The sequence below is a fragment of the Glycine soja genome, chromosome 12 (genome assembly GCF_004193775.1).
Source record: "Glycine soja cultivar W05 chromosome 12, ASM419377v2, whole genome shotgun sequence".
Lineage (NCBI taxonomy): Eukaryota > Viridiplantae > Streptophyta > Magnoliopsida > Fabales > Fabaceae > Glycine > Glycine soja.
In genome coordinates, this window is record NC_041013.1 from 36571643 (window position 1) to 36622878 (window position 51236).

The 51236-nt window shown below is 32.5% G+C and overlaps 4 protein-coding genes and 2 long non-coding RNA genes across 18 annotated transcripts; 5 read left to right on the plus strand and 1 right to left on the minus strand.

Moving 5' to 3' along the window:
* The first annotated feature begins 1570 nt into the window (after window positions 1–1570).
* Window positions 1571–2418, plus strand: LOC114379252 (WEB family protein At3g51220). Its single transcript, XM_028337880.1, has one exon. The coding sequence runs from the start codon at window positions 1634–1636 to the stop codon at window positions 2267–2269; it is 636 nt and encodes a 211-aa protein (XP_028193681.1). The 5' UTR covers window positions 1571–1633; the 3' UTR covers window positions 2270–2418.
* Window positions 2419–3886: 1468 nt separating this feature from the next.
* On the plus strand, window positions 3887–5508 carry LOC114378044 (nifU-like protein 2, chloroplastic). Its single transcript, XM_028336553.1, has 4 exons — window positions 3887–4071; window positions 4148–4220; window positions 4330–4640; window positions 5119–5508. Exons 1-4 carry the CDS (start codon window positions 3985–3987, stop codon window positions 5305–5307), a joined length of 660 nt encoding a protein of 219 aa, XP_028192354.1. The 5' UTR covers window positions 3887–3984; the 3' UTR covers window positions 5308–5508.
* A 1257-nt stretch (window positions 5509–6765) lies between these two features.
* Window positions 6766–14376, minus strand: LOC114380136 (ribosome biogenesis protein BOP1 homolog). The gene is made up of 18 exons (XM_028339075.1): window positions 14149–14376; window positions 13954–14076; window positions 13765–13848; window positions 13523–13677; window positions 12311–12428; window positions 12085–12186; window positions 11829–11985; window positions 11607–11715; window positions 11428–11530; window positions 11134–11284; window positions 10920–11052; window positions 10710–10816; window positions 10389–10459; window positions 10241–10301; window positions 9503–9730; window positions 9311–9395; window positions 7946–8124; window positions 6766–7259 (listed from the first exon to the last, which is right to left on the minus strand). Exons 1-18 carry the CDS (start codon window positions 14245–14247, stop codon window positions 7174–7176), a joined length of 2151 nt encoding a protein of 716 aa, XP_028194876.1. The 5' UTR covers window positions 14248–14376; the 3' UTR covers window positions 6766–7173.
* An 899-nt stretch (window positions 14377–15275) lies between these two features.
* On the plus strand, window positions 15276–22559 carry LOC114379362. Of its 10 annotated transcripts, XR_003659466.1 has the most exons (14): window positions 15276–15826; window positions 16032–16106; window positions 16186–16401; window positions 16784–16927; window positions 17707–17789; window positions 17877–18339; window positions 18487–18549; window positions 18755–18823; window positions 19189–19327; window positions 19407–19475; window positions 19553–19630; window positions 20045–20147; window positions 21171–21270; window positions 22160–22559. It is a non-coding gene; the product is annotated as an uncharacterized LOC114379362 (long non-coding RNA). The 10 variants fall into 10 exon arrangements; XR_003659464.1 differs by having other exon boundaries at window positions 16784–17789; XR_003659463.1 differs by having other exon boundaries at window positions 17707–18339.
* Window positions 22560–36481: 13922 nt separating this feature from the next.
* Window positions 36482–42411, plus strand: LOC114379921 (probable magnesium transporter NIPA4). Of its 2 annotated transcripts, none has more exons than XR_003659625.1 (9): window positions 36482–36998; window positions 37836–37892; window positions 38403–38493; window positions 38566–38726; window positions 38817–38944; window positions 39045–39182; window positions 40623–40707; window positions 40964–41056; window positions 41656–41677. XR_003659625.1 is itself a non-coding variant. In XM_028338744.1 (9 exons), the coding sequence occupies exons 1-9, from the start codon at window positions 36830–36832 to the stop codon at window positions 41980–41982; spliced, it is 1053 nt and encodes a 350-aa protein (XP_028194545.1). In that variant the 5' UTR covers window positions 36485–36829; the 3' UTR covers window positions 41983–42411. The 2 variants fall into 2 exon arrangements, 1 of the variants encoding a protein (XP_028194545.1); XM_028338744.1 differs by lacking the exon at window positions 40623–40707 and adding an exon at window positions 41873–42411 and having other exon boundaries at window positions 36485–36998; window positions 41656–41761.
* A 1367-nt stretch (window positions 42412–43778) lies between these two features.
* On the plus strand, window positions 43779–48225 carry LOC114378067. Of its 3 annotated transcripts, none has more exons than XR_003659248.1 (8): window positions 43779–44078; window positions 44355–45893; window positions 46001–46215; window positions 46455–46966; window positions 47042–47110; window positions 47181–47521; window positions 47610–47702; window positions 47782–48225. It is a non-coding gene; the product is annotated as an uncharacterized LOC114378067 (long non-coding RNA). The 3 variants fall into 3 exon arrangements; XR_003659249.1 differs by having other exon boundaries at window positions 43782–44078; window positions 46001–46182; window positions 46468–46966; XR_003659247.1 differs by having other exon boundaries at window positions 43785–44078; window positions 46468–46966.
* The last annotated feature ends 3011 nt before the right edge of the window (window positions 48226–51236 follow it).

Here is a 51236-nt window from a genome sequence, read left to right on the forward strand (position 1 = left end):
GGAAGAATGTTAGAATTTTTCCATATATTCTTATGGGTCACAATTAATTATAATATTTTATTTTATAAAAAAAGGACTAATATTATGATCCATTTAATGATACTTAAGTCTACTAATAATATGATTAATTATTTACAGGTTTTGGACACCTAATTTTGATCAGTGTGGAAAAATAATGTGAGCTTAACCATTGAGCCCATAATAGGAGGTACTTAAGGTTAATAAAAACAAGGTTAGGACTCTTTGTCATCGTGTTATTAATTGTTTTTTAGAGTTTATCGCATTGAAAACTCTAGAATTAAAAATTGTGATCAAGCAAAGAAAAACTTAACTTTTGGACTTTTACCGGTTGCATTACTTATAAGTCGTTCTCATTTTCTTGACCATATTTTCATCAAAAAGTGTTATGTTAATGTTCTAAACTTATAAATTTGTTCTTGGTAAATTTATTTGTCTTCGGTAACAACTCACGAGTCAGTCATGAAAAGAAATTATGAAATAAATGTGCACCAAAGCGGCAGGTACCATGGCATCTATCCCATTACCCTGTAGACAAGGCTATTCATGCCTTTTTAAACGAGCAAACCCTTGATGACAAGGCTACCCCACTACTCTGTAAATAAACACATCTAAATTTTCGCTCTTTTGATCATTCCTTCCTAAACTTTTTCTGCTATTAAAAACTTGATTCAACTCTGTTTATTTTTTCAAGTCGGCAAAACTAAAGTTCTCACAAAACTGGATTTCAACTTTTGTCAACACCAAAAAAGGACAAAATCATAAACGACAGAAGTATCACCTTTCCCATTTTGAATTCATATTTTCAAAGGACTGAAAGGAGCACTAAGAGGAGTAAATGAACAATTCCAGGAAAAACACATGCAGTGCAACAATCTAACATGAAGCAAACAACGGAAATTAACGATGAAAGATCACATGGTTAATATCTCTTGGGTGACCCCTAGAATATAATCAATTTATTAAAAATAAGTGTCATGACATTAAAATGCAGAAAGTGAGGTTTCTTATCCCAAATGTTGCTAAAATCTACACACAAAAAAAGGTCCTTTTTTTGTTCTTTAGCTACTCCCTGTTAATTTGGTTTTTTTAAAGAATATTAAGTTTTGCCCTTTGGGTCTTGCTAACTCTAGGTGCCTAGTTAGGTTGTAATAAATTCAAAGTTCAATCAGAAATAGATTTTGTTAACGGATAAAATTTTGATGTATTTGGTGTTTTTTATTTTCGAAATATAAGTTAGTGACGATTATTAAGGTCAAACTGTAATTTTAATCTAAGAACAATAAAAAAAAAAAACCTAATATTTTTAAGTTAATTTGTTATGACTAACAAACTCATCCGTAAATGAATAAAATTAATAAATAAGTATGTTATGGGTAGTTCGGCAGTCATGTTCAAGCACAGCAACACAGTATTATGTATTTTTTGTTTGTGTTTGTCTTAGGCTTGAAAAAACAACATGACCCCATGATGTCTTTCTTTCACTACTCTATGCCTAACTCTGAAGTAGAAGCAAAGAAAACAGAATATAAATGGACCTAACCAACCAAACCAATGATCCTCAAATATTACTTACACCCTCCATCTCCAAAATTCTTTCTCATCCATTCCAACAATGGATTTCAGCTCCACCGTCGACACTTCTCGTCCTTTCACCTCCGTCAAAGAAGCCGTCGCCATATTTGGCGAACGCCTTCTCCTCGGAGAAATCTACTCTCCAATAAAGAGAGAATCATCATGGAGGCTGTCATCACCATCACCATCACCTTCATCAAGACCAATGAAAACTGATGAAGAGAATAACAACAATAACAATGGCCAGCTTGCTGATATAATAAAGAAGCTGGAGGCGGAGCTTGAGCAAACAAAGGTGGAGCTGAAGCTGTTGAAGGAAAGAGGGAGCGAAACGGAGGTGGCATTGGCAACGCTCAACGCAGAGCTTCACAAGAACATGTCCAAGTTGGCTCAGGCCGAGGCCACGGCGGCGGGGAAGGCGGCGACAACAAAGACGGTGAGGTTTGAGATCAGCGAAGATAGAAAGGATGGAACAGTAGAGAAGAAAAAAGAGTCACAAAGTTTGTCTCACATGCTGAGTCTTGGAGAAAAAGATCATCTTTTCGGAGGGAAAAAGGGTAAAAAACAGAAACAGAAACAGAAACCTATCATCCCTCTCGTGGGGGATTTGTTTTTCAAGAGAAAATCATCTTCTACAACTAGTCACCATAATCCTCTTTACGCTTCTCCTTTTTAATCTATGTATGTGTTGTTTCTGCTATGTGTGTCTTTCTTTTTTTCGTGGCCTTGGGTTCGGATTATGTCTTCTATTGTTTGTAAAAAATTTAAGTTGGTATGTATCTAGTATCCACGTAAAATCCATGGTTTATATTTTTTCTGGCTTTATATACTGCACTTACTATAAAGAATTTAGTTAATTTAAGTAATAATATTAAACTTAACAACATTAACTTTATTTTCTCAAGTAACTAGCCCATCCTACCACCACAGTTGTATAAAAATAAATACTAAAAATTTAAAATGGTAACTGAGAGATAATTTATGTATTGAAAGGTGATAATCCTTTCTTTTGTTTTTGGTTTTGTTTCGTCATGTGATAATCAATTTAAAATGAAAATAAAATAAAGTCCAAGGTATTTTTAAGTTGCCCCATAGAAAATTTCTATTTTCACTACCATTTTTTAAAAAATAGTAGGTATACAAAAGTTTCCCACATTTTTTTCACTCCTTTTCTCTTCCCCCATTCTTCTCACCACTCTTTCCCCTTCCCCTTGCATTTTTTTTTTGGTTTTTTTTTATATACAATAGAAGTACAATTCCATTGTATTTTGGGTTGAGAATTACTACCGAATCATACTTCCTTGTGATTTTTGTTTTGTTTTAAAAAACACCACAGTAGAAATATGATTTTGTTGTGATTTTCAACTCAAAATACAATGAAAGTATAATTTTATTGTGTTATTGAGTGAATAACACAATTGAATAATACTTTCATTATGTTGATTAACAAAACAAAATCATTATTCCATTATACAGTGAAGGAAACAATAAAATTACAAAATAAAATCATAATTTTATTGTGTTATATGTGTGGGTGATAAAAATGCACGACAAAATCGTATTTACATTGTATAATTGGAGGTTGAAAAAAAAATACACAACAAAAACATAATTTCGTTGTGATGAAAACATACTTCCATTATATATATTTTTCATCCTCAATTGCACAATGCATCCACCTAGGTAATGTTATAAGCAATAGTGACTTTCAGGTTATTAGCACGACGCTCTAACTAACTGAGCTAATAGGTCAATTATATTATAAAATAAATAATGTTCTTATATATAACACTAAAACTTCTAATGTATATTTCATGTGCATGTAAATTGAAATAATAAATTTTGTAACAATTAATTTTGATATAACTCATACGAATTATTTAATCCGTATATTTTTTATAAATAAAAAAATATTTACTATTAAAAAATAATGTATTAATAAATTAAAATATATATATTTTAAAAAAATTAAAAAAAATACTTACGGATCACGTAATTCGTATGAGTTAACTTATATAAATTATGTGATCCGTATGACTTTTACGGATCACGTAATCCATATAAGTTATACAGATTATGTAATCTGTAAAAACAAAAAACACTTAAGGAAATTTTGAAATTTTGATTTAATGTTGGGTGCAGAAGCAATTTTTCTGGTGCATCTAACAAAGCCCCCCAATGAGGCAGCGAAAAGTTTGGGCTTAGATAAAAGGCCCAGTATGAAGAGACGTGATGTATTTTAAGAATCATAAAAAAAATCATTTTTATGTGTTGTTTATTTTTGGATTTATTATACACAACACGAGCATTTGTTTCAATTCCAAATCAAAGAGGTCGAAGAAAAACAAGAGCAAATTGGGATCGAAGAATTTGAAGAACACCACAAGCAAGATGCATGTTGTTGTGGTGCTCAACACGCAATCCTACTGCAGAGGCCTAGAACCTCCTTCATCTTCTCCTTCCGTCGTTTCCAACAAGGTAGGTTTCTTTTCTTTTATTCTCTTTTGGGAAAATAATAATAATCGATTATAATTTCCTTTGCTTCGAATCGCAGGGAACAAGGACTTTGAGTTTCAGGAGGCTGCTGCTGCGTCCTTCTCTTGGGATTCATTTATCGCGTAGCTTTGGTTAGTAGTTACCCTCAAACTTGTTTCAATACATAACACGCAAATGCTTCCCCTATGACATGCTTGCTCCTTTAATTCCAATTGGGAAACTGAATCTCATCTTCTACAGCTTTAAAGTGTGTTGTTACTCCGAACCCAGCTGTGGAATTGCCATTAACTGCTGAAAATGTAGAAAGTGTATTGGATGAAATTCGACCCTATCTCATTGCAGACGGTGGGAATGTGGCTTTACATCAAATTGATGGCAATGTTGTGCGCTTGAAGCTACAGGGCGCATGTGGTTCCTGTCCAAGTTCTGTTACCACCATGAAAATGGGCATTGAGCGTCGGTTAATGGAGAAGATCCCTGAAATTGTGGCAGTTGAACCAATTGCTGATGAAGAAACTGGTCTTGAGCTCAATGAAGATAATATAGAGAAGGTTACTTTTGTCTTTCATTATTAATATGCAAGCATATAGTATAGTGATTGAGTGGACTTAATTGAACAAATAGGATGAAAAAGATATAATTTTTAATTATATACACTGTTTATTTGATGGAAAGGGATTTCTGATTAACTACTAGCTGTTAATATGAGGTTTAGACCTCAATATCAAGTAGAAGAAAGATGCTTTATCCCATTAGGTTGTTAAACTGTAAATGTTGTTCTTCATTTGTTATATGCATAGGATTGTTGTGGTTTTATCTGCCCATAAATGGGACAAAAATGGACTTTATTTTGTCCTTTTAAGTCATTATATCAAGAATAACATCATTCTCAGCTAGCTTAATTACTATTGTCATTGCTGATTGCAGGACTTGTTCAGTTCTTGTCTGAATGAATCACGTTTGTCTAAAATTTCTGTAACATTAGTATGACTATAAAATGTTGAGTTTAATATTCATGAACTGTTTCAGGTTCTTGAGGAAATGAGACCCTACTTGGTTGGGGCTGCTGATGGAACTCTTGAATTGGTGGCCATTGATGAGCCAATTGTGAAGGTCCGAATCACAGGTCCTGCTGCTAGTGTCCTGACTGTGCGTGTAGCTGTTACACAAAAGTTGCGAGAAAAAATACCTGCCATAGCAGCAGTTCAGCTTTTATGATAGTTTAGTTCAAAACAAGAATAGAACTATCATGGCATTCTTGTCATTTTTCATGTACAACAACACTAATGGAAATAATGTGTTGCATGTGATGTATAGTATATGTGGCCGCATGATTTTTTTTTTAATTCTTAAATGCTCTTACAGGGGAAGAAGATGTTATGTTTCTCGGTAATTTTAAAAGAACGTATTATTTTTGTATTTGCACCATGTTTTTCATTGACCCGATTTAAGGAAACTAGTACATATGCATATAATCCTGAATATAGTGTCGCAGGTACCGCATTATGAACACCTTGATAAAGGTCCTGTCGCAATTCACACATGATTTCCTTGATAAAGGACCTGTAGATTGTCGACCTCATAGTTTGCTACAAATAAAAGAATTTTAACCGAGCTCGGCAACATTTTGGTCCTTTTTAAAAATCTATATTTTCTGTTTAACAATCAAGTGGCTAAATATCTATTATTTAGGTTTAAGTGAGATTTTTCTTTTCTTTTTATAGTATCGTTAGTTTTGTTTTTCCCCTTATGAGTATATCCTTGATTCAAAATGGAGTGTGCTGACTGCTGAGTCAGTTACACAGTTCGTTAGTTCCACCCTATTCCCGGTTCCCGGCTTATTACACTAAAACAGAATAATTGGTTCAAATACAGAAGTGCAAGGAGAAAATAAACTCAAAAATTGGGAAGGATATTCGTTGATCAAGCTATCACTGAGAAATTAAGAATGGTATGAATTTATGAAAAGAAAAAAGTAATATTGCCCACGGACCGTAATTAAGTTGCACTGCATTTTTCGCGATTACTTGATACCAAACTTAATTCCCTGTTCTTCAGTCTACTACTATCTCCATCTACCTAAACTAAGTCATTGACCTCTTTCATAAGCACAATTCAACTGGATCTCGAGAATCAATTTTATTTATTCAGAACAATCATTTTGTAATGCCGTCATGATATGTTTTGCTAATTTTCTGCACAGCTGAGTAAGAAGCATCATTTGGCAATGTGTGTATTAAGTACAAAAACACTAGCATAATTACTTGACAATGCTTAATTAATATTTTTTTATCAATAAATATTAATTGTTAATTTATCAATTTTTGTTAATAGAAGGATTTGAACCAACAATCTTCTCTCCCATCTCTTTACCACAAAATCAACCTCATAACCCCTTGACCACTAACTATTGTATCAGTTTTAAAAGACAATTGTGCAAAGTTTACGCAATAATGAGATTTTCCGGTTCAATGAGAATTGATTAGGGGCCTTTGTAAGATAAATCTTAAGTTTCATTGCAGCACGAATCGATATAGAAAAGGACAGAAAGAAATGAAATTGCAGCACGAATTGTTGTACATAACTGACCACCCATATTTTCCGCTAATTAACAATTTTATTTTCTTTTTTAATTAATAATTGAACCAATTAGATTAAAGCATGTGTTTCAACAAATTTTTCAAACGACCATATTTCGTACCATTTAGCATTTACTCAAAGAAACTGTGAAGTGCGTTACTTGATGTTATCTATAATACAACCAAACAGAATGCCGCATTCAATGTCCCAAAAAGATGCATCTGCTGGATGCCTTAAAATAATGGGCTTCTCATAGCTAAACATATTACATCAAAATTGCAGTTATATTTCAGCTAAAGATTTTGGAAAGACAAATGTGAGGTGTGGAAAACAAAACAAGCAATCCATAAAACCAGAGAAAGAAACTCACTCCTCCGTTGCCCTTCCTTTCGGTTTACAGAGCTATCTATTTAAGAATTGAGGAACAAAATTGGTGATGAAGTTGCAAGCTACCTTCCTAGACGTTTTGTCCGCCTATCACATGCACGTATGTCCATGTTTATATTAATGACAATAAAGTTTAATCAGTTTATCAGCACCAGCCGTAAATAACCATGGCTGTCTCGGGTGAAATTTACAGTCCAGTATCCCTGCAACGCAGACAAATTCCAAGTATTTAATAATTATTTTCAAATGCATTGTCAAATAAGAATAATATGTATAATGGAAAAGTAAAATGACAAGGGCAAATACATCAAAGACATTCTCAAGGTTGGTTGATCAAATAACGGTAATCATGTTAACAAATTACATCTACAAAGACCACATGGTGTAAAGGTGAACTCTAACTTATCCATGACGGCAGATTCATTTAATAGGAAGGTTGGTCTAATCATTAACATGTTATGTATATTTTTCCTTTCATTGGCTATGCTAATGAATCAATCATCTAAACACCAACCTTTAAGGACAGAGATAAATGAGCACCAAAGCAGCAAGTAGCATCACGTCTATCCCATTCCTCTGTAGACAAGACTATGTCCGTATAAACAAATCCTACATTTTGGATCTTTTGATCCTACTAACTACCATCGTAAACTGATTTTATAGTTAAACTTCAAATGCTTGACTGGTTTTTTTCCTTTGTAGACAAGGCTATGTCAATATAAACAAATCCAACATCTTGACCATTTGATCCTACTATCCTTAAGGGATTTGATAGGTAAAACGCTTGACTCATTCATTTTTTAAGTTGAGCTGAACTAAAATTTGCACAAAATTAGATCTCAACATTTATCAACACCAATATATGACATCATAACAGCTGAAGTCTCACCTCTCCCATTTGAATTGGTATGACCTCGTAGAATTTCTAAAGGAACAATAAGAGGATTTTGATTGAGATCAGAATAAACCATTCCATGAAAAACATATGCAGTGCAGTCATCTGAACATGAAGCAAATAGGGGATACGAGCGATGAAAGATGACATTGTTGATATCTTTTGGGTGACACCTGCAATGTAATCAAATTATTAAAATATTCAAGGTCATGACATTAAAATACAGAAAATGAGGTTTCTTACCAAATTGTTGTCAAATAACTAATAGCTCATTAACCAATAATATACAAACAGACCATAGTTATTTTTTATGTTCTCTATTCCCTGTTTGTTTAGTCTTTTAAAAGAATGAAGTTTAGTCCCTATATATTATGTAAATAAATTCAAAAGTTCAATCAATAACATGCTGTAGAACTTAACAGGAACCGCAATTTTCAACTTAACTACCGATATAAGGGACAAAAACGAAATCAAACTAAGATTTTTAATACAATAAAAAACTTTCTATTTTTTTTTTTTTCAGCAAAAATAGTAATTATATTAATTGAGTACCAGGGGTACTAAAAGATACAATATAATAATCAGTGTTAGGCTCGAGATTAAAATAGATCTCTGAACCAGCAACTGATAAAGAGTTACAAGCTACATAAACTATTTCTATAATATAATATCAACACAAGTTAACGCATTCAACTGCATAGCTAATTTTCTAACGAGCAGATGCATGTGTTAAGAAGAAGGGATCTATTACTAAAGTGTATTCCAGAGGGAATAAGAAGATAGCCAACCCAACTGACCCATATATAAATTAGTTTACATGGGTCAGTTAGGTAGTTAGGAATTAATTGCTATAAACAGAAATGTCGATACTGCAGCGGTATAGTTTTTGGGAAACCTCAATGTGTAAGAGAGGACTGAGACTGGAATTCTCAGTAGTCATTACAAAATAACAGTTTTTTTCCCTCTCTAACCTTCTCTCTGCCTGTCTGATTTTTTTTAATTCTGGTACAAGTTGTATCAACTGGTATCAAAGCAAGGTCGTCGGTGTCTCAAAAAGGACTACATATGTAAGGTTCTGACCACTGGAGTGTTCTGACCATACAAAATATTGGTAAATGACAAAAATAACAAGGAATAGTTTAACAAAACATATAGAACCTCCCACAGGTCTCTCTTTTCATCAATCAACTTCTTATTGTTTATGCCCTAAGGAAAATAATTTCCTCTTCCATTCAGAGAGGTCTATAGCTCATACTGTATAGTATAATCTGCATTAGTGAGCAGAGAACCCACTCTGACACAAAAGAATGTAACGAGTTTGACATTGCTTTCAATTAGCAGATAAATACTAAGACTTACTTAAGAATTTTATACGGTTTAGATGAAAGGTCCATGTCAAACCAACACATCTTCCCCTCTTTGCTACCGACAATTAAATTATCACCTGCATGCAATGTGTACCGAAACAATTATGATGAATAATGTTCTGTATTAATGAGTAGAAGAGAAACAGATTACAATATAATTTTCATAATAACAATAACCATATACCTCCAGGATGAACTGCAATGGATGAAGCTTCACGAAGCCCAGTATCAAGCTTTTTTATGATCTTGGTCTTCAATAAATCATACACACGAACACTCTTTTTGGTACATACAAAGAAGATGGAACGGGATGGATGGAAGGTTGACCTAACAGCAAGTCCATGTAATTTGAATGGAAGTTTTTGCGTAAGCTTTTTGGATAACTGGTGTATCAGAACTGCTCTTGATTCACGTAAAGATATTGTCAAGGAAAAACGCACAGCCCAACCCCCAGTTTAACATCTTATACCTTTAAGTTTCATTTCATCCACTTAAGATAACAAATCAGCTAAAAAGTTGGCATTCAAGAACTAGTTTAGTACAGTTTGTTTTCAGTAAGTTCCACGGGTAAAGTACCCACAAACATGACATGGAACGGATTGAATGACATGACAAATAACATCTAAAGCCTAAATGGTTATATTTATGAACATGTCAAAAGCCAGCCATGCCTTGTGCTGTGTTGAACAAAATAAGACAAACGTCAAGGTTTATTGCAGTAATATGGATGCAATGAAAGCATGTGCACATTTATGGGCATACACCCAAAAAGAAGCAAATAAATTTCAAAAGTATACCAAAAAAATCTTTAAAAGATTCATAAACAATCATCACTGAGACAATGTAATCATTGTTGTCAAGAAATAAACAAATGAATAATGAGGTATGCATCAATTGCCCAGAGGAAACACTCAAAGGATATCTGCCGGCATCACTGTCGAAAAGTAGTCACCTTTCCGGTGCCATTCTACAGCAGTAACAGTCTGCATAAACACACCCACTAACGTTTAATAAGAAAACTTCAATCAACAAGCAAACCAAAAAGGAAATGGAAACAAATATGGAAATACCTTAAAGTGCCTTAACCTTAAACCCATATGTTTATCATCTTTAAGCCAGCTTACACTAGGTGCTTGGTTGCCTGCAAACACAAGCATAGTTAGAAAATAACAGAACCACCAGCATGGGACAGAAAAAATCATCAGCATTGATGCAAATAGCAAGTCAATATCCACCCATAGTGACCAGTTAGGTCTACATTTTGAACTGAATTTTTCCCCTTCAATTAAAAGTTTAGTTAGGAATTCAAAGGACAAATTGAGAGCTGGGATATCTCGGAGCCTTCTTTTGAATGTTTAGATTAGAACCAAAGAAGTGACAAGAACACTAACCAGAGTCATCCAATGCTGTAGATGAGTCAACCCAGAGAAGCTCCTTAATCTGTTTCTGCTCTTCGTCATCCCCCAAACAAGTGTTAAGTAGAAGTACATCTTGGCCCCTAAATCAAAGATTTACCATGGATTTATTTTCACAATCCAGCCATATATATTTTATAGAACAAAAAATATATGGACCTTTATAGAAAATAAAATTAGACTTACACAGAAACCGCCAGAAGATGAATATTGGGCAGAGGATTCCAAGCAACACAGCTAACAGATTCACCAACCTCCCACCGCCTAAGACATCTGCCAGTTTCAACCTCCCAGATACGGACAGTTCCATCACTTGAACCTTTGCAGATAACAGAAAATAAGGGACCCATCTCCATCCCACCTTAATTGAGACCGAAAGATATGCTATCAACATTCATACCTGAAGCCATCCATTGTCCTGAAGCTTCGAGTGAAATTGATGTAACAGCATCTTCATGGCCTTTATACTCGATATAGCATGTTGTGGGATAAGGCTTAAGCTCCTTTCGACTTGGAAGCTTTGGCTTTAAAGATTCAGGATCGATATTGAGCTAGAACACAGAAAGAAAAGTAAATGAATTATACCATTATATTGCTGACTTATATATATATATTTCACTCTGCAAGGAATTAAAAATTTTGCAACAAAAATAAAATCAGAAAATTAGTTCTTCAATACAGATATTTCACTCACACGTTTTTTCCGAACTCGAGGACATAAATACAAATCCAAACAACGTTCAAAGCAGTCTTTCATAGCATTCTCATATGCAGGAATGCTCCTCATAGATGCAAACCTGATCAAAAGCCATATTTATTAGTTCAACTGTATAAAATGGGGGCAGCAAAAATGTTTTCCCTGAAACACAGTACCTTTTAGGAATAAACTTAGGGCGGTCTTCCTCAAACATCAATTGATAAGAATTGACCTCTTCTTGGGTTGGAATGTACTCTAGAGGAGGATTATATGACTCATCATGGCCTAAGAAGCAAAGTTAAATTATTAACAATGAAGATACATCAAAGTCAAAGGAAAAACAAATATCATCTATTGGTAGATTTTGGAACTCCATAATTTTAAGTCACATTTAATACCAGGTAACTTCTGCTTTGGGGCAGGAATGTAAGCCAAATGATTTGCTCTTTCTGTTGAACCAGAATCATCTCCCCACAAGAGATATGGACCATCTTCCTCTTTTGGCTTGTCAAAAGTGATTAATCCCTGGCGGATTGCTCTAACATACTGTACAACCTGTAGAATCATGGAAGTGTATGAGTGATAAGAAAAACCAATTTGCTTTCATCATCTAGCCTGAATCATCTCCACACTAGTAAATGAAGGACTGGTTACCTTTTTAGCTTCCCACTTTGATGGAATAAACCTTCTTTTTGGTTCAGGTGCATTAGACAATGGATGTTTGGCGTCTTCCCATTTAAACCAGTCAACACCATCCTGGATATAAGAAAGGAGAGATGAAATTAAAAGGAACAAAACTATGCATACTAATTGTATTTAATATCATAGTCAAGATCAGTGGCCAAAGGGACCAAAAAAGGAATGGAAAGCAAATACTTACTGGATATGGATCAAAGTCAGAATGGGGTGCCCGATTCTTTAGCAGTCTACGGACAAGTTTGATTTCATCTTTTGTCAACTCAACTACCTCATCATTGTACTCATCATAGATCTTCCGCCTTAAATGTTTAATAATAATGCAGACAAATCAAAGATGTTTTCTAGAAGGAAGGTAACATTAATAAAACTAGCAAGAATATACCCCCCACAGAAGTATGTGTAAAAAAAATTGGTTCTTATTAAACTTTATGCCCTGATATTTCAATGAGAATTATTATTAGACTGAACTCTTTACAACAATAATAACTACAAAAACCAAATGTCACCTTTATGTTCTGTCCAAAATCAATTATTCAGTGAGTACATTTAATTATAAATTCTTTTTAATAGTTTTACCTGGAGTTGCTATCAATCTGCCTCTACCTCTCAAGTTATTGAACTATCCTACATGTGATCAACTCTTCTAACTGGTCAGCTAATTTTTAGAAATTTGATTTTGTATTTAGGAATTTTATCCTAATTAGGGATTTGGCTTTATCTTTCACATTTTTTTACATTTTTAGATTAGTGGTACCTTCTATTAGATTTAGTTAGTTTGGGTTTTTATCTTTTCAGATTTATTAGATTTTGTTGGTCTCTATATAAAATGTCAATGTAAACCTTGATCAAAGTTTTGGCATTTGAACAATAATGATTTCTATTCAAAAAGTATCTAAGATTTGAGTCAGAGGAACACTCCATCCTAGAGAAGCACTCTATGTTATTATTCAGGAGCACTTCCTCTAACATGTTTAAACAATCTTATGCATGATTCTACCTACGTTTCCACTATTGGTCTTTGGTAGACATATTTAGTGCGCATTTGGTGGAACTTGTTCAGAAGAAATAATGTGTATTTTTCCCAGCTTCTTCGTTGCTGTATTGAAAATTGTCCAGTTTACCTTATCTTATCTATTGTAAGTCTGTTTTTGCTTTGGAGATTAAAAAAAAACAGCATGTTAATTCAAATTTTAGGCTTCAACATTGTAGAAAACATGCCAAATGTAAGCATTCAAAGAAAACACTACGTACATACAGTAACATACTCTCTGTGTGCACTAAGTAGATGGATGGAAAGTTGTGCGTCAGCGTTTACAAGCATTATGAGAAGAAAAGAATGCAATAATGGAAATTGAAATGAAGAAAATAAGTAATGCAGGCAAATGAAACTAACCAATTCTTAGAATCATCAACGCTTGCAAGAAATGAATCCAACTTGTCTTGCTTTTCCTTTTTCTTAATCTTTTTTGCCTTGATGTCGTATCCAATATGAGGCTCATCCTCATACCACTTCAATGGCACATCTCCAATGGTGTTTCGAGGAGCCACCTATGAAACGGACAAACAAAGTAAGCAAAACAAAACTCAGCTTCATAGAATGATGAGGAATCGTGTATACTAGAAGACGATGACCACCTCATCCTCGGAGGAATCACTCTCAGCTCCTTCCTGATGGAGATCAGAGCTCTCACTTCCACCGTCTTCATCATTGACAGTGTCCTGCAATGGTTGCTTCTAAGCATATTAGTTATGGCTACAACAACATAGTCCTTCTAGCTAAGCATGCTAGGTTATTTTATTAAGAACAAAAGTGAAGTGATGCACCTCATCTTCTGCAGATTCTACATCGCCGGAGCCACCATTCTCAGGTGAAGCATCTTCTAATTCCGATTCAGATTGAGAATCCAGCGAGTCAGAAGATTTGTCGTCGTCATCTGCTGAAGAGTCCTACAAACAGAATGTACGAGTTAGTATAGTTACAAAGTTGGGTGAATTCACAATCCCTTGAGGATAGAGTACCTCATAATCAGAGTCGGAATCGGATACTGTTGGTGAAGGAACCGGAGCTCCGTCGTCTTCAACGTCGTTTTTGGTCATGGTGTTCTTCTTCCCTTTCATCTTCAAAATCAAAGGTAGGGAGAGTTAGGGTTTTGTTTGGAGGAGGGAAAGGGTTTTACTTGCCCACCCAGCCGCAATTTGATTTCTTATACTTTCGGCTTGTTTGCTAGGCCCAACAATCATCAACATACTGTTCCCTTACTCATTTTTAAAACCCTGTACTTCATGAAAAAAAAAAAAAACTATACCCTATAGAATAACTATATGAATATGGATGAAAATGGTAAATTTAAACTATACAAATCACACACAAATTGTCAAAATTTCTAAAATATATATAACTTTCTTTTCCACTAAACACATCTCTTTTCTTGACGATAGTATTTAAGAAAAATATTTATTTTTAAATAATTAAAAATTCACATCTCTTTTTTGTCTTTTCATTCTTATTTTGACCTATGAACGAAATTCAATGAGAATGAAAAGGAAAACAAATTCTACATAAATCACGTGATTTGTTATCTTCTATCCTGGGCCAAGAACTCTTTAATATGTTTAGTTGTTAATCTTTTAGTTTGAGTGTGATTTGTTGTGCCCAGATGTTTTCTTTTTTTAACATCATGTATTTTTTAAAGTGTTGTGGAGTATTTTTTTAATGAAGGAACATTTGACAAAAAAAATATTTATTCTCCTTAAATAAAATTCAAAAATATAAGTATTTTATAAATGTTATTAAGGCTATAGTGAAAAATATATTTTTTATGAAATAAAACATAGTCTCATTTTGAATATAAATAACACCTAAATATATGAGAAAATAATTATATATTGGCAGTGTAAAAATTTATACACAAGTTATTAAAATACATCACTACTAGAAAAAGCATTTTTTACGACAGCGAAACGACATTGGTTCTGCAAGAACTGTCTTAGTATATAAGGCGGTGGTAATTTTATAAATACGGATTTTTCAACGAAGATGGTTTTGTGAAAATCGTTTTAGAAGACTGTCATTCTAAGACGGTCTTAGATGATTTTTACTTTTTTTTAATATGTAGTTCCTGCTTTATATTTTGTGGCGCCTTGTATTCTCTTTTTTTAAAATGTTTTTCTCTATTCTTACCTCTAGGGTTCCCAAACATCGCGTGAGATCTCTGTCACCGCAACTTTCCATATCTGCCACTCCCATTGCACCATAGCACCCAACATTACCGAAACTTCTTGTCCTTCTCATCCTCTTTGTCTCTGTCACCTACGTCATCTACACGCTCAAGCTTGTCTCCATCTCACGCGCTTGCAAAGATGCCCCATTCTCCTTCGGCACCTTCTCCAAAACCATCATCGCCGTCAATGCCACCGCCTCCGTCGTCGCAGTTCTCCTACGAGGCTCCCTCGAGACGAATCCCGAGGACCAGACGAACCTCCGCCACTTGGTGCTCAGAATCGCGGCATCGACCAAGCTGTGGGACCAAAGGAAGAGCTACATCAAACTCTGGTATAGAGTGAGGGACATGTGCAGCATGATGTGGCTCGACGAGAAGGTGAAATCGAAGGAAAACAATAGCAACATGCTCCTGCCAGTGAGAATCTTCGACGACATGGCGATGTTTAACTACACGAACAGGCAAGGGCACTGGAGGTATTTGTGTTCAGAAGGAAAGTGGTGGAAATAAATTTCTTCGTTTCTACCCTTTCTTTCCCTAACTTTACAAAATCACAACACACACAAATCTTCTTTTTAACACTATTTTTTTTCATTTATCATCGCATCAAAAACTACAAACTATCGATGGCTCCTTCATTTGACATAAGTACTCACACGATATGCGTGATGGATGCTTCAGGTCACTTGGGCTTCAGCCTTGTCCAAAGACTCCTCCAAAGGGGATACACTATTCATGCCTCTGTTAAAAAATATGGTAATTTAAATTAATTCTTTATGTTATGGACTATGATCCCTTGAAATTGAAATTGATTTGCTTTGGAGTCATTTCTCAGGGGAAGAAAACCTATTCAATGGAATTTCATCCGATCCTGATAAGCTTAAGGTTTTTCGATCTGACCCATTTGATTACCATAGCATAATCGATGCTCTCCGAGGTTGCTCTGGTTTGTTCTACATATGGTTTTGTCCAATTGGAATACTTTGGATTCAGATCTTTGTGACTGGAATGGTGTTTCTTGCACTGCAACTCGAGATCATGTGATCAAGCTGTAAGATTTAAAATACCATGGATCCATTTAGCATTTAATACATTTCTTTGGGGGTGTAAATTTAGTCCTGTCCTTAAATGTAACATGCTTCATGGCTAAGACAGTAAATTAATGACATACATTTCTAAGATAGCACATTTCTAATACGACAGAGTGGAATCCTTTTTTGCAGTAACTTATCAGGGGCTTCATTAAGGGAATTTCTTGCACCAAAATTTGGGAAAATCACCTACTTACAAGAATTGAATGTTCCTTGTTTCTCATATACATCATTCTGCAAACCTAGCTTCATTTAATTAGTGATTCAGTGTTATTACCATGACTTATTGAACTGGAATTAATTATCATCGTTGTAACTAACTTTTGGTTCTTATTGTTGTAGGATCTTGCATGGCAACAGTCTCGTTGGAGTAATACCTAAAGAATTGGGCATGTTGAAATCTCTTAAGGTGTTGGATTTGGGAATTAATCACTTAATTGGACCAATTCCTCCAGAGATTGGAAATTTGACCCAAGTTATGAAAATGTAAAAGGAAATTATTAATTAATTTGCTCTTCCAGAATTGTCGACTCTTAAATTATTTTGATGGAGTAGTGTTTTCAATTCCATTGCATTCTTGCATAAACCTACAGTCCAATGGGTTGACTGGTAGGCTACCTCCAGAGCTAGGAAAATTGAAATACCTTCAAATTTTTCTTCAAATATGCATGGGATGAGAGTAAAATTTTCTAAAATGAATTAGTTTAGTTTGTTTACTAATTCATCATCATCATTCATGTAGTCTTTTCTCATCAGATTGATAAAACTCTTCTTTCTCTATGACTACAGTGCATGCTATAAAGTGTAGGCCTGTAGGACTCTTATATCTATGGTAGATTACCATGGTGAGATGGGTTAGTCTATAGGCTTCATTTTGGTCTACATATAATTGGTAGGATTCAAATTTCTTTTTTTCTTCAAATGTCATTTACCAGTTTCATTTGTGTCTGCTAAAGCAAACAAGACATAGTTTCTTGCATTATCTTTTATGTTTACTATAAATGAATACAATAATTTTTGCATGTGAGACATGTGATATGATAATTTATCATTGCTACAATTGTCAAATTTTCATTGAGCTCAGGAAGCAAGTCATTGGGTATAAGGATATATATAGTTAACATGACTTAAATCACCTTTGACATTAAAATTGTTGTATCTAGAAAACATTGTCAAGCTCACCCATTACGTATAAAATACCAAGTTACACAATCAAAATTTGGACAGTATTAATCTAACTCTTATGTTTCCTATTATTTTTTTAGGTATGCCTCGGGTGTGAATTTAACTGGCTTCTGTCGTTTGTCTCAGTTAAAAGTTGCAGATTTTTCATATAACTTTTTTGTTGGTAGCATACCCAAATGCTTGGCAAGTTTGTTTAATCCTCGTTATTTGCGCATGATCTTAATATTTTTTTAATTTCTTTTGGTTCTAGGGGTAACTTTATGCAAAGGGCTCAACAGAGGATTCAGGACACTGTTGGCAGGATTATTGGCTTTACTAGTTTATATGATATCAGCCAATAAATAAAAATGAGTTGAAATTGAGGTTTCTTGATAAAAGGACTGTCTTTTAATGATTCTACCACTTCTAATTCTATTAGTAGTTAAAACTTAAAAGTGTTCAAAGACGTTTTCTATGCTGACTTAATTAATCATCCCTTTGGAGGTAATTCATCTAAAATTAGAAATATGTTCATAAAGATATCCTAATTTGTGATTTTCTCAAATATAAATTATGCTTCTATGTCTGATAAATAAATTGAGTTATTTCTATCCACTTTTAGTATAATTATTGTTTTACACTCTCCATTTATACTGTAAGAGCCCCCAACAGGCTATATCCACGTCAGAGCAAGAAGGGGTTAGGCAACGGATAGCCACAAGCTTGCTGGAAGGGTATTGTACTCTCTTAACAACTAGAAAATTATTATTATCTCTATGTATGGCTACATGGTTCCCACCAGTGTGTTGGCTTTCCCTAGAGTTTTTATTATCTTCATGTCTCATTCTAATGTTGCAAGAAAATGGATTTTCATTTTTCAGGTGAGAAGAAAGATAAGTGAAAGGATGAAGGTGTTGCAACGGCTTGTGCCAGGTTGTGATAAGGTAGGTAAAGTTGAACTTCATGTCACACTTGCATGTAGTAGGACCAATAATGTATTTATTTTCATTTAACAACTCATTTGTTGTCTTTTTTTTATTGGTAGGTAACTTGTGTGTTTTTGTGAATGTGCTCTTGCTAGAATTTTCCTTTATATGTTAGTTTTCACTATTTCTTCTGACAGCTTTATGTGGTTTGGTTTTTAACTAGGTGACTAGAAAGGCCCTTATGTTGGATGAAATAATCAATTATGTTCAGTCTTTACAGAATCAAGTTGAGGTATACCTTCAATATACTCTTTTTATTTTCCTAGTTACTTCACCTTAATTATTCATCATTAGCTATGTAAAATATGTATACTAACAAACTAGCTATGCCTCTAATTTTATGTAGTTCTTACCAGAAGTTCCTTTGTTGTAAATTGAACATATTGCTCCCCTTTTTGAGATAACATACCTTAGAGTGCTTTGGTTACTATTTAAACTGGCTTGACATATGTACATGTTACTTTGATATTTGTGTTTGCTTCCCCTCACCATACATGCTTTAGCTAGTCATGTATTAAGTGATTGGATGTGATTTTTCTACATTTACTTATATTGAGTATGTATTTATCATTAAGGTTTATACTTGGTTGTTTGCAGTGAATTTCAACTCATACATGAGTTATGCTTATATGTGTTATCAGCATCCCAAAGGACTAAACTCACACAAGCTACTCTATCTACATTGCATGCCTTCTTATCATGGATTCCCTTGGGTTATATATTTGAATCACCCCTGGTAGGTGTTGTTTTCTGCTTAAAATGAAATTATTTTGGAGGAATTCAGAAACTGAAATCTTTTTTATGTTTCTCACCAGCTTGTGACACTCCTGAAATTTTTCCTTGTCCTAGCATATCGGAACCTCACATTGCAATGTTTAACTGAGGTATATTCCTCCTTTTAAATGCTTATATGTTTTTCCCTGAAATTTTTAACATCAATATTCACTTTTTATATTTGTAGGTGGCAGCCCTTCAATTTGGGAATTATTATGATGTACAGTATGTCAAGATGTATAACATATTCATGGTCCAATTGTAGGTTTGTTTGGATTGATCTCCTTTTATGTAAAATATATTGCATTCTTTTTCATTTGATTCTGAAAAGAAGGTATGTGGATCAGAAATCCTTTTGTTGCTTTGCTGGATATCATTCATAGGTTCCTTTTATCTATTTTAATTGTTATTGTAGGGGATTCATATTGTTCCAAATATGAGTTGAACTTTGTATTTATTGAATGGTAAAACCAAGATGCCAATTTTCTTAAAATATGATATTAATGGTGTAAGTCAAATTGAATGACCTAAAGACGTAATGTAACATTGCATGAATATATTCTTTTGGTTGATTGATATGATGAAAGGCTTCTTGTTGTGCAATTGTTGTATGTTTGTGCTGATAAGAACATGCACCTTTATTCAATGGTCTTTTCTTGTGAAATGTCCAAATGTTTAGGAAATTAAGTAAACAACTGAGTGGTGAGGATTGGACATGGAACAATTTGAATACACTCTGTTGGGCAATTGGTTCTATATTAGGTTCCATGATGGAAGAACAGGTAGTGTGAACTTCATGCTCTAGCTTAATTGATATTGATTATTATTAGAGTATTCTTCCTATTTATTATTTTTCTTAGCAGGACTAACCATAGTTCTAGGCTCCCTGGTTTATGCCAGCTGTAACACCTAACTGTCAGTTTGCTAGTATAGTTAGAACTCCTAAGGTACTATAAGTACCAGCTTTGTAATATCTGTTAGTTGGGTTGAATAATATTTCTCTCCAGTCTCAAACTCTCTCTAAATATCTGTTAGTTGGGTTGAATATACCCTTGTGATTTCTGTAAATTCATATTCAGCCCAACGACAACATATCTGTTGTTTCTCCGTTGGTTTCATCGTGACATAATGGAATCATCTAATAATCTTCTTTTGTCCAGAAGAGAGAGAGCATGTAATTTTGACCACCAACCTTTTCATGTCCCGCGTCTTTCTCTTGATAATTACAATTCTGCCTTTTCTTTCTTTATATATAGTGGTAGTATATAGCATGAATTATTCCAAAACTTCTTAGAAAAAGTGATCCATATAAATTATTTTACTATTTTTATTGTATAGTTTGATGCTGCATTGAATTTATGCATTGTCTCGGTTTACGAAATATACATAAATGTAATGGTAAAATGGGGAGAAACTAGCCGAGCGGAACTATCACAATGAAATATAAGACTTATATTTTAAATTTGTTTGTCTAGATTAAATACAATTTTTTTTAAATCTAATTTAATCATGATTCAATGCAAGCTAAATTCGTAAAATCTCATACTCATAAAGATTGAATTTTTATAGGATTTGAGTTTTATTTTTAAAGCTCGAATTAAATTTGAATTTTTTTTGCATGACCCATTATATTTCACAACTTGTATGGGACTAACCCACATTGGACGAGTAGCTCATTTTATCACCTATACACATAGGAGAGAAAGTGAGAAGAAGCAAAAAAATAAAAGGGCATCTTCAATTTCATGTACATTTCCTCAAATAGGATCGAGGCTAATATTTGAATATGATTTTTTGTCTTGCAGTTTTTGACAAGATAGAAATTGACGAGAATACCACACTCAAAGATTTGGATCTAAACCACAGCTTCTACCTAGAACCATCTCGGTGAGAGTCTTTACTAAAGTAAGTGGCTATTACAAAAAAAAATCTTTTACATTTTGATTTCTAGCTTAGATATGGTAAAAGAAGAAATTTTATTATAAGGTACATACAAAGAAAAGGAAGATAAGATATTCATCTTAGACAAAGTAACAAAGGAAAAGTAAATAGAAGCAAACATGTATATCTTTTTGTTTAGTATATTCTTGGATTAATTGAATAGGGGTTGTTAATGATATTAAAAATTAATTAACTAATTTAGAATTAACAACCATCATGCATGCATTTCAAATTTCAATTCATTAGGGAAAAAACATTTATTATCAAATAAATAATGTGAAATGTTAGGATTAATTGCTTTTGTTGCATGATGAGTTCTGTACCATAAATTAAACTAATAATAAATACATGTATTGTTATCCCCCAGCAATACATATCTTTTAGGAGCGGTAAAGACGTGACTAAATTCAGAGTCAATAATTTCTAACAGATCCAAAAATTTAATGTAGTGGAGACAATAATTATATAAATAAATTTGTAACCATAAAATGCTAATATTTTTTTGACTTAAATACAATTTTGATTTATAATAGACATAAAGGATCAAGTGTGTTGAGATATAGCGGTGTGTTGTTGAAAAGTAAAATATCTTAATTATTATTGTTAGAAAAAGATAGTATAATTGTTGTGGGTTTACATTAATATTGTGATATATTATAGTAATATTAATTGATCATTTTGATGTATCAATTTTCAGTAAGTACCATTAGAATTGCTAGTCAGTATATGATGCATCACATTGTTACCTGTAATTTCTACAAGATCTAATAGCAGTTTAATTTCGGTTAGATAATTAACAAAAGTTAGTTTACTGCCAAATTATCAATATATTTTAATTTGATGTGACATGCAGGGAGTTGTTGGGCATTTTCAGCTGTGGCAGCTGTTGAGGGGATTAACCAAATAAAAAACAACAATTTGATTCAAAATATTTTTAATTTTAAAAGAAAAAAACACATTTTAAGACGATTCTTCAAAAAATCGTCTTAGAATATTTACGTTCTAAGACAGTTTTTTGAAAACTGTCTTAGAGTCCTCTATATATTTTTAATTTTTTTAAAAAATACATTCTAAGACAATTTTTAGTTAAAAACTGTCTTAGAAAGTGTATCCTTTTAGGACGGTTTTTAACTAAGAATAATCTTAGAAAGGTATTTTTTTTAAGACGATTATTTATTGAACCGTCGTAAAAAGTGAAAACTTTCTATGTCGTCTCCTACAACGACGGTTAATAGAATGCCTATTTTAACTGATGTAGAAAACCTCTTTTATAGTAGATGTTCGTCAATCTATCTATCACCAAAACACGAGTTATTTTATTAATTATTAATGAACATGAACAAATTTTCACATATTTATTTAATATTTTTATTGGATAGTTTAATATCTTGTATATATCTAAATTTATTTTATATGATTAAAAATTATGACCACAACACAAATGAAAATTAAGGCTCGATATGATTGTTTTAAAATAAAATAAAAAAGCAATGAAAATAAAATAAACTAAATATATTAAAATTGAAAAAAAATTATAAAAAAATCTTATATCTCATAATTATGCATTACCAAAAAATAATTGTTATAAATTATAACTATCACTAGATACGAGATGTTTTCTTCCAAAAAAAGAAATCAAATAAAAAAGAAGTAAAAAATAATGAAAAATAAAGTAAAATCATATCAAAAAGGAATATATTTAAAAATAATTATATAATTTTTAAATATTTAAATAGTGTGAAATTATATTCATATGTAGCCTTTATGTAACTTTAGGTGTAATATTATAATATTATTGTTTTTATAATTATATTATAAGTGTTGTGTACAATATTTGAATATTGGATTTTATTTTATATTTAAAATTTTAAAGCCTATTTTGTTTACATGACATTATGAGAGTACAGCTAGCAAATTTGACCAATAAGAAGTTCAAAAACCAAAGATTTATTCATTAGACATATTTCTTCACTGGCTGACATGTATCAAACATCATTCAAAAGATGGCCAACTCATTAAGGTCACAAATTATTAAGAAGAGTATTCATTGAAATTGGTTTGTACAAAGTACAGAAAATGAGTTTTTATACAAAGTTGTAAAGCTAACTAACTAATTTTGTAACTACTCCTAACTAATTATAACTGTAATACAAATAAAACAAAATCCCAATTCAACTTTTAACAATCCCCCCGAAAGGACAAAGAAGACAATGTTATGAAGAGGAGGAAAGGAAGATACAAGCTTGCTACAAAAATTTCAATCTATAAAGCGATGTGGAGATAGGAGTTCTTCTATGAATAATGAGCTAAAAATGCAATTTCAGTTATCTATGTCCTCCATTTTGGTGTACTTGTTTCTTGCAGCTTTCACCATAGAGGTAATGCTCATCTACTTTGGCAGTAAATGAAAAATGAAACATCCACAAATGACTCCATGGATTGATCAACCAAAGTTCAGATAGGAGTTGACGTCATCTTGGGGTTTCTTCATCAAAAACATAAGTCAAGGGTGATATAAGAACTCCACTGCCTCTAATTTGCATCATACGAGTGTAGTCAATAGGAAACCAAGTACGAGAATCACATCCACATAGTTTTTAATAGACAAGTCAAAATAGAAAGCATTGTATTTAGCTCAAATATAATGCCACATGATAAGCAAAAGCTTTTAATGGATTTAAATCATTTTCTGGTGAAACTCAGTTCACAGCTAGCCAGCGACAAGAAGAATTATATATATAGACTAATAATAATTTACCTAAAACTAGTATTATAATTGTATTGTCTGCACCATCATCTCCTATGTTTCCCCCACAAGCTCGCAGGTATCTTCAACAATTCGATAGATGATAATAAATCGAAAAACAACTTTAACATTAGTTTTAGAAACTCACCACTCTCCATTGTTGTATAGTGCCTTCTGAGGCACACATATGCAAAGGAATAAAATGGGAAAGTTTATGTCTGAGAAGGGAATATAATTTCTACAAAAAAAAAATTTGGTTCCACCATGAAATGAGTAAAATCCTAACCAAAAATCACAGCAATAGATGTTGCCACATAAAGAACTCCCAAATTTGTTTTGTCATTTCACTGAAAGCAGAGTGCAATGCCAACAGACCTTTGGCCCAGTAGTTAACCACAGTTCACATCCCACAACTTCTCCCCATAGCTTAAAACATAAACACACACACAATGGAAATACCTAAAGTTTAACAAAAGCCAACCAGAAATTGGTTATTTGATCAAACTTCATAATTCAATAAAAGCATTGTAGAATTTTTAAAATCTTTCTCATTCTCATTCTCCTACAACAGAATATGAAGAAAAACAATCTAGTTGGGCAAGCAGTGGCATCACTCATCCTCTTTCTTTACTTTACAAAGTAATGTTGTCATCAAAACGGGCACTTTAATAAATGCTTATCACCATGGCACACATACCTTTAATAAAACATTTTATTTTTTTACTTTCTTAACCAATGTTTGACCGAGCACTAGTTAGCATTCATCTTTATTTATTTATTTATTATTCTTGTTTTTATAATAAAATAAAATAAAATAATTCTAAAAAAATAACAGATTATTATAAGAAAAATATTATGTGCAGTGAATTGAGATTGGACTATTTTATATTCTCAATATATCACCAATTCTTATTATGATTGTTTTCATAACTTTTTTTTCATTTCTTTCCACATACACAAATTTTCTTTTATAACATTAAGTAATATATTTATAATAAAACAAACTAAATCAAATAATGTCATAGTATTATTTTTTTACTTCAATATTTTTTATGGTTTTTAACTACTATAAAATGGAATAAAATAATAATAAAAAAACATCACATTATTGATTAACAATCAAAATAGACGAAAATGAGCAAATGACCGAAATATTGGACAAAAAAGTTTGAGAATGTTGATCGGTTGTCTAAAAGTTTTGGGACCAAAATCATAAATATTTAAAAGATTAAGGACAAAAAACAAAATCTACCCTTGATTATACTTATAACTAGTTTAGTATCCCATTCCTTCCACAGGTATTAAATTCACATTTTTTTAATTTATAAGAGTAGTTTTTGTATTTTAAAAAATTAATGTTATTAATAATTTAGTTTAAATTTCAATACATATATGTTAGTAGATATATCAAAATATATTTAAATATATTTTTATATATACATATGCTTCAGAAAATTGTTGTTATTGAGGGTATTATCTTTGGTAGGATTCTAATAAAATCACTTTTTGAGTGATATTTTGTGTTATTTTCATGCATTTTCTTGGCATGACTCACATTTGGACACTAGTTTTGTCTTGTAGAAGTATAGTCGCTTAATGGAGTGCAAGAGTTGGAAATTGCATGTTTTTGAAGATTTGAAGAACTCTCTCACTTGACTACAACTATGGTACATTCATCATGGTCATGGTAAACAGTACGCCCAAGGTAAAATGATTGACCTTCATTTTGAACAACGTCAGCTTCCAACTATAGTTGTGGTAAGTAGTACAGTCGTAGTCCACACCATGAAGATCATAGTCATTCCACCACATCCTAAAGCTTCAATGTCACAAGTTTTCAACCACGGTCATGGTGGAGTTCAACAAAACCGTAATGTGCCTTTTTGGCTGATATCTTTAGGAAGTTATAAATAGGGGTTGTTTTTTTGTATCTTATCTTTTACCTAATTTATGAATTTGAAAGCATTCTCAGGGATATTGAGAGTTCTGAAGCATGAACAACTTCGTGAAAATGGATGTGATCATCATTCGTACCTTGTTCGTATGTCTATGCTAAATTCATATAAGTTTTTGAGTCGTGCACTGATCATGAGCAGTTAGTCACCCTAGTTCAGGGATTATAATGTAATTTTCCAATTATACCTTTTTCTCTACTCTTAATGAAATCCCTCAATGTTTTATGTTAATTAATTTTTTTCCTTATCTCTACTATTTAATTGGGAACTTATCAATCCTATGTTTAATTGAATGTATTGTGGGAATCATCTGTAATGTTTTACACCAAATTGCATGATTAAACTATTTGGGTAATCTATGATGGATTAGTTAATCCTTAATTAATCATCTCTGGAATAGATTATATCCTTTTACTTAAATTGATATATCCATGATCATAGGAGTATTGATTTAAGACAAAGAGTATCATTTGACCTTGATCGTAGGCTTTGGTTGGCTTTGGAAATCGATAATTAATTGTGGAAGAAACTTCATTTAGAACTGAGATTGAAGGAAAATTGATACTAGTGAATCATAATCTTTGTTCACTTTTACTATCACTTAAATCTCTTTCCTACAGTAGTTTAATTGTTTTCTTTTAAAAACTAAAAACCACAAAAAATACTTAAATCTTCTTTCGAATTATCTCAAGTGTTAGCTTAATAATTTTAATTATTTAAAAATACAATTGATCTTTAGGATTCGATAACCAAACTTTTAGTCTATTATTACTATAGCGTAAGGAACACTTATCCTTGTGAGAGCATTATTCTTATGCATCATATTCTCTTCATTTTAGTAATGCTTTACATGTTCCCTTTTAACTTTCTTTTCAAAAAGTTGATTTAGTTTTCTATTTTTTATTTTTTTGTAACTGTGTTACTGATCCAAAGTATCTAGTTGCTTTGTTGATGACTAAACTTCATCAAAAGTGACATTTGTTCATGTGGCAAAACATTCTTTTATAATAGATTTTAAATTAAATTAATTAATTAAATATGTTAAAGTTATTATATATACAAAAATATTATAAACAATAAAATTGATTTATTATAAATAGTGATAAAAATTAGTATAATTATTTGGATATATTATAGGTATGACGTAGTTTAATTTATTTTTTGTTAGATTTAAGTATTAATAATATAACTAATAATTTGTAAATTGATTAAAATCAATTTTTATTTATTTATTAAATAATAATATATTATCTAGAATAATTAAATATTAAAGTTGTTAAAATTTTAAAAATATATTTTCAGAAGAAAAAATGTATCAAATTAGAAAATTTTGTATGCAAGAATTTATATATTGTTAACTCATTGGCAAATGTACCAATTTTATCACAAGTAGTAACAATTAAAATGGAAGTTCAAGTATCGAATTCAGAGGAACTTTGGTTATACTAAAATGATGCAAACCCAATTATTAAGCAATGAGAAGAAATAGAAGAAGAAAAGATAAAGAATTGAAAGTGTGAAATTTGGAGTAAGGTAAAGAAAAAGATAACAAGAAAAATAAATAATAATTTAAATAATAGAATGTATATGGAATCCGTAAAATGTCACAAAAAAATGTATCTCGCAAAAAAAAAAAGAATGCATAATCAGTAAATTAATTATACATGTAAATTATAGAGACTCATGATAATTAATAAAAAAATTATCATAATTATAGTTGTAACACCCAAGATTCTAGATCATAACATTGTTTAAAAAACTCTCGTTAATTTTTTTTATTCTTCAAATGCATATTAATAAATTAATATTTTCTACAAAACTCGAGTAATATTTTTTTTTTGAAAACATATACGGATAAACTTCATTGTAAAACTTGTGTAAATAAATCTCATTAAAACATATAAAAGCACATTAACATCATCTCTTGAAAGTCAGTACAATTAAAAAAAATTCGTAAAACCTTGTGAGAAAATAATTAAATACAAGGGTGAAATAACATAGTTTTATACATAATAATAAAAAGTACATAGTACCGTGTCATAGGAAAATAAAATGGAATTACAACCTATAAAATGTCTAAAAGTAAGTGTAACATGTAAATCTATAACAAATATGACAATCTGAACCTAAGTACACCCAACTCTAAAATGGATACATCCAAAAGAAAACCTAAGTCTCAAAGCAGACATCTACCTAACCCAAGGTACCAAATAATATCTAAGATGAATCCTCCTTAGATGAAGGCTCTAACTGCCACAACAACTATCTACATTCTTTTATCTTCACAAGCATGAGATCATCATGGTTTCCTCTGATGTCGATACCTGAAAGTTGTTGGTTGTAAGGGTGAGTCCTCTACTCCTCAAACGCCACAAACAAAGCATACAACTTATATAACCATGACGTATAATTTTTATAGGCAAACAACACTCTCGATGCCCTAGAGCGCATAACTATCACACTTTACGTAAATGACTATAATACTTAACACCACTGACTATCACTCTTAACACAATCAAATACTACACTTGACATCATTGATAATCACATTGGACACAACTAATTGTCACACTTGACACATAATAGGGTCCAACAATGCCACCAAGCCTCATAGGTATTGGTGGTCTTACACAACCACATGAATGACAGTTGGGAGTGATCACCACATACGGGTACAATGTATACCAATCCCCAAGCTCCCAACTCCAAAAAGTATAGTCTCGGAGCCTGTCAGGAGTAGTAAAGTGAGGCATGTGAGTTTCTCGCGCCAAATTAGTGCACCAAATGTCGGATAATCACCACTTGCTAATTTCCTTAGGTTTTTCGAACCTCTCCGTCGATTATACCCAAATGTACCCTATAAATCATCGATTTTTGAACATAAACATCACCATCTCATAGGTGAAACATAATCTTATACCTCTTCATCTTATAGATATAACATAACCACATACTTCACCATCACACAAATGGATCATAATCATATATATTACCATCTTATAGATGGAACATAACTGCATACCTCACCATCTTATAGATGGAACATAACCATAATCACATCATTTTACAGATGGGATAGAACTAATGGTTCCTTACTCTTCCTTCAATCTTGCATCTTTCTGTTGCATTGTGTGCATAGCCCTCATGTTGCATACAATACACAAAACAAACATTCATACACAGAGAGAGAGAGAAAGAGAGAGAGAGAGAGGCGAGGCTCAATCCTATGCACTACTTTCAAGGAACCATTTTAGGCCCTTCAAGTGATATAAATCATTTTTCACCCAAATCTACTGAAAATTCGTCAACATAATGGCTATGTTTACAACATCCCAGAATTTATAACAAGCAATTTGCCGAGGGTCACCCCCAGACTCTGACCAAAAGGCATATAGATGAATATCAATATAATGCAGAAATATAAACCACACGCTGTGAGAGTTCACATTCTTTCGGTCTTAAGTATTCATAAGCAGTAATAAAATTTCATCATTCATTCATATCATAACAGTCACACTAGCAGACAATATATTCACGCAAAACATAACAGTAGTCATCGGACATGCATACAATCAATCTCAACATTGAACATGACATTCACCTTATATTTCAACTGTCACATTAACAATATCCAGTACATTTTGAGGCATAACAGTAACCCTCAAAGAACAATTGCAAATTCATATCAGCATTGATAATACAATCCACAAATATTGCATACAACATCAACTTACAAATTAGAGAATTAATACGACTTGGTCATCATGGGTTTAGTAATTTTGTTTGTCTTAGCTTATAAGTTTATAGTGGATTCTAGAGCAATTCTCAGGGCTCCCTGACACTTTCCCTAGGCTTTTCTTCATTATAAATCCATTTTTAGTCTTAAAATTACCAAATTAAGTCATCTAATGTCTGGTATCAAGCTACTACCTTGTTTCACAAAGTTTCATTCTTAAACTTGTTTTTAAATTTCTAAGTGTTCTGGAAATTGATTTTTCATAAATTTTACATGCAACCATATAATTTATACCCTAATTTATCCATTTATGAGGTCAATTTATGAAGAAAAGTAACCTATGGGATCATTTTGGCCATATTCAATTTGGACTAGTTTAGGGTTCTTACAAAATCACTACAAACTCAATCTGTCATAACTTTCTCTATAGAACTCCGTTTTAAGTGAATTTTATATCAAACCCTGGGTTTTGGCATGCACGAAGTCCATTTTTGACATTATTATAGTGAGAAAACAGTGTATCATACCGATCGCAACATTACAGAAACTATGAATTTCTAGCATTAAAAAATAACTCCTATTGAAGCTTAGCTTCCAATCAATACCAGGTTGGGGTTTAAGAATTAGAAGAACCCCTATTACCTTGGACGATGAGAAAGAAATCTCATGTTGTTCAAGGGACTTAAAAGCTTATGTCTCCAACTTCTAAGAATGAAAAAAAAAAGAATGAAATTTGAATCCATAGATAAGAAACTAGCAAGATTCTAATGAAGAAAACATGTCTATAAGAAGGATTTGAGACAACTTACATAAGCTTTCATGGAAGGAACTTCAAGAACACATGTATGAATTTGGAAGAAGAATAAAATATATGGTTTCCCCTCTCTCTAAAAGCTTCAAGCAAAATGGGAGAAATGACCTGAACTTTGGCTTTTAAAAACAACACTTATTATAGGTGAAATGCTTGGACTAATGGAAATTGCAAGACCTAATTCTTATCTTTTGAATCTAAGCACTTTGAATGACAATTAATATGACTAATGGGTAGCTTGGATAGCCTATGATGTGCTCTCTGATAACGACTATCAAATCGCTCCAAAACAAATAAAACTAGGAAATTTTGTAATATAGGATTAACCTAGGTTGACTCAGAGATACAATTCATTTTGGTTCCTACTTTAATTCACTTATAAACAACATGGAGAATTTCAACGAATAGTTTGTACATGAATGTAAAGGAATGTGAAAACACAAAAACAAAGATGAAGAAATAGAACAAAACAAAACAAAATACAAATCAAGTTTAATAACATCAATCCAATTCACCAAATCATGCAAATCGAATTATAACAGTTACTACGAATGATGTTCAGAGTGTGAAAGTTCATTCAAATGCATTAAAGATAGTTCAATCGAATCAATCCCTAAATTGTTTAAAATCGCAAATTAGGTTGGAAAATCATTCAAATAATCTGTGATTAAATTTAAAAATTAGGAAATGAATCCATAACTAATTCATTTTCAATCCTAAGCATAATCATAATCATGAAAATTGAGAATAGGATTGAAGAAAAGATGAACATTCATAAAGATTAGAAATACTAAACAAGAACTCAAATTCAGCCTTGATTGGAGTGGATCCTTGGATTGATTAAGTGTTTAGCCTTTCATGATCATCACCAATGGAAAAGCCACGAAATTTATAGAAGAGGAAGGAATAACGAAAGTGAAAAAAGGAAGAAGAATGAAGAACTATTGAGAAAAAAAAAGAGAAAATAGTTTGATCCTAAAGCTTGCACAACAAGTAATTAAATCTGTTTTATTTTTTTTTTACAAAACGAAGTAACTAACTAACTAATTCTTACATATATAGAGTTACTACTCATAAGGAAGGGATGAACCTTAATTAGGCCCATCTAATCTACCTAATTAAACTAATTACACAAAACAAAGCCCAAACTCATAGCCCAATTATTCGAGTGCAGAGGTTCTAAATTCCAAGCCTAATTTTACCCTCAAGACAACAAAATTGACCCAAGCTTATTTGTGACAAAATTGAAGATGTTTTTCTTAGATTTCCAGGGACTACTCACATGTTCCATTTTGAGTTCTTTAGTGTCCTGTAGGCCTTGCCCAAGGAAGATGGGCCAAATAAACATAAAAATCCGAAAATAAACCACAATTATTAATCAAACTCAATGATTTGCCTAAGATCAAAACTAAGTAAAGTGAGGAAGTAAGGATCAAAAAAAAAAAAAATCTATATCATATAATCAAACACTTTAATTAGTCACCAAATAAATAAACAAGTTGTATAATCATTTATGAAATGCCCTCCACTTTAAACTTTTATTATTTAATTACCCTTTTTCTAATTCTATGAAATCTAGATCACGATTTATCAACCTTAATTATTCACACTTAATTTCTAACCTTACTTGCATTAAATACTAATTTTCTTCTTTCAAGCTTCTAATATCTATTTCTAGACTAAAATCCAATTATTAACATTTAGGCCTTTAATGAGTTGACCATTATTCTTTTTAAACGTTAGCTTAAAAACTTAAGAGCTTAACCATGCTTAGGTATCATACGGTAACATCTCATTTTCTACCATTTCAATAATCTAAAACACTACTCATCACACAAGAAAGCAATAATAATGTCTACTCATCACACACAAGGAAAATTGAAATGTTACAATAATGCATTAAATAAATTGAATATCATATAATATAAAATTTTCTTAATCAATTTAAAATGTAATAAATCAATTTGGTCTATAATTCTTTTTTAATCACATACATCATTTAAATTATAATTGTTTTCAAATAGAAAAATTGTATCACTTAATAGTATTATGATCAATTAATGAAATAGGAACCATTAAAATGAATTAATTGAATTGGATAATACTATTTAATAATTTTGGATGGAATGAATATAAGATTGTCACATGACATCACCACATAGAATCAAACCTTCTTTTATAGTAGATATAGTAGATTTATAATTTTGGAGAAAATAAATATAAATTGACACATGACATCACCCCATGACATCACCCTAAGTACCTTACCAACAAAACACACCCTAAGTAATATAATGAATTTTAGTTGTCACTTGAATAAATAAATACTAACGTAGAAAGACACAACATAAAATACATTGTCATGAATGATATTAAGCTTTTTTATATATAATTTTTGGTTAATTAAGTTTTTATAATCTCAATTTTTATAAATTTCAATTTTTAGTCTTTAGAAAAGAATTGACAATTTTTAGTCTTTTATTAATTTTTCGTCAGTATTTTTAGTCTCTCTAAATATTTTTAGTCCCTTATTTATTTTATTGTTCAAAATTAGTCCTCATTTTTTGTCATTTTTAGTCCTTCATTTATTTTATATTTGAGACTAATTTTGAGTAGTGAAAATAAATGAGGGATTAAAAATGGACAAAAATCTTAGAAGAACTAAAAATACTAACAAAAAAATGAATGAAGGACTAAAAGTTGTAAAAAAAATTGAGACTATAAAATTGCATTTGAAAAAGTTGAAAGACTAAAAAATTGATTAACCTTATAATTTACTTAAAGGGATTAGGTGGAATCATAAATAACTTATATTTAAGGGTATAAGAGAGCATCTTTAACGGTGTGTCTGGAGGTGGGATGTTGAGTTCAAGATCTGGCCTTGACAAAATCTACCATTAGAGGCAGACTCAAGATCTCCAAAGTGGAGAATGAGTTCTTCCACAAGAACCTTAAAGATATGCACTATTCTAAAAAAAATATTTTTTAATCTCTCTCTCTCCCTAATAGCTTCTCGAGGGAACCAACAAATAGAAAGAGGGAAGAAGGAAACAAAATAGATCAAACACAAGAAGAACAACAGATCCAAACAACAACAACTATAACGAAAATAATAAATTAAAAAATGAAATACAATTAAAAACACAAATTTGGTATGAAGAGGTGTGCACAACGACATCAAGGTAGGCGTGGTGACCCTCACCAACGATTAGATAAATCGCGGAACACCAAGGTGTGTGTGGTGAAACTTCTAAACAAAGGAGGTGGGGCAGAAGAGGTGGAGGCTGAGGTGCAAAGAAAAAAGGAAAGTAGAGGTTATAAAGGGAGGTTGGGGGCGAAGGACGGTGGGGCTGACAGAGGAGGGTGGGGGCCAACAAAGGAGGTGGCAAAGGAGGTTGGTGTGTGTAGTGTGAATTTTAAGTGGATCCACAAAATGTGTCTAAAAATTTCAAATTGAAATCTACTGTTAAAATAAAAAATAAGAAATATATTAATGCATACGTGATATTGTGTGAGATTCACGAAAAAGTACTCTAAGATCTCAAAGTCAAATTTATTATCGAAGATGCTCTAATGGTGTCCAAGATCTTATAAAAAAATTGAGGTTTCCAAGATACAATAATTAGTAGCTTGCTGTATTGATACAACAAGGAAAAAAATGACTATTAAAAGTTTCTTGACTTATTTAATTTATTAAACAATCACTTATATATTTTAAAGTTTTGGTAATTTTTTTTATGAAAACTATTGGTTTAACAAATTCATCTTTATTGGAGTATTTTTTGTAATAGTAATTCATCTTTATTATAAGAGAGAAGTTAACATTGTTTCTTTCATAAAGGATAATTTATATCACCTACCAAATAACCAGAAACAAAATAATCTCAATTAGAATGTAAGGGCATGAATCAATTCATTTTTTCTTTGAAGGTATCTTTTCATGTTATAAAATTATAATTTTGCCTTGAAAATTTTAATCTTTCATTTCACCTAAATATGAAAACAAAGCTGTAGTATTTTTTTATTTTTTTTTGAGGAAAAACACATCAGGGTTTGTCAATTAGATTAACAATTTTGTAAAGCACAATTGAATCTCTGTCCCAGACCAAACAATACAATATTGACTCCCGCAACCATCTTGTTTTCACCTTATTTATATTTCCATATATTGAAAACACTTCAACACATTTTGAATTCGATGCTTTCTAGTTTTCTCCAAACTTCAACTTTAATCATAACATTAGCTTGTTTAACCACTCACTTATGCCTAAATTAAAAACTCGATCTATTTGTTGGCCTCAATTTAAGTATTGTATCTTATCTATTATTGCTTGCTCCTTATTACAAATAGTTTTTCTTTGACAACTTACTATTCAATGCCTTTGTATCTTCTTCATATTTATCAATGATCCTAACTGAATTACACCACTGCCATGAACAAAATGGGAGGGGAGTGTTCATTGTCTGCATATGCAACCGTTTCTTGCATGTTTGTTTTTCCATCACATCCACTTCGATCCGCGTCTAAATAGAAGTTGATTTGTGTAGCTTTTGCGTTTATGTTGCTATTTGACAAGCTAATTTGTGTAGTTTTTGTGTTTATTTTATTATTAGATGCGGTATCAAACATGTTTTTAGTATTTTGAAAGGTTATGTAGCACTTGAATTATGAAAATGTCAAAAATATATTTTTGAGTACACAACCAATGATTTTTACATGGAGTAAATAAACATATTTTTATATGATTAAAAGCTATTTTACAAATTCAACAAATTTCGTTCCCATACTCTTCATACCAGTTGCAAAAATTACAGCTAAACCATACAGTTCAACAATAATAAATCCAATGCTCTACAACAATGGTGGATAGGTACAACACGTGTCAGGTGGGGTGCACTTAGATTGACCTAATCAATGTCTACATGTTTGTGAATTTTGCTATAACCATCATTTAAAAAAACATTTTTTTTAACTAGGCTTAACTCACAAAACTGTGTTTAGTATTAGTAATAAAAATGATAATTCATTATTACTTTATTTTTTTTACGGTTTTCTTACTTTATTTGTTGTATAATCCTTTAAAAATAAAGAATGAACGTGATGTTTCGTAATTACTAATAAAAATGAAATCAATAATGCAATTAAACCCATGAGAAAATACAGGTGCACCCAAAACTTGTTACCTTGTCCCTTTAGCCTTTAGCTTACTCGTTTAAGTGAAAAGTCTACTTCATTTCATTTATGGACGTTACTCAATCAAACATAAAAGTGAAGCCAAAAAACAGCATAGATTTTTTTTGTTGTTGAGAAAAAACAGCATAGATTTGATCAACAATTTTGGATCCTAAAATAAGAAAAGGCGGCAAATTTTCTTTTATTATCCCCATGGGCTTCAACAGCCGATTATAATTGTTTTTAACTCGAAATTAATCCGTAAAATTCGATGTAGATAAATTATTATTATTAATCTTTTTAAAATTACAACTAAGAGCATCTATGTACATAATTATGTAAATCAGTTGTTTATTCTAAATTTATGAGTCTTATAATATTACATAAATTTTAAAATTTTACACAAAAATTTAATTTCAATATCAAAGTTGATAGATAGAGTATTTAACTTGAATTAATTAAAAAATGATTCTTTAATTAATAAAAATAAATTAAGCAATAATTATTTATATAACTCATGCACCCTCAAATAATCTGCTTGAATTATTAAAAAACTTGATAAGTAAAATTGTTTAAATTTAAGTAAATCATGAAGAAAATAGAAAAAGGGTCTCCACGATAAAATAACAAAAAAAAAGAAAAAACGTTTGGTATTGGTTGTGCGAGAGATGATATGGCAACAATAAGATTATTCATATTACTACTTTTTTTGACGAGATAGTGATATTCATATTAATCGTACGATAGAGATAAAAACAAAAAAAAAAAAAAGGAGAAAGAAAAAAGGAGGTGAGGAGGAAGACAAGAGAGTATTGGGAATTTGGCAAACGAGAGAGAGTAATTCCCAATCAAGTAAAGATTTAGATTAGCAGGAATGAAGAAGAATGGAGTATAGTAGTCATCAACCTTGTTAGCAGTCTCAGTCACACTGTAAATTTTTGGTTACTTATCTCTCAAAATCTCAAATGCATATGCAATTGCAAAGCATTTCCGATCCTGAGGGAGAGAACTTTTGTGACAGCTGTATCCACTCCGATTGTTGATTTTTTATTTTCTTTCTCGCGGCAAGATCTCACTCTGCACCTAGGGTTAGGGTTTTGGCATGGCGACTTCTTCTTCTTCTTCTTCGACTTCGAGCTGGCGCGAGGGCATGTCCTCCGACAACATAAAGGGACTGTGTCTCGCTCTCTCCTCTAGCTTCTTCATCGGTGCCAGCTTCATTGTCAAAAAGAAGGGTTTGAAGAAGGCCGGTGCTAGTGGAATCAGGGCCGGTATCGTTCATCCTTCACTCTCGATTTCTTTTGAATTAGTACTCGTTTCTCGTGCTTCGCTGATCTCCCGAGGAGTTTTTATTCACTTGTATTGAGTTTATTTTCCGTGTTTGGTTAAGTTTTCTTGGGATCTGGAGCTTTTTTTCTTTACTCTCTTGGGCCGCGAGTTCATCTGTCTCAAATCTCTCAAGTTTAAACTCGATGCGTTGCTTTGCCTGGCTTTTTTTTTTATATCTTCTTGCCCAGAAATTGTTGTAGAATAAGCTTATTTGGTCTCGGCGTGAGGAGGAAGGGAACACTTTTATGTTCTCGATTCTCATCCTTAAGATTTTCATCCAACTTTTTTTTGGCAATTTTAACAATTCTTTTCTTTTGCTCCTTGGTATGGAATGATGATAGATCTATATTATTCTAGCCGCGTCTTTATTGCCACGAAGAAAAATGGAGTTTGTGTGACTTGAGATCTTGCTTTAAATTTTAGAAATCGGTGGATAAACTGTCTGCTAGTTTCATGTTTTCATGTTGTAGCAACTCATCACTAGGGAAATCTTTTATTCTTCTCCTATAGAGAAATTATATTATGTTTTAATGAAATGGATGCTTAACTCTAAACTATATGGGTCTCTTTTCTTTGATTTATTTAATTTACTCTACAAAATAGTTGTTGCCTAATGTTTCTGTATCTCTAGCATTTGCTCTTTCTGTTAGGATGGATATAATATAAGTCAGTGCACTTGTATTATCGTGTGCTGTTAATAGTTTTTATTTTTTTGGTTCATTGTCTCCCTGATGGATCATGTGCAATAGTGACTGACTATCCAAAATTATATCTGACAGGAAGTGGAGGTTATTCTTACTTGTATGAGCCGCTTTGGTGGGTGGGAATGATAACAAGTGAGTAATACATATTATTCTGTTTGGTTTTGGAATGACAAATGAATTGAATGTATTGTTGATTTTTCCTTTCCCAAGTGTATCTCTTGAGCTCCTGCCTTTTTTTTTATATATATTTTACAGTTATTTTACAAGTGCAGAAAGTAATGTAGTTACTATACTTCTGTAGACTATAGATTGAGTTCTATGTAGCACCTTAACAAATCCAAAGAGGGGCACTCATCTGTATGTTTTCCCCTTCATCCATGTATAATCCATCTTTCTGCTACTTATTATCCAAATTTATGCATTGCACAAAATAAAGAATAAATAAAAAAAAAGTTGCTAAAGCCTGTACCTTCATCCTAACTTGTTCTTTTATATCCTTTCTTTTGCTTCACATATTTTCCAAGGGAATATCTCAGCATGGACACAAAGGGCATATAAAGATGCTATGCTATGAGTTGCATATACTATTAAGTGGATTAAAATTTCTATTATAATTTTCTAACACATTTGCAATTTCAACAGTGATTGTTGGGGAGATTGCCAATTTTGCAGCTTATGCATTTGCCCCAGCTATATTGGTCACCCCTCTTGGTGCTCTTAGCATTATTATCAGGCATGATAAAAATTTAGCTTCAAATTGATGCTTGACTCATGGTAAATTCTGATTTGTGATGTTTGCTTGCAGTGCTGCTCTTGCTCATATTATTTTACGGGAGAGGCTACATATTTTTGGAATTCTTGGTTGCGTTTTGTGTGTCGTGGGATCTACAACAATTGTTTTGCATGCTCCTCAAGAACGGGAAATTGAATCTGTTTCAGAAGTGTGGGATCTTGCTATGGAACCAGGTAGCCATGTTCCTACTTGATATATCACTGTCTTTACTCAATAGATATCGTATTTAACGACTAACCAAGAACATAATCTTTCTACTGCAGCATTTCTCTTTTATGCAGCTTTGGTAATAACAGCTACTTTTATCCTTATCTTCCACTTCATTCCTCTCTATGGCCAGACACACATAATGGTTTATATCGGTGTTTGTTCCCTTGTAGGTTCTCTAACGGTATGTCTCATTATGTAGTCATTGATGACTTTCTAATAGTATTTGTCTCCCCTTGTTATTTTCCCCCCTGTATTTGTATTGTAAGGTTTTCCTTTGACAGGTTATGAGTGTTAAGGCTCTTGGAATTGTCATAAAGTTAACACTGTCGGGGATGAATCAGCTAATTTACCCTCAAACTTGGGCATTCACTCTAGTTGTAATTGTTTGTGTTCTTACCCAAATGAATTATTTAAATAAGGTACAGTAGTTTTTCTTGTTAGTTCCCTGAACTTTTTATTTATTTGATGTACTATTATGTACTTGTTTTTGTCAACACTCAACAAGTTTTGTAATGTACTTCACTACTTATTTTGGTCAACAGGTATCATGTACATGAAAATAGTTTGATTGAATTTCTGTTACCATTCAGTGAAATCTGTGAAAGTATCATGTATTTATGCTCACAATTTTTTTAAATGTATTTTGATTTTTAAACATTTTATGTATGTAATCTTTTCTTGCTTGTGTTGAGAAGAATATAAAATTGTCTAAGTGTTGGTTATTTATCTTCTTGTTGGACTTATGCATGATATGTTTCTTGAACCATAATTCTTTTTATTGTGTAAATCTTGTAACTTTAAACATATTACCATCTGATATAACCTTGTGATCTTTAAGTAAACTACTGTGATTGATTGAAAATTTTATCCCTTGGTTTAAAGATAAAGAACTTGATCGGAAAATTGACAGCTAAATGAGGAAGGTCAACAAGGAAAACAGAAGTTTGACTCTCGTTTGTCAGTTGGCCAAGATTTCCCTGTCTTTTAATTTTTTTGGGAAGAAGATATGAGAAAGCTACTGTGATGAATTTTGTAATTTAAATCCAATGGGGTGTTTGGTAGTTTTTTTTTTTTAAAGTTTCCTAGGAATCTTAGGTTGGGAATGTTAAATTCCTATGTCTGGTATAAATATTTTAAAAATCATTCCCAGGAATTGTTTTTTAATTAAATTTCCCACTAAAACTTTCCCATGGGAGGGGTTGGGAATCCAAGATTCCTACGAAGGGTGAAAGTTTTTTGTATAATTATGTCTTTCATTCCTGGGAATATCTTAGACAAACCGAACATATTTATGACATTCCCAGGAAATATAATTCCTTGGAGACATGATTCTCGGGGATGAAAAAAGACTTTGTATACCAAATATCCCCCCTAAGGGAAATGTTAGCAACACTATTTATTATTGGCTGATGTTTATTAAAAATCTCAAATATGTGTGGGTCGTATTCCATATTTAATGAGCCCCCACTCATAATTTTGTAGTTTCCAATAAATTTTAATCAATAATAAAGAATGCGTTGAAAGAGTTGTGTTGCTAGCACTCCTCTTAAATCTAAATGCACATAAAGGCAACTTTGGACATGGATGTCAAACTCAAGTTAGCTCTTAGACTCCTATGATTTTACTGGTCTAGGTAGAGAAAACGAGTTAACTTGCTATCAAACACTTTTAATTTATATATGATTTGGTCATTTTAATGGTTTGATCTTTTGTAGTACTAATGTACTATCACACTTTATTGTTGTTATTTGTTACTTGCTATATTATGAAGTTGAAATGTTGATTTATTGTTGTGTTAAAAGTTTAATGTTATGCAAATATGTCATTAATAGTTTTTTTTATATTATTTTTTATATTAGGTAAAACTTTTACGAGTTTACGAATCGAGTCTACAAATGTTGCCCGGGTTACGTAGACTCTCGAGTTTGACAAACTTGGGTTTAGGTATCTGGATGGTTTATTATGTGAACAAGTTCATTTTCTCTTTGGCTTTAAACTTGGATATGCTGGATTAGGATAAAGCTATATGTTTCCTTGGTGCTGGATGTCGATTTGTCATGATTCTGCTACTTACTAGTATTAGGCAATTACTTTTACATACTGTCACCATTTTTTTTTTTTGGGGGGGGGGGGGGGTTGATGAATAGTTTTTTCTGCTTTATAATTCATGTGATAATATTTTTTTCATTTCTGCAATCAGGCACTGGATACTTTTAATACGGCAGTGGTATCTCCCATATATTATGTTATGTTCACTACATTTACCATTGTGGCTAGTGTTATTATGTTTAAGGTAAGTTTTGTTACCTAACTGGTATAGTTAGACACTGCTTCATTACTCTAATTTTAAGATTGTATAAATTGTGTTAAAATAATCCGGATTGATTGTATATTGTATAATCTGTGTTTGTTAAGGCAATGCTTAATATCATTTTGTTTTGGTGTTGCCACTAGATCTTCAATGATACTTGCATGCTGGTTGTTGCCTATAACTATGTGAACCTAATTTTATTTGCTAGTCAAGATTCTCTTGGTAGGTCCCTGCATATACCTGTGTAAAGAACTGCTTGCAAATGAAGTGTGAGAGGTGAATGCTTTTATGAATAAACGAGTGTCTGCTGAGGCATTTACGTCTTGATGTGAAAATTGTTTTCTCGTAAATTTCAATAGGGTGTGAAACTTCTTTTGCTCTTTCCCTTAACAAGCATATGGAGATGCAAATCTTTAATTTTTGTCTCACTATTTGTCTTGAATCTGATGTGCAAATCATCAGTTTAATTGTTGCTGTTAAAAAAAAAAATCAGTTTAATTGTTACTTTCACATTCAATGTCTGTCCCCTCTTTGCCATATCTTAGGGTTGACCTTTGATTGAGAATTGATTTTGATGTCAGGACTGGGATAGACAAAGTCCAACACAAGTTATCACAGAAATATGTGGGTTTGTGACCATTCTATCAGGAACTTTTCTTCTTCACAAAACTAAGGATATGGCTGATGGTATGATCTAGTGATCCTACAGTAGCAATTTCATGTAACTTTAGATTACACTCTCGTGCTCACATGCACTTTCTTCAGACATGACTTTGTTAATATTTTCTTCATGTGCAGGTTTACAACCATCTTTATCTGTTAGACTTCCTAAGCATTCAGAAGAGGATGGCTTTGATGGTGGTGAAGGCATTCCTCTTAGACGGCAAGAAGCCATGAGATCGCCATGATATATTCTTTGCATCACATCTTGCTTTTCTAAATGAGCTTGAGGCGCTGGGGAGGGATTTTGCCAAGGTCGTCTGTAATTTACTGATTATTTCCCTCCCCATCATATTTTTTACCTGATACAGTTGGAGTCGAAGGATGTGAGTTTCCTATCACTGTTCTTTTGGTCTCCCGATGATTATGCTTTCTGATCTTGCCTAGCATGCCCCTCTACACTCCATAGCGGAGACAAAGGCCAATGTAATTTTCTGCACATTGATTATATATAGTGTACCTCAGTTAAATGAAAATATTCATCATCAAATTTTGAACTGGACAGCATTGCAATGTTATTATCAGTGTCTGCTGCCATTTGAACTCGAGCTGACCTCAATATTTTGTGCTTGTTGGAGCTAAATATAAAAATTAGGATGTGTAGATTCCAGGTCAAATGCATCGTTAAATACGGTGGATTGTTTTAAATTTTAGTCGCTTTGTAGATTTAGCACTACGCATGGTCTTGGCATCTTTCTGGGAAATATATGGTATAACAAAATCCATAGGCCCTAGTCTTTTCCTTTCCTCACTTGATAAATATCTTAGCGTGCATCATATTCATAGCTTTACCGTGGTGAACAGGGATGTAAAATAAAATACTTGTTACATCAGAGTTCTATGCTTGGAGTGGGGGTAAGTTCTCTTGATCTGGCCAACTGCATAATTTATTGGTGCTTAATAGGATTGAGATAAATGGATGTAAAACATCACAGTAATTGTTTCATCTGTAAACAACTAATATTGGCCATATTTGTTGTGGTTGTGCTATCGGTAATGATGGTTGAACATTCCAGGTTTCATACAAAACTCAACATAAGCCATGAATGTTAAAAGAGTAAATTGTAATGACGCTCTATTTTTTTTACTACTGTTCTTTTTATGATAATAAAAATACTTTAATCTTAAAACCTTTACTAATGATTCTGGTGCGTCGCTTGAGCTATCCCCATAAAAGTATGATAAGAAAAATATAAGTTGTAATGTTAACATGATATAATTAAAATCTGTAATAAATAAATATTTTTAAACATATATTGTGATACAATATTCTTTTAATATTAGCAAGAGGGCGCTTATGCCCCGACGGTGGGGCCTTTTGGGGAAGGGCCCAGCCCAATAGGGACAGCACACCCCCCACTTATCATCCTTTTCTTCTACTTCTATTAACTGAATTATTATTTTTTTAAAACTGTATTCTAAAATAATTTTTAAATACTAAAACAAAATCAGAATCAAACTCACCCTATGTATCTTCTTTAAGACTAACATCTGACAATCTTTCTCAAGTTTAAAATATCCATAAATGATTAGCAATTAATAGAAAGTTTATTCATATATAAAGCTGAATATATTAACAAGCAGAAAGAAACGTTTATGATGATAAACCCAAAAAAAAAACGCAGAAAAGAATTTAAAATATTTTTTACATCGTCATATAATTTAAATTAATATGTATGACAAAAATTTTAAAAGTAGTTTTTGATATATTTGTATATTATTATAAATTAAAATATGGTAACGCGAAAAATAGTGATTTCATTAGCATGCACGTGTACATTTTTTTAATCAATAAACTCGTATCATTTTAATTATAATAAAAGTTTGAATATAAATTGGAATTAAATTATAAACTCTTGGACCAGCAAAATATCTAAACTTTATAAGACAATGAACGACATTATTATCTTACGGTTTAAGTATGTTTTTCCCCCCTTAAATATAGGTCTTGCGTGTTTTTAGTTCCTAAAAAATAGTGATGGGAAAGAGTGATGTGACAAATGATTTAATAGTCATATTGTTATAGCCTTTTGTGTTTGCTGATGAGGATTATTATTATTTTAAAAAAAAATAGAGAACCTATTTTTCACACCTCACTTGTTTGCAAGAGCATAAACACCGTTAACTTCTCTTGTGGACTATGTGAACGGAGTTTGAAGATTGAACGGTGTAGTATGGGTGCCTCAATGGCGTTTGTTTGACCATTGAGAGGCGTTTCGGTCCTTGGAGGAAGATCCGTGTTGAAGCTTTCGTTTATGGACTTCAACAACGTTTCTTCAACGATGTGTGTGTGATTCTGTTAAACAGTGCTGAAGTTGTTTTTGCGATAAGTGATTAATGTGTCATTGTAGTATTTAATTTGGGTTAAGGTGTTAACTATGATCACTTATAAATTTTCCATGTTGGGGGTTTCGATTTTTGTGGGGTTTTGGTTGTTTGTAAACTGATATCTATAAATTTGGATTTCGATTTATGTTGATTTTATTTTGGGGAAGGGGGGGGTCTTAATGGGTTTAAATTGGGAATAATTAATTTGGCATATTAATTGTGTTTTTGGTAGGTTATACAACATGGATTGGACAAGAGAAGAATTCATGGTTGTAATGCACCACATGGGAAAGTTCAAGTTTGAGCCATCCTTGCATTATGCTGATGTTAAAAAGGATACTTTCCATGGCCTGAACATTGATACATGGTCATTCTTTGAAGGTGTGGGATTGCTGAAGGGTTTAGTCTATGATGGTAAAATGAAATTTTGGTGGAAAGCAGAGGATGCACAATTTGAAGGGAACCTGAAACCATTTATGAATGACAATGATGCATTGAAATTGCCCAAGTTTGCATTGTTGAATAAGTGTAAAGTAGGGATTTATGTTGAACACACTGTGTCAATTGCTGAAATTGTAGAGCAAGTTGATGATGACACAGTTAACGTGTGTGGGAAGGAACAACTTGGTAGTGAGGATGGTCACTTTCTGAATGTTGGTGAGTCTGAAAACGTTGATGGTGTTGGTCAGTCTAAACAAAATAGTAGCAGGGATGTTTGTAGTGGCGAACTGGCGATCAGCCAAATGATGAAGATAGCGATGACCATTTTTCACAAGATGCAGGTGCAGTGGCAGTGGCATTGGCTTTGACAGTCATGTCACATTTGGTTCTGCATTCCGGTTTGAGTTAGTTGTGGATGATGAAATGCACATGCACCAAATTGAGGAAGACTATTTTAGTGAGGAACTAGTTAGTGACATTGAAGACAGTGATGTTGAGGGAAATGTAATACCCAAAGTAACTCCATATACTTTTAAGAAGGAGGAATTGTGTAAACAATTCAAGTTTAAGAAAGGTATAGATTTTTCATCCATGAAAGAATTCAAGAAAGCATTTTTGGAACATGCAGTGTTGAATGGTAGACAACTAAAAATTTTCAAGAATGATTCATTAAGAGTAAGGATGAGATGTAAACAAGAGGGATGCACATTTATCATACTGTGTAGCAAGGTGACAAACAAGCAAACTTGTAGGGTTCAAACTTTAGTGGATGGACATAGGTGTGGCAGAGTGTTTGACAAAAAAATCTGGGTCCAAATGGGTAGCAAAGGTTGTCAGAGATAAATTCAAGATAACATTAGAAGGAATTTCTGTGTTGGTATTTCTCAGGCTTGGGCAGATTGGGCTAGAAAATTGGCTATTGAAGATGTTGAAAGGGATGCCACTAAGCAATACTCCTTGTTAAATTCATATGTTGCTGTGTTATGTTGAAAAAAAAAAGGAAACACTTGTAAGATAGAGTTACTCAGACCTTCCCTTGATGTGCAACCAAGATTTGGAGCATTTTATATGTGCTTGGACGGGTGTAAAAGAAGTTTTTTGGCTGCTTGTAGACCATTCATAAGGGTAGATGGATGCCATCTAAAGACCCCTTATGGAGGCATATTGCTGGCTGCAGTGGGCAGAGATGGAAGATCAATATTTCCCCTTGGCATAGGCTATAGTTGAGTTTGAGGCAAAGGAAAGTTGGAAATGGTTCCTAACTTTACTATTTCAAGACATTGGGGATGTGAGGACATATAAGTGGGTCTTCATGTCAGACCGACAAAAGGTTAGTTTACTATTTTTTATAAATATCTTTTCCATGATTATATTTTATTAGTGATCTACTACAGTTTGCAAAACTCATTGTTGTTGTTGTATGTGCATGCATTGTAGGGCCTGAACTTAGTTTTTGATGAATTGTTGGGAGATGTAGAGCACGGGGTGTGTGAGAGACATATTTATAATAATTTCAAAAATAAGTTTGTTGGTGGAACCTTGCTAAGAAATTTGATGATGAGGGCTGCTAAGGCTAGCTTTGAGGAGGCATGGGATGAGAAGATGAACATATCAAAGAGGTGAATAATGAAGCCTATGACTGGTTAATTAAGGTTGGAACTAAATTATGGCGTAAGCACACATTTTCTTATTACACTAAATGTGATGTATTGATGAATAACCTGTGTGACGCTTTCAATAGCACAATATTGTGTGCTAGGGAAAAGTGGAAATTGGTTTGCAACATTGTCTGGCCATTTAGTCTTTGAAGTCTCACATTCAATGTTGAGTGATAAGTTTATTGTAAATCTCAATTCATGGTCTTGTTCTTGAAATCTTTGGGAAATAACAGGTATTCTTTGCAGACATGCTTGTGCTGCCATTCAAGACAACAGTCAAGAACCAGAAGACTATGTTGACAAGTATTATCTAAAGGATACTTACATGAAATGCTATGAGCATGCAATTACAGCAATTAATGGTCCTATCAATTGGCCTGAGACTCCTGCTGAAAGCATACTACCCCCTGAATATAAACAAGGTGTGGGAAGACCCAAGAAATTAAGGAGAAGGGAGCCAGATGAAGAACCTAGTGCTACCAAATATAGAAGGACATGTACAAAGAAAAAATGTGGTAGATGCAGGGAAGTTGGTCACAATGTTGGGAAATGCCCTGTACCACCCCCTTAACCTGAGACTGTTGATGAATTTGTTGAAGTCAATGAGGCAGTCATTGATTCTGTGACTCCAAATGAAAATCCAGTTGGTGCCACTGTCAATGTTGATGCTACAAATCCACAATTTGATAATGAAGTAGATGGTGATGGCACAACAGTTAATTTGACAGGATCTGGGATTAATGAGGTATATTTGCTAGTTAATAATTCTTCCATTATTATTTGTGTGTATATATTAACATACCTCTTTATGAGTATGCAGAGCAATAGAATGAATCAAGTGCGCCAAACTGCTCAATTAAAACAGGAACAACATGTTGAATCTGCAAAAGTGTGTAAATTTTATTGACACTATTTATTGTTTTTAGCAATTACTTATAAATGCTAAATTTAATATGTAGGTGACTAAGCCAAGTAAAAAAGAGGAAGGGATGTGGGATGCCTCAATCAAATCTTGTTGGTGTTCCAAAAGTATTAACTTCTGATGCTGTGAAAAAACCAACATCTACTGGTGCTGCTCAAAACCACCTACTGCTATTGGTCCAACTACACCTTCTGCAAGTGTTAAAAAACAGCTTCTGTTGTTGTTGTTGTTCCAAAACAAGCTACTGCTAGTGCTGCTCTGAAACCAGCTATTGTTGGTGCTCCAAAAATTCTTAAACCACCAACTACACGTGTTTCCAAAAGTGCACCCTCTACTGCTGCTGGTGTGGGATCTCATGACCAAAATACAAAAGGAAAGGTAAATATTATGCATTCAGGATGTGGTGTGACATATTCCCTTGAATTTTTTGTAATTGAAGGTCCATATGTTTTTCATATTATTTTAGGGAAAGAAAAACCACCCTTTAATCCCAACCATTGGTAAGAAAATACAAGCTTATACTGTTGCTCAATGTGTGGTTGCTGCTACAAATCACAAGGTAAAAATATAATATCTATTCAATTAGTTTTTGAACATGTTTACATTTTTTTGGAACTTACATGTGTTGATGCAATCAGGTTAAGCAACTTCAACAAATCAACAAAAAACAAAGCAGCAACAACAGTAAGTATTCCCATCAACACGTGGGATCATCCACAAAAAAAGTAGAAGGCCAAGGCTATGTGCCATTTGGGAACACTCAGAGTAGCCACGTGTTAAATGAAGGACAACATAGTGGAATCTAGGGCTTATTGGGGCAAACAATGTTTTTTGAAAGAAGGGAACTTGTACAATTTTTTTTATTGTGGGGGAATAGGTTGCCCGTGACACCATGTAAATGGATGGACAATATGTTTTGACATTATTTAGCCTTTACAATAACTTTTTTTTTTTTTCTGTATGTGGCCTTTGTTTGTTATCTTATGTGGCCATTATATTTACCTTTTAATTTGGGAAGTGACCTTTGTGGCAAATTTCCCTGTTTGGGGCGCTTTTATAAACTATTTTTTCAGATGGGGTCATTTTGAAAGTATTTTCGCGAGGGGGCTGTTTTTTACGTTATTTGCATACATGCACCATGCAAACCGCCAGTGGCGAGTTTGCTGTTTGCGAAGGAGTCGTCAGTGGCAATGGCGATATCGCCATGCATAGGGAACCGCCAGTCCAACTGGCGAGTTCCAAGTTGCAGTTGTAGGCTCAGGTGGCAGGTTGCAGGCTTGCTTTTTCAGATGGCAGGCCAAAGGCAAGTTGCAACTGTCATTGGCGAGTTAAGGGCAAGTTGCAACTGCCATTGACGAGTTAGGGCACTGAAGGGAATAGCCATTTCAGATGGCGATTTAGTGTCTTTATATACGCGAAAATTGCTTCAGTGTTGCTGTGTGTTCAAAACTAGATTTCAGTTTCCAAAACTGTGAGTGTTCTCGTTTCTTGAGATTTAAATTTGTCCGCATAAGGTTTGAAATTTGCTTCTTGAGGCTTAAATTTGTCAATCAGGTTCGTAATTTCCAGTCAAATAATTTGTATTATAAATTTTTTTAAGTAATTTTTTAGAGCAGTTTGAATGTATAGTTTTTATTAATTTTTTAATTAAATTAGTTTTATATTTTATATGCTTGTTTGTGTGTATAAAATAGAAGAAATTTGACATCATATTTATTTGAAGAAAATATTTTGAGTCTGGAAAAAATTTTGTAAGTATGAAATTTTTAGTATATTTTTAATTAGATTAGATTGGTGTTGATACTTTGTTAGTGTGTTAAAAATTGATCAAGCGGGTATTGTCAAAAGTGTTTGAAAGAAAAAAAATTTGTAACATCATAATTATTTGAAGTAAGTATTTTGAGTGTGGAAATTTATTTTAATATAAAGTTATAGTAATTTTTTAATTAGATAAGGTTGAAGTTCATGATTTGTTGGTGTGTACTAAAAATTTATGAGCATTCAACTTGAACGGTATTTAAAATTAAATTTTTTTCCCATTATATTTATTTGAAGTACGTATGTTGAAGTTATTATTGTTAAAATGAATTATTTATAAATAATACTAACTTTGTTTATGGTTTATTTGGGCTTTAAAATTACTACCTTGGAATCATTTATTTTTTAAAATGTTTACCATAAAAAATATTTAAAGTTAATAATTTTTTTATAGAATAAAGTTTTCATGTCAAATTGTGTTAAAGGGATTTTTTGTAATTACATTTTACAATTTTGAATTTATTATGATTAATTAATTAAAATATTGTTTTTGTAGGTACATCATGAATTCGGTTATAACAGTGTTGTATTTCAATGGAAGGATATATGAAGGAAATGATGGTGTAATATTTGAAGGCAGTAAAAAAATGATTCAGATTAAACGTGAAATTAGTTTCAATGCGTTGAAGAAAAAAAATTGGAGATAAGGTAAAGTTAGAAAATAATGAAATTATTTGCGCTATCAGTTGTAGATTTTTAGTATCTGGAAAATATGTTGCGTTGCAAATTTGTGATGACGAAGATGTTGAAACCATGCTCGAAAGTTTTCAACAACAAGATCAAATGTCAGTTCTGGAATTGTACATAGAAAAGGATGTGGCTGGTGGTTCTATGTTTAATTCTACAAATTTTCTTACATCATGTGGAAATAATTTATCTAATAATGAGACGCAATCGTCAAGAAATGTGAGCAATTTACATGGTGATGAAGATGATGATGATTATCTTGTGTCTAACTCATACGTGGAAGAGTCTTTAGACGAAGATGATAGTATTGACGGTATAACTGATACAGACGATGAAGTCACCGACATGATTCAACCAGTAAGAATTGTTCACCCAGCAGAAGGTATAATTTCCTCTTAAAAAATACGTCAATACATTTATTATTTGACGACAATTGTATTTAATGCTAAATAAGTATGATTTGAATTTTTTTTGGACTATTAGGTGTACAAGGAATTGAAAATCCATTTTGGAATGATGTTTTGCATTATAATAATATCAACTGGAGTCATCCTGATGAGGAGGACATTTGTGGTTTGGAGATGCCATCCAGTTTTAATGTTGGCCAAGAATTATATGTTGGCATGGATTTTGATAGTAAAGATGCGGTCAAGAATGCAGTCAAACAATATGTTATGAATGTGCATCAAAGTTTCAAAGTGATTGAAAGCAAATGGAATAAGTATGTCGTTTGTTGCTTGAATAAAAATGCAGATTGTCCTTGCCCTTTCTATATGAGGGCAATTTTATCTAAAAAAACTGATTCATGGAAAGTCACTCAATGGGGTGGACCACACACATGTCTCAATATGACCATGAGCCAAGATCACGAGAAGCTTGATTCAGATTTAATTGCCACTTGTGTAGTAGGTACGTATTTTATGTTCATATTATGTTATTCTTTAGCGTTAATTGTCATTTAAATTTTATTATTCTATTGACAGGCATGACCAGAGAAGATCCATCAATAAAAGTTTCTTTGATTCAAGATAGGATTAACAGTGAATTTGCGTACAAGGTGTCGTACAAAAAAGCTTGGTTGACGAAACAAAAAGCCATTGTAATAGAATATGACGATTGAGAAAAGTCATATGCGAAACTGTCGTCGTGGCTAACACACATGCAAAATCATTCTCTTGGATCATATTTTCAAATACTACATGACGATTTTATTATTGAGAATACAGTTAGTCACGAACACCGTTAGTTTCATAGAGTGTTTTGGACTTTTGGTCAATGTAAAGAGGCTTTCAAGTATTGTAAGCCAATCATACAAGTTGACGGCACACATTTGTATGACAAATACCATGGGACCCTCTTAATGGTCACATCACAAGATGGAAATGGTGGTGTCCTTCCTTTAGCATTCGCCGTGGTCGAAGGTGAGACGTTGACAGCGTGGTCATGATTTTTGGCACACTTGCGTGAACACGTAACAAATAAAAATGGTATTTATCTCATATCTAATCGTCACGCGAGTATAAAGTCTGTTGTGGCTAACGAAACACTTGGTTGGCAACCTCCCCACGGTTATCATGTTTACTGCGTC

Excerpts from the sequence above, each read along its gene's own strand:
- LOC114379252 (XM_028337880.1), top strand. The coding sequence starts at position 1,634 with ATGGATTTCAGCTCCACCGTCGACACTTCTCGTCCTTTCACCTCCGTC.
- LOC114378044 (XM_028336553.1), top strand. The coding sequence starts at position 3,985 with ATGCATGTTGTTGTGGTGCTCAACACGCAATCCTACTGCAGAGGCCTA. Across the intron at positions 4,072-4,147 it reads CTTCCGTCGTTTCCAACAAG|GGAACAAGGACTTTGAGTTT; the intron begins GTAGGTTTCTTT and ends TTCGAATCGCAG. Across the intron at positions 4,221-4,329 it reads TCATTTATCGCGTAGCTTTG|CTTTAAAGTGTGTTGTTACT; the intron begins GTTAGTAGTTAC and ends CATCTTCTACAG.
- LOC114380136 (XM_028339075.1), bottom strand. The coding sequence starts at position 14,247 with ATGAAAGGGAAGAAGAACACCATGACCAAAAACGACGTTGAAGACGAC. Across the intron at positions 10,302-10,388 it reads TAAGGTTAAGGCACTTTAAG|ACTGTTACTGCTGTAGAATG; the intron begins GTATTTCCATAT and ends GTGTTTATGCAG. Across the intron at positions 8,125-9,310 it reads AAACCGTATAAAATTCTTAA|GTGTCACCCAAAAGATATCA; the intron begins GTAAGTCTTAGT and ends ATTACATTGCAG.
- LOC114379921 (XM_028338744.1), top strand. The coding sequence starts at position 36,830 with ATGGCGACTTCTTCTTCTTCTTCTTCGACTTCGAGCTGGCGCGAGGGC. Across the intron at positions 38,945-39,044 it reads CCCTTGTAGGTTCTCTAACG|GTTATGAGTGTTAAGGCTCT; the intron begins GTATGTCTCATT and ends TTCCTTTGACAG. Across the intron at positions 41,057-41,655 it reads CTAGTGTTATTATGTTTAAG|GACTGGGATAGACAAAGTCC; the intron begins GTAAGTTTTGTT and ends TTTTGATGTCAG.